Source organism: Labrus bergylta, chromosome 3, assembly GCF_963930695.1.
Source record: "Labrus bergylta chromosome 3, fLabBer1.1, whole genome shotgun sequence".
Taxonomy (NCBI): Eukaryota; Metazoa; Chordata; class Actinopteri; order Labriformes; family Labridae; genus Labrus; species Labrus bergylta.
The window spans coordinates 7,544,543-7,616,631 of NC_089197.1; the positions used below are offsets into that span (position 1 = coordinate 7,544,543).

The window sequence follows — 72,089 nt, forward strand, 5'->3', positions numbered from 1 at the left end:
CTCTCTCTCTCTCTCACACACACACACACACACACACACACACACACACACACACACACACACACACACACACACACACTCAGCTCTGTGGACTCTTGAGGCTGTCTGTCTGTTTCAAGATGTCCTCTGCTCCTTGTTCTGACCCAGTTATCCTTCTCACTCTGGCAGCCGGTAGATGTTCTTCTGCATCTTTAGCTGCTGTTTCAGTGTTTTCACCGAGTCCATGATTAAATAGTTTGAGTGTCTCATTTTCAGTTTTTATGTATTGTATTGATTAGTTCCCTGAAGGCAACAGACTCAACAGTTGATATGAAGCACCTCGTCAACAACATACCTGCCTGTCAGTCTGTTTCAAGCGACAACCTTTGAAAGTGAAAAATAAAATCCTGCAGTTTCTCGAGTGTCCACTAAAGGCCGGCTGCAGAAGCACAGGAAGTCACATACACACCCATTCAAAACAGCCTGTTTTTACAGCAGAGATTAACTTGTTTACAGCCTGGTTCATTTCCTCTCGACTTCACTACTGCAATTCTTTATATACTGGGATAAGCCAGTCGTCCCTGTCCCGTTCGCAGCTGGTCCAAAATGCTGCAGCAAGGCTGCTGACTGGATCCAAGAAGAGGGAGCACATCAGTCCTGTCTTAGTGTCCCTTCATTGGCTCCCAATATGATTCAGAATCAATTTTAAGATTGCTTTGTTTGCTATTAAAGCCCTGAATGGCCTGGCCCCCATATACATCACTGACCTCCTCAGGCTGTACACCTCATCTAGGCCCCTGAGATTGCCGGCTATGGCTATTGGCCTGCTGGCTGCCTCTCGCTCACGACTCAAGCTAAAAGGAGATCGTGCTTTTTCAGTTAAAGCCCCAAAACTGTGGAACAGCCTCTCTCTTCCCATCAGGTCTGCATCCTCTACTGACTCTTTTAAGTCCCCTCTAAAGACATATTTTTATTTTAGCATTCTAAAAGTCCTCTGGTCCTGGTTAGATGGTTCTTTCAGATTCCAGTTATTGCTTTCATTATCTCTCCTATTTATTTTATCGTATTTTATTTTGTGGTTTTTTTTTGTATATGTTGTAATCACCTGTAAACTTTTTCTTTGATGCATTGTACAGCACTTTGGTCAGCTGCTGCTGTTTTTAAATGTGCTTTATAAATAAATGTGACTTGACTTGACTTCACCATCTCCAGCTTTCAGCCTGTCATTTGGTTGACTGAAAGTTAGGCTGAGACAGCATTTCCAGCCATCGATGGGACTCCAAAGGCCCCTGCAGGAACTGTTTACAATTTGGAGGGATCCGCACCCAGGCCTGGACCAGGAATAGCCTAAGTTCGGACATTTCTAGAACTATAAGTTACCATATAGATAAAATCAGAGTCTTCAGAGTTTGCAGAGTGTTCCTCAAGTCAGGAACAGAAGACAAATCTGTGATCAATTAGCTTTATTCATCCATTACAGAGTAAAAGCCATGAGTTTCCAGCTTGAGAACTGACACAATCATCAAGAACCTTTCTTTATAAACCCCTTGGTGAACGCGTGGAGAAAAGCTTCTTGGTTTAGCGTGATTCTTATTGGTGGTTAAACGTATCAATCTACTAGGCCCTTCTAGGGGCTTCCATTTTTATTAGTGTCTGTCTTCTGTGATTTATAGTTTAAATATCTTTCCTTTGAATATAATGGTGTCCGGTGTCGGACCACGGTGTTTTAAAAAAAGGTCTTATCTGACATCATACTTCCTGTGTCTGGGATTTTAGGTACTTTCCAACAGAGCTAATCTCATGTGCACTGAGACTGGGGCTTTCCATGCAAGAGCTGACCTCATATGATCCTGGGATCTTACTTTTAGACCTTCAGTTTTAGTTATGTATATAGGTGCATTGTACATTTCTTAGTCTTAGTGGATTATGTTACTTGTTTATACAGTGCAGTACACACTGGTTCACTCTGTCCTCTAATGTGTAGTTTATCTCGACACAGAGTTCACTGAATAAAATATGATTACGCATGAGCTCACGATACAAGTATTGATTGTGAAGATAGACAGGCACGTCTACAGGGCACATGTCTATGGAAAGGACACTACAGAACATGACGCTTTATGCATAAATATTTACAGTCTCTGTATAGTCCTGACAAATTATGCAAATTGGAAGGTAAAATTCCTCATGTGTCCACTTGAGGCTGCCGTCTAAAGTCTAGCTTTGTAGCTGTTAGCCAGGAGGCTAAGGGCTCGCCTCATTTATCAGAGCAAAGCTTGGAGTTGTAGGACACGCTAACCCCTGCAGCATTTTCAAGGACACGCCCACTCGGAAGCTCACTCAAATTTCACTGCGACTGCAAACAGAGCTGGCTGATTGGAGGAAAGTGGGCACGTGGGGAGGAGGGGCCTTAAAGAGACAGTAGCTGAAATTAACCGTTTCTGGCAGAGGCTGAAATGAGGGATTTTACTGACTCCAGTATCAAATAAATAAGGAGGTTTTTGAGCTACACATCTCACAACGCTCCTCAAAAGGTGTCCCAAAGTGACACCATTGATGGTGAAAGTGAGGATAATAGATCTCCTTTAAAATCAGTGGGGATCAATGATGACTGCTTCAAAGTTATACAAGTAAGGTAATCTGTAATGTTACGTCACTGCAGGCTTACTGATTCCACAACCTATTTCTAAAGCTTACAAAATTGTTCCTGTATTTAATAAATACATTTCTAGAAACGCTGACTGATTCCTTTAATACTTGCAGTGTGATCACAGACTCTGTTTCATTCACATTTAATATCTCTGACACGAGTCAACAGCAGCTGTGCAGCAGTGCAATAAAAACACAAGATGGCCTTTCACAAGAAGCTCGTCAATCTTTACAAAGTTTGTGAGATCTCCAGGGAGAAGGCTGCAGCGGCACTAATGTGTCTCTAATGTCAACGCGAAGAGATCCCAGAGTCACAGAGACCTCAGAGACACAGAGGAAAAGTACCAACCGTTGGAGGCTGTGCTCTTTTGTTTGCTCGTACACAGTCAGCCAGCAGGTCCACTTGAGATGGACACAAACATTGCCGGTCATTGTGACTGCATTACAGCCTATATGCACTCTGCTTTTGATCTTATATTTCCTTCTTTATCTGTTCCTCTCTGTCTCTCTTTGGCTCTTCGACTTTCCATTCGGTGCTCTCCGTCCTCGTGTTTCAGGTGCATTTGTTCCGGCTCGTCTCTGAACCTGCACCAATTATCGGAAGCCTTTCATCTGGGGAAACAAGTTACCGTCGGATGACCTTTCACTTCAAAAGGTTCCTCTAACAATGACTTTGACCTAAACTGCGGATGTTGCAATCTGTAAATATAATGATCCAGACATGTCGAAGAGTGTCTAACAGCCAGGACAGCGAGTGTTGTTTAAAGAAAGGAGAGACGCTGCCTCCGAGTCTGAAAGGAATTGTGTTATTTAGTGTGACTGAAGGTGCAATATGTGGACATTTCTTTCTAAAACTATCAATATTTATAAAGACAGGAAAAATACTATAATTCCCTCCAAGCACGGGTGGACACAAGTGGCTTTCTTCCTGTTAGTTTATTTGAAGCTTCTTCTCGAAATCCCTCACAAAAATAAACACAATACAAACGTGACAATAATCAATCAATCATTATTTGTAGACCGCCAATTCATAATAAGTGTTATCTACAGAAGCTTTACAAAAGAACAGATGGGGTAATATGGAAGGATTTCTCCTTTGTGTTCTTCGTGTTCCTGTTGTCCACATTTCCTTGTCGCTAAGGTGGAGGTCGGAGCAGGCTGTGCATGAATGAGGATGGCGGTGGTTGTTGCAACGATACAGTCCGATGATGGTGGTAGTAGTGCCCTCCTGGTCTTTTAACACACTGACGCCAGCGACAATGTTAGCAAAACATAAACGATAACATGCACAGCATGTAAGTAGAATTTACCAACAGTAAAGTACAGATGAAATAAAACAAATAACCTCATTGGCCGCATGCTACCGGAGAATTGTAGTCCATTATAAACTTTAATCCAAGTGAATTCCACCAGATGCGTGTTTGGTCCGCCTCAGCTCCGTCAGTCCGGAGTCCTCTGCAGCTGATACGCAAGGTGTCTATTTTTGCCTAATGCCAAACAACCACAGAGCAAAAAGTCAGACACCAAAACAACATTAAAAAATCTGGTTTATTAAAAAAACAAAAAACATTCATAACAATGACCGTATGTGTGTTTGTTGGTGTGTTTATATTGTTTTTTACCACACACATCCTTATCTGTAATTATCGGGGTCCCTCTATTGTCTCAGCACTCCAGCTGTCAGGCAGTGCTTTGACAAAGCAGCCTGTGGGTGTTGACGGATGAGAGTGCACAGAGTCATAATGGAGCGGAGCAGAGATGCAATGCACACGTATCTGGTGGATGTTCTGGGTTAGAGTCCCTGCTTACTGTTACCCATGCTGGCTATTGTGAATGGACATCTCAGCAGTGCTTATGAACTGAACTGGCACCTCTCGAGCTACCATACCAATTTCCAGATTTGGACTGCACTGGGACTTAAACTGGTGACCCTCTGGTTTCCAACCTGAGTCCTTACAGACTGAGCTGATGCTTGTGTGGAGTTTGCATGTTCTCCCTGTGCATGTGTGGGTTCTCTCTGGGTACTCCGGCTTCCTCCCACAGTCCAAAGACATACTTGATAGGTTAACTGGTGACTCTAAATTGTCATTGTAAAGTGTGAATGTGAGTGTGGCTGGCTGTCTGTCTCTATATGTCAGCTCTGTGATTGACTGACGACCAGTCCAGGGTGTACCCCAACTCTCGCCCAATAACAGCTGGGATCGGCCCCAGTCCCTCGCTTTCAAATGCCTTTATGAACCTCAGATCTGCTTTACAACCTTGCAGACACAAGACTTCTGAGAACTGATTTTCATTCCTGTCAGCAGTCTAGTGGGAACCAGACTCTGCTAATTGTTAATTATTGTCAAAACAATTAGATGCTGATGTTGTATTGATCCCTGCAGACCTCCTGTTAATTTCACATGTTTCTCTCTAACCAGACATCCAATCATGAAAGGACTGGCTGACTTGTTAAGATATAAGCAGCGTCCATATTCATATTTCTTTTTACCATGGAAGAGACTTTTTGTTCAAATGTTATCTAAAGGTGAGAAACTGTTGTGCTCAAAGCTCAAGCTTTCATCTTTAAATCCATCGATGTTAAAAGAGTTTTAATCAAGTGTTAGCTGAGCTTGTGTGAAGCCTGCAGAGGCAATACTAGAGCAGACGATCCTGAGTGATTGACCTTGCACACCCATTAATTTCCCATTCATTGAGAGAACAAGCTCAGGTCTGAGCTACTGTAAATGTCTTTCTCCTGGAGGTAATTATGATTGAGTTGGCTCTTTTATTAGCTGTGTGCACTGCAGGCCCCTGATGTGTTCACGTTGTTGGAGCAGAAACAAACACCTTTCACTGAAGTTCATGCTTGTTCAGTATTCAAGGTGAAACTCTTTGATAATCATACTTGCATTATGGAGCCAAAACATTCATAAAAACTGACCTTTCTGAGGCTGCAAGTAAGCGGGATGTCTTCCCTGCTTTTAATCAAACGCAGCAAGTTTTTAAAAGCTCTTGAATGGAATCAATATCAATGTTAATTATTGTGAGCTGCAGGTGGGGAGATGGGTCGGTACTGCACAACCCACAACCGTGAAAAAGGTGACATTCAGCCAGGTGTATGAGGAGCCAGGTGTTTGTAATACTACAAGTGATTATTTTTATTTTACATACTTTATGAATCCTCGATGGGCAATTCTGGTTTTACACTATGTTATTGAGAGACATGGTCCTCACACACATAGGCCAGAAATATACACATGCACAAACAGGACTTGTGGACCAGCATCAATGGTGAGACGTCAGAGTGAGAGGGCTGCTACACAGGGAGCACGCCAGAGCTGTAGGAGGTTCGGTGTCTTGCTCAAGGGTACCCCGGCCGTACTCAGGAAGGTGACCTGGTTCATCAAGGGACTTGCACTGGCTACAAGTCAGAAGTTTAAAGGTCACATATTCTCCTTCTCTTCAAACAGTGTAAATAAGTCTCAGAGCTCCTCAAAACATGTCTGAGAAGTTTCTTGTTCTAAATCCACTCTGATCCTGTATTTGATCATGCCTATAAACCCCTCCATTTCAGCCCTGCTCAGAACAGGCTGTTTCTGTGTCTGTATCTTTAAATGTAAATGAGCTGTGTCTGACCACGCCCCCTCTCTGGAAGGGCTTGGGTGTACTCAGGCTTTCTCGCTTCATGTCCTATTGTTTATGGTGAGAAGGCAGACTCAGAGGGCAGAACAAACACCTAGCTGTGGGAGTGTCACCCACCTGGGGGAGGGGTTACTGCCCTTTGTGATCTCATGAAGGGAAAATCTCCAAACGGCCTGTTTGAGCACACATTTTCTGAAAAGTGGAGCAGGGAAAAGACAGAGAGGATGGACTTTTCTCATCATTGGGGGGTTTGTAGACAGACTAGAGACACAAATCAGTGTTAGAGAAACATGTGAAGTGAAGTGAAGTGTATTTTGTATAAAGTGTGATCTTTAGGTTGTACATATTGACCAGGTGCATGATGGGAAACAATCTCAAGAGGAATCTAGTTGTAGTGAACCTGCAAGATTCCTAGTCTTTGCAAAATCTGAGTCGGTGACTTGAAACTCCTCTTCAGAAGTGAGAGGTTGTTGGTCTTCTGGTGTTTAGAATTCATTTAATATCAACCAGACAAGCAAAAAACGCTGTGATGGGAGAATGGGGGATCACATGCAGCAAAGGATCGAGGTCAGATTTGAACCCACGGCTGCTGCAACGAGGACTACAGCCTCCATACATGGGGCTCTCAACATAACCGCTAGGCTATTGGCGCCCCAGTTATGCATCTTTTGATGCATCAGTGATTAACCACATTATTATTTGGTTATTTTCAACAAAGACAGATATTTAAAAAAAATAAGATATGAACATTTTAAACCCACTGAGCCAACTGCTCACGGCTTCTGATGTCAGGTTCTTCTTCCTGCATTAAATACGACGTGAATACTCGAAGCCTGCAGGTCAGCATCAGCGAGAACAGACTTTATATTTGGAGACATTTTGTGTCCAGCAGTTCTAACTTGAAATAACATTATTTGCATATTCAGATTCAGGATTTTTAAATTAGGATGGAAGTGTTTTGCTTTCAAGAATTTACATATTTTACCTTTTGGTGACACACAATTTGTGATTCAGGCAGAATAATTTAGAACATTTTCAGAGGTATCTTTAAAAGCAGCAAGGAAATATTTAAAGTATTTAAATCTGTGGCTCTGACGTCTGAAGATTTTCAACCAAACATGGACTCATCTCGTCTGTGATTCTGTTAAACTTATTGAACCCCTCTCTCCTGAGTTTTCATTAGTGTCGTCCAATCTACAATTAAACTGTTTGTGTCGGAAAAAGCGAGAAAACAAAGCTGTTAAATAGAGATTAAGGAAAAGAAAAACATGCATTCTGGAATTTGTTATGTTGCATTTTCTTGTCTTTTGCTGAGAAGGTTCATAGAACATTAAGAGAGCTTTGATTTAGAGCTTAAAAAAAATGAAAGCAGAACAAAACCATCAAATCTTAAAATAAAATTTTTAAACATTTCTGTCCACCTGAAGATGACAAGTTAGAGGAGGAGGATTCTGGGTAGTGATTGGCGTGACTCCCTGCTGATGTCTGGGTCGAGTCGAGCTCGTCTTTGTGTTTGTGTCTCCCTCCTTCATTAAAAATCCATTACACTCTCACTAATGGAGACTTAATGAGGACAGGCCTGTTGGATCGTCCTTCATGTGCGGCTCAGGGGAGACTAATCGCTGCCTGATTCCCCAACCGGGCTGTTTTGGCAGGACTGGATGAGAAAGACAGACAGAGCATTATCGTCCATGCTCTTTTTTGGTGATTGGCGGCGCCCTCGCCCGTGGCGTTCCTTCTGAATATGAGAGGTTGAAGCGGAGTTGCTTGCTCCAGGGCAAAACACCGACCTTGGAACAGACTCTTTTTTAATATTTTGTAAAGAAAGTTGAGTTTCCACGCTCCGAATATCCTTTCAAGGGGATAAAATTGTCGTCAGCAGAGCTCAGTAGCTGGTTTGATACATTACCATGCACACATGCGGCCGCGACGCTCCGACCTTCCACGCAATAACCTGCTGACTACCCATGCAACGAAACGAGCTCGCTGAAAGTTCTGCAGCTCCTCAACTTTTCCAGTCTTTGTGAATTCTAAACGGAACGAGCTTTGTGATAGTTTCGACCCCCCTGCTGCTGATTCGTCGACCCGTTCCCATGAAATGTAGTGAAATGAGCACCATTTCAGAACATGGAAAATAACCCGGTGCAAGCAGTAAAAGTGAGAGGAATTAATTTCCCGATAGCAGAAAGGTTCAGGTGGAGGAGACTCAGCGGGAGAGAGGAGGAAGAGGAACAAAGTGGGAGAAGAAGGAGAATGTGAGAGTGTGGAAGTTGGAGAATAATTCAGCATAATTCTACCTTCTTTCAAGCTGGGACTACACGCCAACTCATGCTCTGCATGTGAAAAAATTAGGCTGGATGTGTTTATCACTTGAGCTTAAAATGAAGATAGGTTTCATTTTTCAACCAAAAGGTTGCCGCTGGGTTTGCGTGCCGAATTTGCAGAGGTTGTGCCCTCCCGAGAGATTGAACTTGAACAAAGACGGTCAAAATGCAAGAAGGGTTTTAACAACAGGGGCTCACAAGTTTCTCTGCTGTACTCAGAGTTTATGACCAACCAGCAGGTTTATAGAAAGTGTTTGAGTCACATTCTAAAACACGTGGTTACATCTGTCTGTAAAAGTAGAAGAGCCAGAAAAAAAACTGATGAAGTCTAACATTCAGCTTTTTACTGAAGTCAACAGTGAATCCAGCAGCTGGACTTCTGAGAGCTTAAAAAACACATCCACTCTCCTCCTTAATGTCACGTTCTTAAAGTCTGAGCGATAAAGAGGCGAAGGAATTGTAAGGTCCCTGCCCGACAGGAGAAAGCCTCCAAAACCTGACTGCATGTTAAATGGAGGGAAAACACACAAAGTGGCTTAAAGAACTCTTAATCCCATTATGCTGGGCAGTACTTCACGCTAAGGTGTTTAAAGATTCGGCGCACAGGCAATCCTCGGCCTAAGCACGCACAGTGTTCTGAATCCTGAGATCTGTTCGTCCATTGAACGCATCTCGGCGGAGTTTCTCGGAGAGCGTCTTAATAATAGACTGAAAAGAAAACGGTCTTATTCCGTCCTGTAACGAAAATGACAGCTTCAGACGTCTTCCCACTCGAAGGAGAACACATCAACGCTGCTCTTGCAGTAAGGGGTCCTCGTTGCCGTCAAAACTCATCTGCACTGAAACTGACTGAAGATCCATTTTCCTCGCTGGTCCTTCCTTTCATCAGTTGCGGCAAATAAGGTTTGGGAAGAATTAGCTTTAGAGAGTGTGTTTAATATTTGCTTATTAATGTGAAAACTGTAATTTTTTTCTTCATCTCGAGTTTTACCTGTTTAAAACTCTTATTTGTTTCTGTGTTTGGGTAGCCGCATCCTGTGTGTGTTTTCTCTAAACAGCGTTATAACCGGGGTAATACTCTCATAATCAGAAACATCAGTGTATACACTGTCTAAACTTGAATTCGGCCATTGGCTTTCTTTGAATGAAGGGAATTCTGGCGCGGAGTTTGAACTGTGATTCAGCCTCTGCTCTCTTTTCCTCTTTTTCTAACTAGCACACACAGACACACACACGCATGCCTTGCCTGATAATGTTTGGATGCTTTAGATTAGCTTGTAATAGTTATTTGTTTGATTGAGTTTCATTGATTGACTTAATGTTGCTTTGTTAAATAAACTCTGTTATAATTTAAAGAGCAGTTGTTTGTGATTACTGGTGTATATTCATTATAGGTGCTAGGGCTTGTGTATGGATTTCATGCCTTCAATTTATGACATACAGGTTATTAATTATTAATAATAGTAGTAATTAATTAACTAATTCGAGACTGATTTTAAGTGATATTTGGTTATTTGATCTCTGATCTCAGTGGTCACCCGAATCAATGAAACTTAGTTTAATAATATTGTTAATTTATTTGTATAAAATAATTAAGACAAATTTGACTAAATAAAACCACAACATAATTGGTGCCCCGTGAGAGGCTCTCAATAAACCAGCTTCATTGCACTATTAATACTCAGTAATCCAAATTTTTAATCCTTGTGAGATTCTCTTGAGGAAAATTCTATTTTCTTTTTAAGATTTACTTTTCTTGCTTGTTTATTCAAAGCATCAATCCATGTCTTAGTTGTGTCGTATGTTGTTGGTTAATGGTTAAAGTAAAAACTGTTTGTCCTCTTTGTGTCCATACAACAATTGGACATTATGATGCAACCAGTGTGACTTTCTCAATGAACTAGTTTTGTTGCATTAATCCTGAATTAATTTACTGAAGGAATGTTTTTCTTGTGAAAATATACTTATCATTTTAAGCAAGGCAGACATCAAGTTGTTTGTTTTGGTGAGTTAAGTAGTTTAATTTATTTTTGTTTGAGACAACAAGTTAGCCATTTGTCAACATAATTGTTGCATAGCCAGCTGTCTGAGAGGTGTGAGTTCCCCCATCCTTTGAGGACTTGAGGTGTGAATCCCCTCGCCTAGCTTCCAGGATATACTACAGTAGTCAGTTTGGAAACTTAGATAAGATTTGCTCTAGTGTTGATCTAGCTTTGTTTTGTTTAGCTTGGCAGCTTTGTTAATAGTAATTCACTGGGGTTCTGTTTTACCACATAAAATGGGTACCAAGAACCTATGTGATGCAGGAGCTGGGACTCCTTTTGGATCAGACCACGCAGTACCGCAAGAAACTGTTGCTGGTCTGTCACACCTCTACACAGAGGAGATTGCCAACCCATATAGCTATTCAATTAGCTATATTATAAGTTAAAGGAGCTAGTTGATCTTGTCAACCATCGAGCCAGGATCAACCCTAACAAAGACAGAATGTATGCAGAAGACATCAATCATTTAAAATTAGTTTAATAATATCATTAATTAATATTAATAATTAATTAAGGATAATTATTATTATCATAACCAAATTTGACTATATAAAACCCCAACAGAATCGACCAGGAATGTTTTTTTAAGTTTCACATTTCTAAGACGGAAATAAGAAAAGAAAAAATTAATCAATGGAAGACAAAATGTCCTTTATTTGAAAAGAAAGCACCAACAACAATATAAAAGATGATGCAAAGAAAAAGGGGTCAACCCAATCGATATGACTCGTTTTACTTAAGGGTCACATATGATGCAAAATTAACATCACCATGTTTCTCTAAAGCCTGGCTCACACTGTACGATAATCAGGCCGATTTGAGCTCCGATTCTTCCTACCCGACAATCTCAGGGTCGCTCCCGACACAAGGATGCTCGGAACTGATTATCTGCTCAGATTATCTTGTAGTGTGAGTGGTACAAAGATCCAATCTTAACGTCCCCGATCTGCCCGGCGATCGTCGTGGATGCCCCGATTTATTTCAAACATGTTTGATATTTAGAATTTAATATCTTAACTATTACGGCATGAAAACGGTCCGGCAGAAGTTGTGTGTGACTACAATATAATCACGAGAGACAAGGGAAGACAGTAGTCATGGCGACCAACGGCAAGACGCAACCCGGCTTTTTTTTTTTTTCTTGGTACAGATCATGAGTGCAGCACTTTACTGAAGCTTGTATCCATATATCTACGGTTGTATCTACTTTCATCTATCCTACAACAACTTCCACTTCCTTCTCTTTCACCAACCGCCGTTCGTTGAAGTTTTCAAATGAAACTTTATTAACAATTGTCAACGCTCCATCTCGATTTCACTCGTACAGTGTGAGCCCTCCGGCCGTGCCTGACAATCGGGTCGTACAGTGTGAGTACATGCATCGCAAGGTCTGGTCGAGCGTCGTAAACGATTCAGTCGTACAGTGTGAGCTGACATGTATACTTTTATCTTACTGTAAACAATAGGACATGGAGCAAGAAAGCCTGAGCCACCCGAGCCCTTCCAGAGAAAAGTAGCTCGAGCTTCAGGTGAGAAGAGCATTACAATCCTATGAAACGTGGTGGTTGCAAACTTTAATTAAAGAAACAGGATACTTTAAATGGATGCAAGAAGCTGAGGACAGCTGACACCTTTAGGACTGTCCATGAATCTAAATGATCTTCCTGTGATATAAAACACAGCCCCCTTCAGTAAGTCTCCTCCTGGACTCTAAAGTAAACCACCCCGCCCTGATACTTGAGTAAAAGTCTAATCACAGTGGAGCAACGTCTCTCTGAGTGTGCTCTCCTAAACCTTATTGGCCGTTTGATGGATTGTCGAGCTAATGAGCTGATGCTGGTTAATTAAGGGCGGATTAAGAGTGGCGGGGGAGGAAAGCGGTGAGCGGACAGCTGAAGGTCACCTCTGCTTCAGCACCTGGAGTCTCCATCATTGTGTGACTTCTGTGTGATGTGTGGCTGAATGAAAAAATACAGATGAAATAAAGAGGGGGTAGGAGATTGACTTACTGAAATACGTCAACATCTGAAGGCAAACTAGAAACTAAAGTTGATAATCAAACCTGCAGAGTTTTGACTTTTAATCTTTGAATTCATGTTCTGCTGAGAATTAAAAAATATGGCGGATTGTGTTCATTTATAAATTAACTGTCAAACAAGGAAATATCAACTCAGATGAAGGTGATCACATAAAATCATTTAAAGGTGTTTTACCAAAAGTCAGTACAGTAACAGTTTGCCTGATCAGCCTGCATGCCTTTTACCCCCAATTTCCGTGCACGCCGCTGTCCGTCAGTGCCACGGACTACGCCGATGTTTGCATTTCCACAGCGAGCGCCGCGTTCCATCGCCAGAGCGTGCCAGTAGTGCCACTATGCTCTGCTCTGTTTCAAATAAGCTGTGGGTCTATTTTTCCGAGTGTTTTGACGTAATGTTGATAAACTGATACGACATTGAGTCTTTATATTGTGTTTTATTTTGAAATTGGCCGAACGCTCTTTGCGTTTCCTTGTATCACTTCCTGCCCGGGCCGTTCTATTCTGTCCAGCTTGAGGCGTGCCTGCAGCGTACTCTGTCCAAAATAGACCCACAGTGTATTTGAAACAGAGCCTGACCCAAGCATTGACTATAGTGGCAGTGATTGGCCCTGTAGTGCATGGTGCTGAAGGACTGCGGCACGCACAGTGTATATGGAAATTCGCAATGCGACCACCTAAAACCTGGTCAACGGGATGTGAGTTCCTGACATTAAGAGGATGCATTAGAAACAAGGGCAGACATCAGCAAGCTCACAGTGCACCACCAGTGAGCTTGTTCCCCACACACAGGATGCACAACATCACACCTACTACTCCAGCGTTCAATATCAGTGCATGTGCAGACACATTCAAGACGAGTTTGCTGTTATTGTTATTTGACCTGAAAACATGGCATGGCAAATACATTCAGTGATCATACCTGAAAATGTATTTTTATTTTAGTATACCTGATAGATACGTTGCCAGGAGTTAAACAAGACCAGCACATCAGCGTTCTGATTGGCTGGTCGTACTTGTAATCTGTGTCATAATGTGCTCTTAAACTGGTTAAACTGGTGCTGAGCTCTGCCACCAAGGATGCCCATTACCGGAGTACTAAAACCACACCTCTTCCTGCTTATTTTTTACAAGTTATGCCCTGAAGAATACTGCAAATCATGGATTTAATGCTCCCATTTCAGATTTGAACACATACACACACAGTACACGCAGAAAATGTAATGAAGCCATACACGACGTCATCGTGGGTTCATGTTTTGGTTCCTCTCTCCTGTGCGAATGTTCCTTCTTTGCAGGACTTGCAGAAAAGCAGATCAGTTTCAATTTAAATTCCTTCACGGATTCATTCCTGTTCACATTTTAAACTCACTCACACACAGATAGCAGCTCTCTGCTCTGCTCGATTTAGCTCTGCTCTCCTCTGCTGTACCTCTGCAGTGTAAATCACATTAAGCTCTAATAGGCAGCTTAGACGAGCACCCAAAGCACCATGGGCCATTACCTACTCCATTTTAAGAAGATCTGTTCGGTAATAACTGCCGGTTACTGGAAATTAAGGCACCTGCCTTCTGGCCACAGCCGGTAATGTCCACAGAGATTGTCAGATTATCGAGCTTTCCACCATCGTTTCAGACACCAGCAGCAGCAGCCGGAGGAGGCGGTGGGGGAGGAGGGGGAGGAAAGTTTCAAAGGAAAGCCTGTTTGGATGATGCTAAGATGCCTTTTACTGTAATCAGAGTGTCACAGATTCTAACCCAGCATTAGCAGGAGAGAATGCGTCTTCTCTGATATTTTAACCTTCGATTAAGCTCACATTCATGAAGTCTTTCCAGTGTGTGAATAACAAGACTTTCTGCCATTATTTTATTCATTTGTCTTCTCCTTTTTTACATTAGAGTGAAGCCAAAATATTTAGAGCTCCACCACAGACTGGCGGCTGTGTATGTAATAGACCCCACCTCCTCCATGTTACCAGATGGGACATGGAGCTCAGCATAAGTTCAAGCAGGTGGTATAACCACCACCAGGGGCTAGACTCCATAGGGGGGTATCACCACCATCACCACCACCACCAGGGTCTAAACTCCATAGGGGGGTATCACCACCATCACCACCACCACCAGGGTCTAAACTCCATAGGGGGGTATCTTATCCTTCTGTCAGCCTCCTTACACTTCCGAGTACATGATGTCGTCATGATGGAGTCTAATCCCCAAAGACTTTGCACATTTATTTCCTAAATTGTTTAAAAAAATCAAAAAAATGTAATAAAAAAATAATAAAATCCAGCATTGTTTTCTGTCAAACCATTAAAGTTTTTAATTGTGATGAATGGCTATATTGCAAAAGTTAATCGTGACTAATCGCATTATTTAATCGCATGTTTCGAAATTCCATTATTTTGCATTTCAAAATAAAAATTGTTGGGCTTTTATTTTTTTACATTTTGTGCTGTCTTAAGCTGAGAGTATTTTGTTTGCTGTTTGAATTCAAACCTGCTTTATTTTGAAATAAAGCGAAGACCTTCTGGTGGATGGAAGGTTGCGACAGTAACTTAACCAATAAAGGAACTTGTTACGGATCCATCCATCCATCCATTATCTGAACCACTTTTCATGTTCGGAGTCGCAGGGGGCTGGAGCCAAGCACGGCGCTAGGGGGCGCTATAGCCCCATCACAAATCTGTCTAGCCCTGGTAAAGACCCCTCACGTACGTCTGCTTTTATTTGAATAAAAAAAATAAAGAACTTAAACATCAACTATTCATAGCACCCCAACATATTAGTCAAGCTCTCCCTCCGCAAAGTCAGAAAAAGAATGCCTGAGTCAATCCCAGCTGTCATTGGGTGAGAGGTGGGGTAAGACCCTGGACTGTTCACCAGTCAAAAACAGGGCTACATAAAGAGAGAGACAACCAGCCACACTCACATTCACACCTATGGGCAATTTAGAGTCGCCAGTTAATCTAACGAGCATGTCTTTGGACTGTGGGAGGAAGCCGGAGTACCCGGAGAGAACCCACACATGCACGGAGAGAACATGCAACTCCACACAGAGAGGCTCCTGTCAGACTGGGATTCAAACCAGAAAAACCAACCTGACATCCAACACCTTCAAGATGAACTTAAGTCCTGATCTCTCAGCAGGCCGTGTCACAATCAAATGTTCAGCACAGTCCTTCTACTGACATTTAAGTACAGTTTCACAGCAAAGAAATGCTTTTTCTCCTTCAATATTTGGAGTGTTAGACAAATAATGACTCTTTAAAAAGTCAGAACATTCAGCAGCTAGACTTCCACTCTAATGGTTAGATTTTTTGTCCCCAAAAACTAATTTCAGAATTCATAATGAAAGTTAATTCGTAGGGAACACGATGTACTGACTTCGATCTGTGACCTTGACGGAGATTATTATTGGAACAGTCTGTGAGATGTTATAAATGATGTAATTTAATGCAGGGAAGGAATGAACCAGATTTGCGTAATTTTAATAATTTTAATGTGATCAGAATTTTCAGTTTCATTACCCTATGAATGTATTTGAAAAAAAAAAAACACCGAGTTTCCGCTCCAGAGCTGTGAGGAGCTCAGATATTTAGACAACATGAAAGTTTATGTGTGTTGGCTGGATGTGTTTCTGCGTCGGTCAGCGTTGTGTTGCTCAGTTTATTGTCTCTTTAGTGAAGCGATTAAAGCTGAACTAACTCTCCTTAGAAAGTATAGCTGTTGACTGTGAATGTCATTGCTGTAAGTCTTAGAGAAACTTCTTTCTCTTAGCTCGCTGTCTTAATGACAATGTGACCTCCGAGCACAGATCGTCGGGGTCTGAGGCCCATCTGGACGATGCTGCAGCTCTGCTGTGACGCTTGGGTGGACAGGAGAGGACGTGGGGCGCCCACAGGGGAGAATAGAGGCTGATGGGAAAAGTGACTCAGCAGCACACTATGCAAGTTCACAGAGAAGAGAGACTCAATGTGCAGCAGGTTTGGGCGAGGGCAGCTGGATCTTACAGGTGGAGGAAAGTCCAAGTGACACGGTTATGACCTGGAGAGGTGCTGACATGTGCGGCCTTCACAGACTTTAATGTTCAGTGTTCAAGACAATTAAGAGACTCCTTCATGGAAAACATCAGTCCAGCTGTGGCTCAGTGGTAGAGTCAGTTGTCTCAACACCAGAAGGTCTGGGGTTCGATCCCCAGCTCTGGTAGAAACATGTCTGATGTGTCCTTTGGCAAAATCTGCTGCTTCGTCTGCGGCATGTGAATGTGTATGAATGGATGCATTAATAATAATTGTCACTTTACACAGCAGCCTTTACCATCAGTGTGTGAATGTGTAGGTGTGACCTGCGATGTAAAAGCGCTTTGAGTAGTCAGAAGTCTAGAAAAGGGCGCCTGTCACACCTTTCCCGACTCATATCTCCTTATCGATTACAAACTGCGTGTACCTCATACACTGCTCACACTGCAGACTACAGTATATTGGAGAAACCCGTAACTCTCTAAGAAGCTGTTTAGACCAACACCAATACTGTATCCATAATGCAACTTTCCCTACAAACCACCTCATCCTTCCTTAACACCTCTTTAATATTTAAATATTTGTCATTCATTCTTCTAAATTCACTAGAAAGAAATATCAAATCAGGTCACTGATTAATTTGATACATTTCATTTGATTTAAAATTCCGTTTCCTTCATTTATTTGTTTATTATTAATTAATTTATCATTTTACTTCCTCCGATCTTGAATGGTTGATGATTAATCCTTTATAAGTGTTCACCATCGTGGAACATTTATTTGATTGTCACTTCCCAGTTTTCAAATGAAAATACAAATACTAACCCTAATCCTATCTTCGAGGTCTTCTATACAGGAATCCTAAAATAGCTTTTCCAGGATACCTAAACCTCAAACCTGAATCTAAAAACTAACCAGTATGGTCTTGCGTGCGTGGGCCAGTGCCTTCCTTTGGCTCCCTACTCAAACACCTGTCTTTATTGACAGGTGGGGGGACTCACTGTGTCTATGACACCCTGAAACCCTAACCCTTAACTCCTAACCGTAACCCTATCAAAACTGTAAGTTGGTTAAAAAACATTCTCCCTTGACAGTTTTAAGCCATGAAGAAATTAGCTACAGACCAAAGTAAGCATGTCTTTTTAATCTGTCTCCCCTGTTCTATCATGAACGAAACGTCAGCAGGGAACATCTGCGGACCTCAAGCTGACCTAATATTTGTTTTGATTTAGCTGTGAGCAAGCATGTTTAACGGTGATAAATATAGCCAAAGTGTTGTGTAGATTATTTGAGAAAACTCTTTCTGAATGTGAAATAAACTGTTCTTTTGATGTTGCAGCTGAATCAATCCTTGGAAGTGTTGTCAAAATCTCTTATATGTTAAAGTGCTTTTTCTCTTAAAACTTACCACCTTTGATGTTTTTGTCAATTTTGTCCTAATTGATTGGTGTCATCAGGTTTCATTGATACAAATATTATCATCTGCATAGCAATGACAATTGTGTTTCCTCATAATGTTACCCATAGGAAGCATATAAAATGTAAAGATAATCGGTCCAAGCACTGAACCTTGTGGCACTCCATGGCTAACTTTGGTGTGCATAGAGGAGTTATTATTAACATGTACAAACTGAGATCGATCTGATAAATAGGATTTAAACAAACAAAGTCCCTGTGATTCCAAGACATCTGGATCAAAAAGTCACACATTCTTCCATTAAATTCAGGATTTAAATCTGGTGGACAGGTTAAGACAGCCAAAATGTTCTGCTGAACATTGAGAAAACAATGAATTGAAACTTCCAGAAGAAACTATTCTTTTAATGTTGCAGCTAATTGTTTCTTGGAAGCGTTGGGTAAAGCTTGTATATGTTAAAGTGCTTTTTAGCACGTTAGGAGTAAACAGCTTTTTGTTTGAAAAGAAAACTGATCTGAACCACAGATTATTGTAGAGGTTGAAGCCACTTTCTTGATGCATTAGGCGTGTTTCTATCAGAAATACTAATACAGTGTTGGTTAATAATTGTGCCCTGCCCTCTTATCAGTACAGGGCAGTGATAAATGAAGTGCAATAAAACATTTACAGACAACATAAAGGAGAGGGATTGTTACTGACTGTGCAGACATTTTACAGTCAAGATGCTGGCCGGTTTCCTCCTGTTGCTTCTCTTTGCAGGTAAGCTGGGACATTTCTGTAAGATGCATGATCATTCCTGCTGTGTGTTGATTTAAATACATCAAACTGTTAATAATGTCATAAAGAAAGGTCATGTTAAGACCAGGAAAGGTTGGCTGATCCTCTGAGAGGCTTTGCTCAGAAGACTTCTTAGAGTTATGTGACGATAACTTGGTGACCAAAAGTTGAATTCCCAAACCTTTAGAGCTGTAACTAAGTTTTAAATGTTCAATATCTGTCTGAGGTTGATTGGGTCAGTTTACACAACTGGAAAAACTGTTTTTCCTGCCATGCAGATGGTTCTGGATTTTCTCTGTGTCCCTGTTCTACCATCCAGATACGATGGCGATAAATCAAGTTTTGGTTTATGAACTTTAAAAACGAAAATTATAGAACCATCGTCTGTCTCTACTTTAAAATACATGCTGTGTGTTTTCATTGACTGTGTAAGGTGTTGGAGTTATCAAACAGCTTTGGACAAAAAGAACGGACATTTACAGAAGTATTCTGATGTTTTAGAGATGGATGAAGATTTCAGACAAAAAACCTCACTAGTTTCCTATAGTTACAATAACTTTCCTTCAAACTTGATGTGAAGCATTATGAAGTGAAAATAGTTGGAGAGGAGGAGACGCATATGCATGGAAATATTGTATATTCTTTTGTGTAAGGTGGAAGTACCTCTGGTGTCACAGAGCCTCCTGGTGATCAACAAATGAACGATTGGAGCTTTACAGGAGGTATGTAAAAATACACCAGCACTTCATTTAAAACTATCTCCAGAGAAGATATTTGGATTATTAGGAATCATCAGGGAAAGATGAAGTGTGTGGTAAAAGGAGTGCAGAGTCACCGCATTGATCAGTATCACTTAAGAAATCAGTCAAGACAGTCGTCTGAAGTCCAGCGACAGGTAGAAAAGCACCATTCGTGGTCAGAGGTGCTGCTTGTCAACAGGCAAAGCAGGCAACTGCTTAGAGCCCCAGGCCAGTAGGGGGCCAGCGGGCTGAAAAACTTTAAACCACTGCAGTGGCTCAAAATGTCTAATGTTTGCAACGACAGTGGGAAACCTCCCTAAGGGGGCCCATCTGATAGCACTCACTCCTGATGCGCTGCTTATCGAAGCTTGCATTATACCTGTTATAGCCTGAGATTGTCAATGAAAGTCTCTAAGTCTCTAAAACGAAGAGGAGTAATCTGTCTGGGAGTAAAAAGAGAAAGAGGAAAAAGAAGCCAGACACTTCATAACCAGTCGACTTGATCTTATGCAATGTTACTGAAATAAACATGGTCTCTGCACATGCCATTTTGAGAGTATCCTCTACAGAATACTTATAAGATAATGGTGATAACACTTGTTGGAGGGCCCCCCTCTTCATTTTTTTTGCCTAGGGTCAAAACAGACTACGATTGCCACTGTTTGCGGGATATCAGTAACCCTGTCACTGAGGCGGAGGGGGATAGCGTGAGAGGAAGGGATGTAGATGATACTGAAGCCATCCTGCCAAACTTGATTTGATGTATTATGAACTGAAAAAAGTGTCAACACATATTGGAGAGGAGGAGACGCGTGGGCATGAAAATATTGAAATTAGAATGTATATATTCTTTTGTGTCAGGTGGAAGTACCTCTGGTGACACAGAGCCTCCTGGTGATCAACAGATCTACAATCAGAGCTATTCAGGAGGTATGTAAAAATGCACCAGCACTTTGTTCTATCTCCAGAAAAAATATTTTTTACAAACACGTGTTCTGTTGTGAATGAATGAAGATTTGTTTAAGTGATGTTTGGCCGAAATATCGTCCGAGTCCAACCTTGGGACAAGTGAAGATAAGGGACATGGACCTATCCTCCAGGGCTAGAACAATACAGAACAGCACTATGAGTAGGGTGAATGCATCAGTGGAGGATAGGAGTGTAGAACGACAAAGGAAAGGAACCTACAGGTTTACCTTACAGGCTGAAAAACTTTAAACCACTGCAGTGGCTCAAAATGTGCAAAGTGTGCAATGACAGTAGGAAACCTCCCTAAGGGGGCCCCATCTGATAACACTCACTCCTGATGCGCTGCTTATCAAAGCTTACATTATACCTGTTATAGCCTGAGATTGTCAATGAAAGTCTTTAAGTCTCTAAAACGAAGAGGAGTAATCTGTCTGGGAGTAAAACGAGAAAGAGGAAAAGAAGACAGACACCTCATAACCAGTCGACTTGATCTTAAGTAGAGGTGGGCGATATGGAAAAAATATCATATCACAATTTTCTTTGGGCAAAATCACGATCACGATTTTATCACGATTTTTTTCATACTGTACTTAAAACTAATTTGCTAAGTTGCTGACCAGTCCAACCAAACTTATTTCCCTGTATGATGTTTTTAAATGCAGAACAATTGTACTGTAAGTTTAGTCTATTTGAAAAACATCTTTGTAGGAGGTCTGGAGGTCTCACCCGGAACATTTTTAGCACCAGAAACGTCTTTCCCTCAATTTGATCAATATTTATGCACAATTTGGTTTTCTTCATCCCTTGTGTTTCTGTTCTATTTTAGACCTGTAGAGTTCTTACAGCTATAGCTTCATAAAGGCTCTGCAGCCTTTGTTAATAGGCTTTGTTGTTTTTTATGAGATCATTGCCACCTGCCTGCTGCTTTGTAACGTTGTTTAGTGTAATCCCTATAAATTTGGTTATCACAACAGGCGAGCTTCGGGTGGAGAAGCTTGATAGTAACTTTTAAAAACCGAGAGAGAGCAGAAAACACAGACAGCACCATTTTAAACACCAGGCTTATATCTCCCATCACTGACTGACTGTCTGAGCTCCGCTCTGTCTGACTTTCTGCAGACCGTTAACGTCTGTCCGGCTCGTTATTAAGGGTTCGTTTTGTCGCTACCCGAAGTACAAAACTTAACTTTGCAAACTCTTCAGATAACTGTTTATTGCACCCTGTCGGTTTGGAAATATCTTAAACAGTTGCATATAACCGGGATGGAGTTCTTTTTACGGTCTAACTGTTAAGTTTCGTTTTCGGGCGATGCATCACGCACCGCTGCTGAGCAGAAAGGGGGAGACGCGTCTGTGTAGGAGCATAAACTGCAGCATGATAAATGAACACATAAGCTCGGTTCTACGCTCTCTCTGCTTTTGCAGATTGTCGACATGTTCAATTTGAGAAACACCGATGTAGATGATACTGAAGCCATCCTGCCAAACTTGATTTGATGTATTATGAACTGAAAAAAGTGTCAACACATATTGGAGAGTAGGAGACGTGTGGGCATGAAAATATTGAAATTAGAAATGTATATACTCTTTTTTGTCAGGTGAAAGTGACTACGATTATGTAACACCTACGTACAAAAATACAGGTATGTAAAAATGCACCAGCACTTTGTTTAAAAACTATCTCAGGCGTTTTTGTTGGGGGGAGGTGTATCAAAAAAAAATGTGATTGCATACTCAAAGATTTTTTCTTTTGACAAAGATATGTTCTGTTGTGAATTAATTAATTTATTTAAGTTCGTAATGTTTATTCAGTAACATTAGTGCTGTAAAAATGAACCACTGATAAGTCCCACACGCACTGCTCTGAGTGTTAATAATAGCTGTCCACGGGAGGCTTTTAGAAAAAACAGAGAAAAATAAAAAAGAGAAGAAATCAAAACAGGATAGTTATGAATACAATAGCATAAAATACAATTACAAAAGAATGCAGTAAAAAATATACTCTGGATATTTGTGAACTCATGTTTTAAATGTGGGAACAATGTTGCTTCTCCTTCAGCCATGATTTAATACCTGTGTTACGCCCCTCGGTTTGCCAGATATGAGAGCAGTTATCAGGTCAACAGGTGTTGCAGCGATGGAAGCGGGCAAGAGAAGTGATTCAGATAGAAGTGATTGTACCCGACCTAAAAAGCCTCTGCATGTTTCTAATAAGCTCCACGAGCAGAAACGTGCTCAAACTAGGATCAATATTGGAAATACTTTTGAAAAATGGAGAGAGGTTAGAACACAGAAAGGTTTACAGACCGATGCAGGTTCTTCTTATAAAAATGAAATGACTGAGCACCCATGCGGATGTTATCCTCAAAGCTCAGAGTTATCCTCAGGGTTGAGTCCGACCTGTGGATCCTTTCCCACGTCATTCCCCACTCTCTGACTCCTCAGTTTCCAAGTCAATCTTCTGTCCTTGTCATGATTTGGTCTGGTTTAGTAATTTGTTTCTTTCAGAGTTAAGATTTTGGAGTTGTTTTAGTTCTCTTTCTTTCCTGGTGATGCTTGTATCCCTTGTGTGTTATCTTAAAGGGAAACTTCACTTGTTGAAACATGAATCTGTATTGACATTGGGTCATGTATGTAATAGAAATGTGAAATACATTTTGAAGTTGGTGCCTTCTTGACCGAGAAAAGGCAGGCAGTGTCTTTTTGGCTCATGTGGATGAAAGACTACAGCTCCCAGAATGCACAGCTCCGCCCCAGCTCGAGCCGGCCCAGGCTCCTCATCCTCACCGCTGCGGACAGGCAGGTCTTGTGCCTCGACTGCTGCCTCCTGTTCCTCCATCAGCCTCAACTGCTCGTCACTATAGTGCGGCTCATAGAGATAGCAACGAACATCCGATTCGAGCACAAGACCTTCAAAATCCCCTATCCATATGACTATGTTTGCGTCGTCAGGGGCTCCTTTTCAGAAAAGAAATATGGCGCTTTCCCGTCTCAGGGAAAATGAGGGCGGGATGTACGACCATTCACAATTACTACCAGGTTTCTAATGCAAATGGGTGAAATATCCCTTTAATATTTCCTAGTTTCATCTTTAGTGTTTCCTGTTTTATTTTGGAATCTGTTGTCCTTGTGTTTCTCTTTGTTCTGGTGTGTATTGATGTTATATTCTTAAAGTGTTTATTTATTTGTTTAGTCGTTCTTGTCCTCTGTGTTTCTTGTCTTGTATTCTCTTCCTGCCTGTGTGTTTCCTTGCAGTCTTGGGGCCCGTTTCTGTAAGCAGGTTTTGAGCAAAAACTCAGTCACTTAACCTTGAAATGAGGGAAACTCTGGGTTTTCCGTTTCAGACAGAGAGGTCACTCTAACTCAAGAATGAGGGGTAACTCCAGTCCAGAACGTTTTCTTTAGTGAACCCAGAGTTTCTCTCGCCCATCTTTCATCGTGTTAGTGAAGATTCACCGTTTGTCTGAATAAAAATCCAGGTTGTTTTAAAATGATATGTTAGGTAAATGCCTCCTCCTTTTTCTGCCTTAATTGCTGAGTTTAGCTGTAAACCAGGGCTTGTCGTTGTAACTCACCGTAGTGCGTGATGTTACACACAAGTCCTGGCAGAAGCCAACGTATGACGTCACAGCCTTTGTGTACTCATCCAACTGTTTGTGGCAGACCTGAAAACATCCCAGTCAGTACAGTCTTAAGCACACCTTTAATTCTTCCACAGCTTCACTGGTCCACTGCTTTGATGTCCTCACCACAGGTTTACAGAGCTTTAATTTCTGCCTGTATGAAGGAATCAAATGGACCATGACATGGTCAGAGTGGCCCAGTGCAGCACAAAAACCTACAAAACAACACGCACCAATAATAATAATAATAATAATAATAATAATAATAGCTTTATTTATATCGCACCTTTAAAAACAAATGTTTACAAAGTGCTGTGACAGACGGAGCAAATACAGAAACACGATAACAGAACAGAGATCAGCAGACGGGCCAAACAGAGAGGGCAAAATTGGAAAAATGCAAATAACAGGAATAATATAGATTCAACAGGCAGGTATGGGGAGGCAGTACAATACAATGAAGGAAAATTAGTTTAAAATCCACCAGGAGAGAACAAAATTAAAATTGAGGGAGAGTGGGACGACATCACATCACAGGCTGTAAACACATAATGAAGATAAAAAGAAGGGATAAACAGGACACTGGTTAAATGAATAAAGCAACAGAGAGCTTAAGAGTTAAAGGATAGAATGAGTATGAATTTAAAAAGACTAAGAGCAGTAAAATTAATACAGGAAGGGATTCATTTAAAGGCTAAAACATTTAAAGAAGAGAAAGATAAAAAGGTTAAAAGCAATAAAATTAATAAAAGGAAGGGATAGATCTTTAAAGGAGAAATCACATAAAAGCAAGTTTATAAAAGTGAGTTTTAAGAAGTGATTTAAAAGATGCCACCAACACACCGGAGCGACCGTCCTCGGCGCCATCTCGATGTAACCTGCTCAGAGTTGATTTAACAAACTCAAAACAGCTGATCTGGAACCCAAAACTCAGAGTTTCCCACCTGAGGGTAGATCAACTCAGAGCTCAGGGTGGGTATGTTGAATAGGGTTGCCACCTTCCAAGCAGAAAAATGAAGGGCACCCCGCAGCGGTGTGCAACTCAGTAGGGGCCTGACCACCACTGGCCCGACGGTGTGGGGCACCAGTTGTGGTGAATCATGATTTAAAAATGTTGTTTTAATTAAGTAATAAGAGTCATACTTAACGTTTAAAGTGCTCTATTAACACTTTATTTCCGAAATAATTTACAAACGCAAAACTTACGTATACAGTAATGTATGCACAATTAAATGAACCTAACAGGACTTCAGCAGATGTTTACTACTAGCTAGGCCTATCTAATTTACAACTTAACTTAAACTTCAAATAAAGTTATTAACTTAACATAAATTCATTAACAGAGTATTATTGAAGTGCTTTTGACACTGCTGTACCATAGAGGGGAGAAGTAAGCTGACACATTTTTAATTAAATAAACAGTACAAATTTAATAGTATTTTTATTTTATTTATATTACTGCATCCGTTTCAAATGGTGCACAGTGCGGGAATCAGAGGCAGCTACAGACATGTTTCCATTTGACTCCTATGACTTTCTCTCACCCAATCACTAACGAGCTCTCATTGCTCATGCCAAAAGAATAACCAATCAAACCAACAGACGCTCTGAGTAGGGGGGAACTAGCCGGCTGAATTTGGGCAGAATGATGCTGAGTTCAAGGCACCTTGGATATACAGGACAAACCGCATCCCGTATTGATTAAAAACGGGACGCAATATGAAAGTGTAAAATACGGGACGATTCCGTATTTTACGGGACGGGTGGCAACCTTAAGTTGAACCTTCTTTCAGAAACAGGCCCCTGATTTCCCTCATTGTCTTCACCTGTGTCTGATTACCCCATGTCTATTTGTTCTCGGCGTTCCTTCCCTCTAGTTGTCAGGTCATTGTTGGAAATGGTTTGTCAGTTTATCCTATCGTCTTACTTGCGATTCCTCCCAGTGTTTTTTTATCTTTGTGGATTTTTTGGTGGACAATCTATAGTAAGTTTTTGTTTAAATAAATATTTTCGTTTAGTTCTGCACTTGGGTCCAGTTCTTTCTTATTTTTCCTTCCAACGTGACTGAATGATCTGACAAGAAGAGGGAAGGAGCACTGAGACTAAATAGACACAGGTAATCAGACACAGGTAAAGACAATGAGGGCAATCAGGACTGGAGGGAAAACACAAATGGGCAGGAAGAAAACACAGGACAGAATAAATACCGAGGACAAAAACTACCATATAAAACATGAAACACTGAAGACACATGGAGAACTTTAACACTACACACTTGTCATGATTTGGTTTTGTATTTGAGTTTCCCTCTGTTATCCCAGTGTTGCTTGTTTCCCTTGTGTGTTAATGTTTTCTAGTGTTGATGGTCCCTAGTTTTGTCTCCAGTGTTTTATTTTGTCATTTATTATCCTCGTGTATCTCTGTGTTCTCGTGTGTTTTGTTAGACTCTTCTGTTCTGTTTAGTATTTCATGATTGATTTTGTATTGTATTAGTGTTTCTGGTCTTGTGTTTCTCCCTGCATTGATTGCCCTGACTGTCTTCACCTATATCGTTAGTCTCACCTGTGTCTGATTACCCCATGTCTATTTAGTCTCTGTGTTTCTTCCCTGTGTCAGTTCATTGTTGTTTGTTGAATGTTAGTTGTCAGTCTACATGTGTCTCCTTGTTTTTTCATTTTGGATTTTGATAAGTTTTTGTTTGCCTTTTCTGATTATTAAATACTTTTAGTTAATTATGCACTTGGGTCTACCTCTCTTTGTTTTCCAACCATTCATGACAACACTAGAAATTTAGAGAATCACTGAGATAAGAAATTTCAAAATAAAACAGTGAACACTAAAGATTAAACCAGGAAATATTAAGATATCACACAAAGGAACCAAGCAACACCAGGGAAAGAAACAAAATAATAAACCAGACCAAATCATGACAGTCCTGTCTGAATAAAGACTTAAAACTATTACCTGGACTGGAGTATAAGTTGCACCAGAAACTGTTGTTTCTATTTTTTTTTTATTTTATATTGTAAACTTATCAATACTTCCTACTGATTTTTGATGTTATGAGCAACTGTAGCAAACACATTTCCCATTGGGAATAATAATATATTTCTGATTCTGATTCTAACAAGCCCAAAAATAAATCTTTAAGGCAAAATTAAGATAATTTTAAATCATGTCAGGTCACGTTATGTCCTCCTGTGGACAAGAAACCTGTCTCACAGAGTGATGTGTCTTTATGTTTCTTCTGTAGGTCAAGTGTGCAGTTATGAGAGGCTTATAAAAGACATGAATTTGACCGATAAAGTCAAGTTCACTATGATCCGGCCAGTTAGAGACTACAAAGTAAAGACAGAAATAAAACTATTTCTTGCGGTACAGGTCATTCTAGATGTGGTAAGTGTTTTTAATTATACATATATCTGTCTTTTGTCAAAGAGCTTATGATGCTTCTACTTTTCATTTTGTTTGTAAAAGGATCTCTTAAAACTACTGCTGTCAATTGAAAATAAAATGAATAACCATTTATTGCAGGTTTTGTGATGAAATAATTATGAATAAATGATATCGGTAGATCAATAATGTGAGAAGGATTGCATTACAGGAAGACTAAGTGCAATACCCCATTTCTAGAGGGTTAGTTTACACTTCTGCATATTCATTTAAAGACTATTCTTCATCTTAGAATGTATTCACAAACCACTTTAGTCCAATCCTGCCCCCCAACTGGGAAGTTAGGCCAGAGGCCAACAAGCAAGTGCTTAGTTTTAAGAGCTTGCAGCGCCACCTTTTGGCGGTCATTGAAACACTTTGTACGTTTGATGTGGATTTCCGTTGTTGATGATATGTTTGATGATGAAGAAATTCGCCGTTGAGACTGACTTGCTTTTAAACAGAATTATTTATTAACAAGATGGAGAATCACTGAACACGTCTGCCCAGGAGAGTCATGTAGCCAATAATGATCCCTCTTGAACATACAATGAGAGTGCTATTTAAACATAATGTCACAGGACACATGAGGACATCTGTTTTCTGTTCTTGGGTATCTCTCTGGACACAGGGGTCCCAATGTATACATTCCACTGTGAGGCATCCTGTCTTAGATTTAGGAATTTCCTAGCAAGTCATAGAACAACACCTCAGAGCAAACAATACAAATTATTTCCAGATGTGTGCGTTATACAACTAAAAGAGCAGTATAATATCTCTGTCCTAGATATTTAAGACACTTCACATTTTAGCTGAAAATAAAAATTAGCTAATTAGAAGCTTACTACATTTTTGATTAACCTCATCTTGGGAGTCATGCGATGACATGCTAAAAGTCTTCCATATTAGAGGGGTGTATTTGTGGGCGGCAGTAGCTAGGTCTGTAGGGACTTAAGTAGGGAACCAGGGGGTTGCTGGTTCAAGCTGGAGAGGTGCCAGGTTCCCGAGTACTGCCAAGGTTAACTTGAGCAAGGCACAGAACCCCAATACATATCTGGTGCATTCCCTGTACATGTGTGTGAGAAGCATGTTTCTCAATAACACAGTGTAAACCTGAATTTCCGTTTGGGGGGCGCTGGTGGCCTTGTGGTAGGTCTGCGGACCCAGTGTTCAGAGACTGCGGTCCTCATAATTACTTATTACTGCACACTACTCACCTTTAATGTTGTCTTTTTAAATGCATTGCTTCATAATGTTTAGAGAGCATGACTGTATAATCTACATGATGTGCATGTATCAGTATCAGACCTATTGCTTGTTTTAAACTGGGTGAAAGGTTGTACTAAAATATATTTTTAAACAACTTTCCAAGATAGAGAAGGAGCAGAAATTAGTTTCTTATATTTGGCTACATATGGTGAGTTTCCTTTGAGGCGAGAAGCACATTTTGATTGACAGAATGGTCATCTCTTATTCTGTTGGAAGACCAACACCGAGTTTGTTTAAATGCATTTTTCCCCCTTGTTGTTTTTAGTTGTGAAAAAATTATTTCATCTAATGGGATCCTTCATGTTTCTGTGATATACAGTGGTTTACTCTTCCAAGTGAACTCTTGTGGAAGCCGGATATATTCATTCAAGAAATGTAAGTTTGACTTCATGTGCTTGGTCCTATATTCACAAATCAACCAATTGGTCACATTGAGAAGATCAGACGGGACAGGAAGTCAGACATCTTGTTTATTTTGAAAATAGGACACTTATTTGCTGTTTTCTCGGTTGAGAACAATAACCTTATGTGTGTTTGTAAGAGTTTTTTTTTATTTTTTTTTTACAATTTTATACCAAACACATCGTATTAGCTCGACTGCGTGAGTGATTCTGTAATCTCCACGGGAACTCCTTGGTCTTGTGACTCCAGCAGTCCGCGGTGCTGCTCTGTATTGCGCACTGAGAACGCAGCCTGTGGGTGTTGACGGACGAGGCAGCATGGAACCGTAGCGGAGCGGACATGCAATGCACACAAATCTGGTGGAAGTTCTGGGTAAGACTGGATGGATCCAGAGCATGAGCTGAAAGACACTAGGAAGCTTTGAAAATGCCGATGCTGAAGTTTTTTGCATCAGCAGTGTGGTACATTTGTTGCCAAAGGACTGCTTTATCAGAATCCAAAACTCTTTCTCAAAATTCTTCATTATTTATCAAATAGAAATAGAATCAAGAGAAGCAATATGTACAAAGCGCAGCGTATCAGAAGAAATAATAAGCTATATATGTACAAAGCACAAAGAATTGAATATATGAACCATACCATAAAACTTCAAATTAAAGCCCATCCCAATTTAAGGCAGAGTCTCTTTTACCAGACAGGTGTAGCCACATATTTGGACAAAAGGTTTTATATCAGATCAAATTTGGTTATTAAATTAATATGAATAATTAATCAATATTTAATTATAAATATAAATTAACAATATTATTAAACTGAGATAATAAAATTGGGCACTACTCTGAAATTAGAGAACAATAACCAAATATCACCGAAATCAGTCTCAAATTAATTAAATACTAATATCCTTAATATTTAATAAATACCGGTTTTAAAGAAATAGAAGGTTTGATTTCGTACACAAGTTCACGACACCAGCGGTACTACAATGCAAATACACCAGTAATCACAGAAAACTTTAAATTTTAACAGAATTTATTTAAGAAAGCAATATCAACTGCAATCAATTGAAATCGCAATCAAACAAATAACTATTATAAATTGACGCAAACAAAATCTTTACAAGCAAAAAGTGTGGTGCGTGAGGTTCTGTATGTGTGTGAGTGTGTGGGAATGAGAGAGAGATAGAGAGATAGAGAGAAGGCAAGATGGCGGAAAAGCACCATGAGGTGACGTCTTCTGTCCAGACAAAAGCCTTACTTGGGATCACTTTCCTGGTGATTGGTGCAAGGTTAGGTTGATCTTCAATCTGTTGAATGTTAAAAACCAACAGATTCAGGCAGGTTTCCGTGGCGGGGGTAGAGGGAAAAGGCAGCATGGAGTCCGATCCTCAACAAGAGCAGTGCTCTATTGTCTTTCTAGTTGCGAGAGGAGATTTACGGGTTTATACTTTTTCAGGTACCAGTGGGCTGTCTGCAGTGCTCCTGTCTGGATGTGGTCAATGACGTCAAAGGAAATAAAAGGAAAGAACCTCTCTGTCCTCGAACAACTAGTCACTGACTGGTTCAAAACTCTTAAAGAAGGCCTTGGTGTCCAAAGCTGACAGCAAAAACTAATTCAAAAAGAGACTTCCCCTCTTTTAAAAATGGTCCTGGGTAGAAAACAAACAAAACACAAAACAAAAACAAAAACAAAAACACACACATATGGGTGGGAGTCAGTCAGAACCATGAGTCAGTATGCCAAATAAGGGAGAGTTTGCACATAATATAGACATAACATAGCAGCACAGACCACAATGAATACATTTAAGTTTTATCCAACAACGTCAGAAAGGGTTTCCACACCTTAATGAAATAACCATCAGAGTTCTGCTTGCTAAAACAAATCTGCTCCACCATAGCAATGAGAAGCATTTCATTGAGCCACCTTTTGAAACACGGGGATGTTGTAGACTTCCAGTTTAGCAATAACATTTTTTTAGCTGCAACCATGCCTGCATTGAGAGCATGATTTTGGTGGGAGGGAAAGGGCCTTGTCACGTCAGAGCTGCCGAAAATTGCCAAGTTAAAGTCTGGCTGAATATTTGTTTCATATTGTTTGGAAAACCAATTAAATATTTCACTCCAGAAATTACTTAGTACTGGACAATGCCAGAACAAGTGTGATAGTGAACCTTCTGCAGTACCACACCTATCACACAAGGAGGAGACTGAATCAAAAATTTTACTTAGTCTAGTTTTAGAATAATGCAGTCTATGGAAAACTTTGAATTGAATTAACCTATATCTAGAGTTTATAGAACAGCTCTTTATACTAGACAAGCCCTCCTTCCACAGTTCATCTGACAATGGAAAACCTAGTTCTTCAGCCCAGGCCTCCTTGAGATGACTTGCACTCACTGGTGTCATAAAAACAGATACAAAGCTGGAGTCCAGATGTTTAGAGTTTGGATTTAAAATAAGTATATCATAAAATATTTGGTTCTTTGGTTTGTTTATAAACTGTGGGATTGACTCCCGTATAAAGTGCCTGACTTGAAGGTAACGGTAGAAATGTGATTGAGGGAGATTAAATTTAGTTTGAAGCTGAAGAAATGAGGCAGATTTGTTGTCCATATAGAGATCTCCAATACAGCACAGTCCCCTCTCCCTCCAGTTCAGATAAACACTGTCCATTAACCCTGGCTTGAACAAATGATTATATGCTATAGGAGTTTGTACCGAAACATTCGGCAGACCAAAAAATTTCTTAATTTGATTCAAGATCTTCATGGAATTTCTGAGAATGAAATTATGACCAAGTAATTCGTGGGAGGGCTGTGCTCTAGAAAAGAGGAGCGCAGGAAGAGAGGTTCCTGTAATTGACATGGCTTCGATTATTATTATTTTTTTAACCAGAGTGGGAAAATGGCAGACTAGTGACCATCAGGGAAGCACTGTTGCCAAAAAGTAAAAGCATTTTACTTAAGACTTTTGCATTTGCAGGGTCTGGGCTGCTTTTTCAGCAGGGGTGTTTCATCTCTTAAGGGGCTTGGTTAAAGATCAGAGCCATATCCTGACAATATGTCTTGCTCTATGCTAACCTGTGGTCCCTGAATTAATTCAATCATGTCCAGCATTTTCTGCTTTGCAGTTTTGAAGGGCTGACGAAGAAATTTGTTTTCTGCCTGTAGGGTTTGGACTTCATCCTGCAGGGTTTGGACTTCATCCTGCAGGGTTTGGACTTCATCCTGCAGGGTTTGGTTATTTTCCTGCAGAGCTCCTTTTTCTACTTGCATCTGGGCTAGCTGCAAAAAGGACTTGCGTTAGTGTAACAGAGTTAGAATGAACCTCTTTTGAATTTCTACAAAATTAATGTGTTTGTCATATTTATGTTACTTTGTTGCCGCCTGGTGGTCTAATAGCGCAACTGTAGGGCTCCTAGCTGGCCACCGTACGTACCTCAGCAAAGGAATCTCTCCTGAGCTGAAGGTGGGTGTGTGTGTTAAGTGCTGCGACCAACATATCTCTGTTTAATGGTTTAAAACTGTTCCAAAAACTTTAGGTAACATGTATTTTGTCCATGAACCCGTTTAGAATGTACTGTTAGAGTTTCGGACATTTATGTGTAGAAATGTTTATTTTATTTTACGAGTTTCAGTTTGTTTACATACCGAGCTAATGCTAGTTAGCTTACCAGTTAGCTGCTTCCTCGTGGCCGTGATGCTCACGTTAATGCGCTTGTGTGCATGTTTTTGTGTTATACAGATGTGAGTCCTTGCAGTTGCATATCAATGCTGATTGTGTGCTTTTGTATTATACACCAGGTAGGCATGGTTAAATTAGTTTTACATAAAATGTGAACTGTAAATTCATGTTGTTTGTGTTAATTGTAAAAAGCTATAAAATGCACTTCATTGATGGTTACGTGTTAAAATGATTTTGGTATGTTTATATACAGATAAAAATTGAAAATGCTCTTATGTGGTACTCAAAGACAAAGTAAAATTCCACTATACGATCACTTGTGCTAAAAATGTATTTAATTGATATGATTTCATGATGTTATGTAAAAATACTCTTAAAAAGAAAAAGGAATCTCTCCTGAGCTGAAGATGTGAGTCCTTGCAGTTGCATATCAATGATGATTGTGTGCTTTTGTATTATACACCTGAATAAAAAAAAAAGGAAAGAGATCCAGAGTGAGAGCAACTCCAGCTGTTGTGGCGTTCTTCCTGCACCATTAACATCTGAGGCAGACACACACCCTCCATAGTCCAGCAGAGAAACACAACCGGTTACATTAGGAAAGAAGGAGGAGTTGCTCAAGAACATCCAGAATCATGCTTTGAGGTTTCCTGGTTCGGTGGTTGACATGATCAACTTGCTCCTTCAACTTCTTGTTAATGTTAATTGAATAGCATTTAGGTTGGCGTTCTCCTCTACGGAGAGGTGCATCAGACCAGCAACAGTTTTTTGCAGTGCTGCGTAGTCTGATCCAAAAGAAGTCTCAACTCCTGGCTCACATAGGTTCTTGGCACACATTTGATTTGGTAAAACGGAAGCCCAGTGGATTACTGCTAGTAAAGCTGCCAAGCTAAACAAAGCTAACTCAACAGGAGCGCAAATCTGATTTAAGTTTTCAAACTGATCACTGACTCTATCCTGGAAGCTATGTGAGGGGGTCCACACCTCAAGTCCTCTAAGGATTGGGGGAACTCTCAGACAGCTGGCTACACAACAATTATTTAGGTTACACTCTCAACTGTACCAATGGCTAAATTAGTTGTCTCAAACAACAAAGAGCACAAAAAAATATTAAACTACTCAAAACGTCAACAACAAACAACACAACTAAAACACATCTTGATGTCTGCTTTGCTTGAAATGAGAAGTACATTTTCACAGGAAATTCATTTCTTTCGTAAATTTCTTCAGGATTAAAATCTGGATTACTGTTTAAAAACAATCCAACAAAGCTGGTTTATTGAGAGTGTCACATGGGCTGCACCATTATGTTCAATTGTTGTATGAACAACAAAGAGGACAAACAGTTATTACTTTAACCACTAACTTACAACATACAACACACCTAAGCCACAGCTTGATTTCTGCTTTGGAAAAACAACAAACTTTAACAGTACAATAAAGCTGGTTTATTGAGAACCTCACACGGGGCACCATTATGTTGGGGTTTTGTGGAGCTAGGCAACAATTATGTTGGGTTTTGTCCAGTCAAATTTGGTTATATAAATGAATATTAATAATTATCCTTAATTAATTAGTCATAAAGCATTATCAGGCAAAACTGGTGAATGAGGTGTAAGGATGTAGTTATGTAGTGTGTGTGTGTGTGTGTGTGTGTGTGTACATGGCTGTGTAAGAGAGAGAGAGAGCGAATGAGAGAGCAAGATTGTTGCGTCATCACTTGATGACGTTATTTGTAAGATGGCGGACACTGACCCGAGACGGCTGTCTTGCGCGATCTGTGTCTCTGAAGCGTTTGAATAACGATGACCATACAGATCTATATGTGTGAGTGTATGTATGTGTGCGCTTATACGGTCGTGGAGTTGGTCTCCAGATATGTGTCTAAGGTGTGTGTCTATGTGTGTGTGGAGAAAAAGAAAAGAAAGAAATGCCTGAAGAGGCGTAGACACACAGTTTAAACTCTGTGCGCTAAAGCCAGACAACTATCTATTTCATACTCAGAAGCCAATGATCGAATTCAAGTTAGACAGTAGTTACAATGGTCTTTAGGATCATGAAGGTAGTACCTCGGTTATTGCCGCAGTTCACAGAAAACACACACAGAACGCGGCGGCCCGAATACAAAAACAAATCAAGGAGGTTATAGCAAATAAAACCTGGGACACGGCAGTCCAACAAAGAAACAGTTTCACATTAATTAAAGAAAATGAAGGGGGCCACATGATGGAGAGATTGGCGTCAGTCTCAGCTGTAGTTTTTGGCCGCATGTGGCTTGAGCTGGACTTTCCCCAAGGTGAAGCAGGCATTGAAGAGATAGTGATGAATTTGACATCAATAGACCGGCCTAATGTCGAAAGGAATATAAAGATAACAGGAAGCAACAGCTTGCTGTCTCTTAGCACTCATTAACAACTCAATAAACTTAATTAGCAAATGCAAGAGATTTATTTAACCGAGCAGTCCATTATGAACTAAAGTATGTAAAGTATGTCCCTCTTTCTATTATACATTCTAAATAGCAGGGACTTTCAGTGCTGTTGACGTAAGACTTTAAACCCGGTTTCAGGTGGTCTAAGTCAATGTCCTCAAGGCTGACCACACCACATTTTAAGACCAACATACCTGTGGGTGATAATGGTGGCACAGCTTCATTGGGTGTTAATCGGTCAACTGCATCAGGTGGAATATAACAAAGACACCTGCGCCAAGACCCTTTGCGCTGGGCGTACGACAGGGCCAAAAGGGTTGTGCAGAAGTTCTCAGGAAACTCTTTCTAAATGGGGAGCAAAACTTCCAGAAGAAGCAGCTCTTTTAACGTTGCAGCTAATTGTTTCTTGGAAGCCTTGGGTAAAGCTCTTATATATTAAAGTGCTTTTTCTGGGAAAACTTACCGGCCTCAATGGATGAAATATGGAGTAAACATGTTTTGGTTTGATAAGAAAGTTGAGGAAACTGTTGAGGTCAATGCCACTTCCTTGTTGCATTAGGCGTGTTTCTATCTTCAGGCTAATGAGAAATGAAATAGTGTTGGTTAATAAATGTGCCTTGCCCTCTTTTAGTACAGAGCACTGATATATAAACTGCAATGAAACATTTACAGACAACATGAAGGAGGGGGATTGTTACTGACAGAGCAGAGGTTTCACAGTCAGGATGTTCACAGGTTTCCTCCTGTTGCTCCTCCTCTCAGGTAAGCCGGGACATTTCTTTAAGATGCATGCTGGTGCAAAGGTCTGCAGTTTGGCTTTCATTATTATTATTTTAAAATCATCATAATCAATCTCCAGATACAAAGGAGAGGCATGGAGTTTGGATTAGTGATTCAGCTTGGAAAACAAAACTAAAATAAGTACCGTCATTCTGCTCCTTTAAACACATGCCATGAATTTTTATTCGCTGTGGTATGGTGCTTTGAAATCCACAAATAAAATCAATTCACCTCCACTGGTCTTGACTCAGTCTCTATCCCTAAATGTCTTGGTCTTGTCTCGGTCTCGGAGCACTCTGGTTCAGGGTATGTCCTGGTCTTGGTTAGTGTGGTCTTGATTACAACACTAGTGTTGTCCCTTGTTGTTACATCGGTTTTGTAATCTGTGTGTCATGATAGATTGCTGGCTGCAAACACATCTTCAGGTACACATAAAGTTATCTGAACTTATAGCAACCTCTACCATCAGTGTGTGACTGTGTAGGTGTGACCTGCATCCTTTCATAACTTTTTTCTAAATTGATCGAAAGTTACGAGGCATTTTCTTGATTTGATTTTTTCTTATGTCAATATTTTCTGTTTTTGTTGTATCAGTACACTGAAAGTCTTTCTGCTTCAGATGAAAAAAAATAAATTCAGTTATTCAGCCCTTATTTATGCTCTGTTGGAGAGGAGAGGTGTGTGCATGGAAACAATACTGAAAAAAATAATTTTGTATACTCTTTTATGTCAGGTGGAAGTACCTTCAATCACACAGAGCCTCTTGATGATCAACTGATGAATGATAATGGTATGTAAAGGAAAGAAATACATCAAAACTTCACACTTGTAAACCTATTTTTCTGGTTGCCTTTATTATGAAGGCAACCAGAGACTGAAGAAGATTTGTTGTTTCTAACTATCTCAGAGGTTTTTGTTTGAAGGGCAGTTTTTTTGGGCAGCAGCAACACTGAATAGATGATTCATACAGTAACAGGAACATTATTTAAATGGGACATATTGTACTCACTCTCTCCATTTATGATGTCAGTCTGGAACACTTACTGAGTAGCGTTGTGAGGTGTGGAGCTAAAAAAAGCCTCCTTATTGATCCGATACTGGCATCAGTAAAATCCCTTATTTCAGCTGTCTTTTTAAGATCTCTGATCCTGTATTTGATCATGCCTATAAGCACCTCTATTTCAGCCCTGCTCAGAACAGGCTGTTTCTGTATGGTAAAATAACTATCGTCTGTCTGCTCCTTAAAGACATGCTGTTGTGTTTTTATTTGTGCTGGTAAAGGGCTTTGAGCTCCACAAACAAAATCTATTCACCTCTACTGTTTTACAATGAAGCAGCAATCTTGATTTCTGAGTTTGTTTTTTTAACTTTTGAAATTGTTTCTTAAAATGAAACAAGTATTGCTGCCTTGTCTCTCAGTGGGATGTGACAAGTATTTATTAGTGTCATTTTCAGTGTTTTAATCAGGGAGGCTGTGGCTCAGTTGGTAGAGTCAGTTAACTCTCAACCAGTCGACTTGATATTGAGCAACGTTACTGAAATAAACACGGTCCCATGCCATATTGAGAGTATCCTTGACAGAATACTTGTAAAATAATGGTGATAACACTTATTTAGAGGGCCCCTCTTTTCCTTTTATTAGCACAGGGCACCAGCAGACTACGGTCACCACTCTTCGCGGGATATCAGTAATCCTGTCACTGAGGCGGAGGGGGATAGCGTAGGAAGGGATGTAGATGATACTGAAGCCATCCTGCCAAACTTGATTTGATGAATTATGAACTTATGTCAACACATACATGTATAGGAGAGGAGGAGATGCATTGGGCATGGAAATATTGAAATTTGAAACATATATATTCTTTTGTGTCAGGTGGAAGTACCTCTGGTGACACAGAGCCTCCTGGTGATCAACAGATCTACAATCAGAGCTATTCAGGAGGTATGAAAAAATGCACCAGCACTTTGTTGTCAAACAAACTCTAGAACACAATATTTTTGACAAACACGTGTTCTGTTGTGAAAGAATAAAGATTTCTCTATGTGATATTTGGCCAAAATATCCAAGTTTGAAACTTATATATTCTTTTGTGTCAGGTGGAAGTATCTACGTTGATCTAAGACCTGATTATTATCAGGTGTACGGTTACATGGAAGGTATGTAAAAAATGACCAGCACATTGTTTTAAAACTATCTCAGAGGTTTTTGTTGGGGGGAGGTTGTGATTTTGCATATCAGCAAAATTAATTAGATGGCATACTGTAACTTTTGTGAATGAATGAAGAGTTGTCTAAGTCACGTTAGGCGGAAATATCGTCTGAGTCCAACCTTTGGCCAATTGAAGGTCAGGGACATGGACCTATCCTCCAGGGCTAGAATTATACAGCACTATGAGTAGGGTGAATGCATCAGTGGAGGATAGGAGTTTAGAATGACAGAGGAAAGGAACCTACAGGTTTGTCCCTGTTGCTGGCAGAAAGTGAAATCGATCAAGTTCAAGTTCATTTATAGCCATTTCAATGATACAGTTGACAGGAATTTGTCTTGGTGTGCTCACATATACCTCACAATGACACCAATGCACAAACATAAACACATAATTCCCAATACATAAGGATATGTAAACAGGTTGGGTAACCAGTCCATGAAGTGCTTGGTGCAGGAGGCACAAACCAGAATGCAGAAAAACAGTTCATAGTGCAAATGGCGAATGGATGTCCCTAGTGTAGGGCGGCATTCCATAGTGCAGGGGGCAAGAGACTATAGTGCACGGGGGGGGGCGCAGTCCATAAGTACATAGTACCAATCATAGTAACAGACTGTACAGAAATGCAGCACATACTGTACGTAACAGGGAAAAAAAACATTAAAAAAACGTTAAAGCCATATTTAAGTGTCTTATGGCTTGCAGGTTTGTGCTATCTCTGAAGTGTGATGTTCTGCTTGTGATGCTTCTGTACCACTTCCCTGATGGCAAAAGAGTGAACAGGTCAAATGCCTTAGAAAGCATCAGGGAAAGATGAAGTGTGTGGTAAAATGAGAGCAGAGTCACCACATTGATCAGTATTACTTAAGTATGAAGTCAAGCGACAGGTAGGAAAGCACCATTCGTGGTCAGAGATGCTGATTGTCAACAGGTAAGGCAGGCAACTGCTTAGAGCCCCAGGCCAGTAGGGGAAAACTGTAAACCACTGCAGTGGCTCAAAATGTGCAAAGTTTGCAATGACAGTAGGAAACCTCCCTAAGGGGGCCCCATCTGATAGCACTCACTCCTGATGCGCTGCTTATCAAAGCTTACATTATACCTGTTATAGCCTGAGATTGTAAATGAAAGTCTCTGAAGGCAAACAAAGACGTGTAATCTGTTTGGTAGTAAAAGAAGAGAAAGAGGGAAAAGAAGCCAGACACCACATAACCAGTCGACTTGATCCTGAGCAATGTTACTGAAATAAACATGGTCTCTGCCCATGCCATATTCAGAGTATCCTTTACAGTGTCAGAAGGTAATAACACAAATGGTAATAACACTTGTTGGAGGGCCCCTGTTACAGTCTGAGTTTTTAAATGAAATTCTCTGAAGGAAAACAAAGAGGAGTATCATAAACAATCCCCAGATACAAAGGAGAAGCATGGAGTTTGGTCTGTGATTCAGTTTGGAAACAAAACAAAAATTAGAACCGGTGATGAAGTGCCCTCGCATCCCTGTGCTTGTCGGGGTGTGTCGCGACCGCAGGGAGTGAGCAGCAGAGGGATGTGGCTAAGCAGCAGGCTGTGCAGATTGATTTATGTAAAAGAATTTTGATGTGAAATCCAGCAAAGTTTTTAATATAAACATCCATGATGAGTACTTGTAAAGTATTAAATACAAAAAAATTCTTAAAAATTCTTCACATTCAGGCTTTGAAGAAGTGGTCAGACCATAAAATCGCAACAATAAAGCGTGTTGCAGCTCTTAAAAGAAACATCTCTGGTGGCGCTGGCGGCACAGTGGTTAGTGTGTTAATGTATGGAGGCTGTAATCCTCCAAGCAGGCGACCTGTGGCTCCTTTCCTGCATGTCAATCCCCACTCTCTCTCTTCCTGATTTCCAACTCTATCCACTGTACTATCTTTCAAATAAAGGCGTGGTCGTCGTAATCAATAAGATTTGCAGTGTTATTTAAACACATGTGCAATATTGTGCATTTATCATCAAGTGTGATTTTTTGTTTTAATAAGGATGACTGAGCTGCAAGATGCACAGAGCGGCCAAGAATTAAAAAATGTTGTGCATTGATCAATCCTTTGATTAATAATATCATAGAATGAGGGAGACAGCTGACTGAAGTGAGCACTCTGACAATATAAGAATCAATGTGGATCCTGTGAACATATAAGCATTCCAGATATACTCGTGCGTAATGAAGAATGGTGAATGTTTTGGTACTGTAGGAGGACAGTGTAAGTGCAGCAGCAACGTGATGTCATTTTTCTTATGTTTGTGACCCACCTGCTGTAGTAAACTACTGATATGTCCATTCTTACCTTCACTTTATTCACATGCTCCTCCATTTCTGAGTCAGAAAGTTTATTTTATTTTTCTAACTTCCGGTTTTCACCATGATCCAACGCTGAAAACCTTTGTGTGTTTTTATTCGCTGTGGTAAAGTTCTTTGAGCTCCACAAACAAAATCTATTCACCTCCACTGTTTGAGGATTGAAGCAGGAATTTTTATTCATGAGTTGTTTCTTTATATGAAACTGGCTTTGCCGCCTTATTGATAACTCTGTAGAACGAGAACTTGTCTCTCAGTGGGATGTGGCAAGTTTTTATAAGTTTAATTTTCAGTATTCTAATTAGGTGGTCTGTAGCTCGGTTGGTAGAGTCGGTTGTCTCTCAACCAGGGGTTGTCAGGGGTTTGATCCACAGGTCCTTCAGCCACACATCTGATGTGTCCTTTGGCAAGACCTTTAACCCCAAGTTGCATCCGCTGCTTCAGCGTCGTCGTATGAATGGGATTAGTTTATACTAATGGCCACTGATGATAAAAATAATAATAATAATAAATTTATTTTGTATAGCGCTTTTCTAAATTGTCAAAGACATTTTGACAAAAACAACCAAAAACTGTCAAATGATGCTTTTATGAATCATTCTTGGTGTCATGGTTCGGTCAAACATCTTTAAAAGAGAAATTCCTTAAATCGGATGGTCAAATGGTCGAGTCGTGTGATTGGTGAAAAACAGCTCTATCCGGCGTCCCTGGATACAAGAGAGTCGCAGCGGATAGCTACCTCAATTTTAAACGATGATTCCCATCCCTGCACAGAGACGCTCAGCTTCTTCCCTCTGGACGGAGGATTGTAGTCCCAAAGTGTCGAACAAAGTGATACATAAACAGCTTTGTTCGCTGCTATCACTGAACTGAACAAGCTTTGCACATTTACTTTATTTATTTATTTCTGTGCAAAACTTATTTTGACCCTGCCTGAAGATATTTTTTAGTTGTGTTTTTAATTGATCGATTGAGACTAATCTCCCCTCTCTCTGAGAACTTTTATTATTTTTTATTATTTTTTAGATTTGAATCATGTTTTAGTCGGTTAAATAGTTTCTCCTTCTCTCATGTGTTTTCTAGTGTTGTAGTACTTGAGAACTCGACATCTGTCTTGGTCTTGGTTAGTGTGGTCTTGACCACAACACTAGTGTTGTCCCTTGTTGTTACATCTGTTTTGTAATCTGTTTGTCATGATGGATGTCGATCTTGCTGGCTGCAAACAAATCTACTTATGGGTACAAATAAATTCACCTGAACCTGAACTTTCCACAGCGGCCTCTGCCATTAGTGTGTGAATGTGAATAGGTGGGACCTGTGGTGTAAAAGAGATTCGAGCTTAAGTCCATTTACCATTTATCTAATGTTTTTTTCAAAACTATGCTTTGAGATCGTACTAGGATATAATTAAAGTTTTCTTCTATTCTGATCTGAAAACTAAATATTGATTTGAATTTTTCTCATGTCAATATTTTCTGTTGTATCAGTTCACTGAATATCTTTCTGCTTTAGATGCTAAAACTGACATTTAGTTTGTCAGCTCTTATTTATGCTGTATTGGAGAGGAGGAGAGGTGTGTGCATGGAAACAATACTGAAAAAAATAATTCTATACTCTTTTATGTCAATTTCAATTACACAGAGACTGATTTTGATACATGGAAGGTCGAGTACCATAAAGGTATGTACAGGAAAGAAATACAACAAAACATCATACTTCATCAAACATTAATATTTTTCTGGTTGGCTTTATTGTGAAATCCTGAAACTGAAGATGATTTGTTGGTTGTCTCAGAGGTTTTTGTTTGAAGGGCAATTTAAATAAATATCATACCCACTCATATTGTAGGTGCTCTGAAGGTGTAGATTAAAGGAAAGAATTCTCACAAAGAATGTGTTTTGATGTTTTTTCTTGTAGATGAGTCCAAGTGTACGCATGCGGCTATTATAAATGAACTGAATTTGACTAACAAAGTCATGTTCTGCTATACCCGGCCCGCTAAAAACTACAGTAAACCCACTGAAGTAACACTGGATGTACATCTATTTGCTATTCTAGATGTGGTAAGTGTTTTTCTCTCATTCTTGACAACAGATTTTTCTTCTTTGAAGAAGGTTTTAATGTTTTAATATTTCAGTTTGTCGCTGTTAAGATCAGATGAACCACCCCTGGGTCTGCATGTTTTCTGATATCAAGATTATTTAAACATCACTCATGCCATACATTGCTAGAAAGCTATGATTCCTGTGATTCCGACCATGTGAACCATTTCAAGATATAACCACCACGGCAGCCACAATCTATGCATCTGTCACATAAAGCATCAACGATAGTTTTTACTGTCTTGTGACTTACCATTTAAAGATTTATTGAACGCTCCCGATTATGATATACCAACAAAAACACTCTTCTGCATTGACAAGGGTCCCAACGATCCAAATCCAGTGAATGATTTAATCCAAACACATTGCATCCATAAAGAGCCACAGGATTCTTTCAAATATGCCACTACTTTTTTCCGGTTTCCCACTGTATTTTGTAATATTTAATGTTTATGAATGAATATTTTTCCATTGTGAGACATCGAAATGGCAGCCGCAATCTAAGCTTTCGATTGAACCCTCATTTGGCCATTTATGAAGTTCAAAAGAGACAATATTTGTACTTGTAGTCAAAGCAGATAAAGAACAGCATTCCATTTCCTCAAGGTATGCATGGATAGGCATATCCATTATTAAGCAATTTATTTTTAACAGATGAAAAATATTTGCAAACACAAAATCCCCTCGGGGGCAAGGTCCAAAGTGAAAACGCCATTCCAGGGCATGAATCCCCACTGCCCCTATCGCAAACAGAAATGTCAACAAAACCCGACACGGGCAGGGAAACATAGAAACTCAACCCTCTGCTGCCACTCCAAGGACAGATGTGGGGACAATGGATGAAGCCAGGTTCAATCTGTAGAACCTGGCAAAGGTTGAGGAGGATGCCCAGCCAGCAGCAGTACACACCTCCTCTAAAGGTGCACCACGGAAAACTGCCCAGGAAGTGGCCACTCCTCTTGTAGAGTGTGCTGAGAGCCTGGAGGGGGGATCAACTCCAGTCTGCACATAAGCCATGGTGATCAAATCAACAATCCAATGGGCCAGACGGTGTTTATAAACAGGCCTGCCCAAGGTAGTAACCCCATATGACACAAACAGTAAATCAGATGAACGAAAAGGCTTTGTATGGTCAACATAGTTCCGGAGGACCCTCACTGGGCACAGGTTGTGAAGCCGTACATCCTCCGCAGAAATGTGTGGAGGAGGGCAGAAAGCCTCCAGGACCAGAGGCTTGGCAACAAAGGTCCGAGCCATAACTTTAGGCTGAAAAGCTGGGTTTGGGAGAAGGTGGACTGACTTGTCCCCATCCCCTAATCTAATGCAAGCCTCGTCCACTGAGAGAGTGCCCAACTCGCTCACTCTTTTTGCCGAAACAATGGCCAAGAGGAAAGCAGTCTTCAAACTGAGATGGCGCAGGTCCAGACTAAACAGCGGTTCAAGGGGAGGCTGGCATAGAGCGCTGAGGACCACCTGGAGGTCCCAGGAGGGCAGTAGAAGTTTCCCTGATGGGCGACTCCTCCTTGATCCTCTTAAAAACTGTGTAGCCAGAGGGTGTGCACCCGGGGAACAGCCCTCACATCTGTCATGAACTGTAGAAATCCCTGCAAGGTAACCCCTGATAGTCGATTCTGCCTGGCCCAGGTCAAAGAGGTGCTGGAGGAAGGCCAGAATAACAGGCATGCCACACGTTAAAGGGGTTTTCTCCCGTAATGCCACACCAGTCCAGAAACACCCTCCATTTAGGAGCTCGTGAGGCCAGCAAAGTGTCCACCACCTGTCTCTCTAGGCCAAGCGAGAGTAACTGTTGCCTTTCAAAGGCAACACATGAAGCCTCAGTGTTTGGGGCTCTGGGTGCCATATCCTGCCTCGCATCTGGGACAGCATATCCTGTCTAACTGGTAGACACCACAGACAGCCCACCAGCATCCCTTAGACCTCTGCCCTCCACGGCCTCTGTGGCCAATGTGTTGCCACAGAGACCCTTCGAGCACCCAGCCACCTCACTCTCCTGATGAAAACTGGCAGAAGAAGGAGTAGGGGAAAGGCATACTGCCACACTAGAGTCCACAAGAGGCTCAGGGCGTCTATCCCCAGCTGCCCTGCAGGGCCGTACATGAATGACTACAGAGGGCCGTGAGTGTTGCCTGCTGTGGCAAAGAGGTCCACCTGATCTTGGTTGATGGGGACATGAAACCTATCTCTCACCACCATCTCCAAAACCCCTCGAAAGCGAGGTGGGCAGGCCCTGAACTGCAGGAGCTATGCAAACTGTAGAGTCCCGATAACCCATGAAAAAGTGGTACACTGACACCAAGCCCTGAGGGTGACGATGGTGAAGCCTGGATTCAGTGACGGGACACCATCAGGGGTACTGACGGGGCTTAGCTGACCCACGATCAGTGCGCTCGCGAGAACGGGGTTGAAAACGTGGGGGCCACGCATCTGCGTTGGGGGAGGACCTTGCCTCCACTCCCCACTGGTTTTCCCCAGTCTAGAGGCCATGGCTACGGACTGGAAAAGCCTTCACCACCAGCCCATCAGTCATGCGGCACTTAATATTTGGTGCCGCCCTGCTACCTGTGTTTGGAGTCCCAGACAACAGTGCAAAAGTGGGCCTCACCTTTGACCAGCCATCCAGGCCGTGCACTGCCGCCTGGTTCAGGAGGCTAAGGGCTGAGCGAGGTGTAGCCTCAGTAGCCTCCCTCCAATTCCCTCTGCATGAGGTCAACCCGTGGGTCACCCAGCAAGATCTGCTTAGTCCAGATCCGTTTCCTGGCCCGCTTTCTTCCAGCTGACGCCTGTGAAGGTGGAGTGGGTGGATCCTGGCCGGGGGAGGCACACCAGTCTCCGGGCCACTGTCCCTCCCATCCTGAGATGCCATAATCCAATTATGGCAGCACCTCCTTTCAGTCTTCCCTCTCCGTAGATAACTGGAGGGTCAGCAAAAAGAAGCACACATTCAGTAATTTGACATTTTATAAAAAAACATGCAAACCAGAAAAAGTCTCTGAGTAATGTATGATTTGTTTCTTTTCAGAAACAGACATTTAATCATACAGTACAAACCTCAATCAGCCTTACTTCACGCCGACCTTATTGCCCACCAAAACACGGGAGCCGCTCCACCGCTTCTCAATACCGCACCTGAAAGCACGAGAGGCCGCTCGTCCTCCTCACCGGCACGCTTTATAAATTCAGCACGGACAAACTCACGACACGCCAAAGGGGTGCCAGCACACGGCAGCCCGGTAATCAGCAGTCGAGACCTTGAGAGTTAACAAAGTACAACAATTCAAGCTGGTATAAGCTCGTACTGACCAGGAGAGAGGAAAGAGGGAGTGTGTGGGTGCATACATATAATGTGAAGCGGGTGATGTCGCACCCACAGGTGTGATTAATTTGGTATAATGCTCCTGATCCTAGGTAGGTAGTCACAAGGTTAAAGGTTCACTGAAATGAAATAAAACATATTAGTGTTAGAGAAACATGGTGAAGTGGATTTGGCATATAGCATATTTTGCACCATAGACTAAACATTCCCTTCAGAGTAATGTTGGAAATAACCTGATGTTTACATATAAAAATATTATAAAACAGTGACACATAAATTTGATTAACTTGACCATGAACTTGACATTTTTGAAAGAATGTTTCTTCCTCCTAGAGAGACAAGGAACAGGAACTTGTTACTCACATTTGGATAAATACGGTGAGTTTTCTGTAAGGATAAAACATTTTTAATGACTTAATCAAGATATCTTTCTTTTATATGGATGACCAAAATTTAAATATTGAGGAGTTTATGTCTTCCTGTGTTGCTCTTTTAGATTTGGCGTAATCCCTTGATCACTTGGAATTCTAGTGAATACTGTGGTATTCCCTCGGTTTATTATCCTGCTGAACGATTGTGGAACCCGGATATAATGATTGACGAGATGTAAGTTTGACTTGATGTACATGGTTCACATTCATACACTAGCAACAGAATAGCTCAACGCACTGCAACCCTTTTAAAATCTGATTTTATATGCGTAAGTCAAGAAAACATGAGCAATTTGACAACACGTGTAGCATTGAAAAAAAAAAGATTTATTAATTTGTTTAAATTTGTGTCAGTGTTTACGTAATAATCATGATATGATTTAGGGCTGAAATTAACTCTTTTTTTTATCGCTTTAATCATATGCTATTTAGTCCCTTTAGACGCACCAGAGTTAATTCCCCATAGAGTGACTTTTGACTGCCAGGAAAGTTAAACTGTAGCCAAGAGATTTTCAGCGACTTCTACCTTGACTCTTACAGGAATGATGAAAGCACAGCTGTGACAGCGGGGCACAGGGATGTGTTAGAGATGAAGCTAATTAGCCCTACAGCTAGCGCTAGCTCCAGACATCTCAGGGCTGCAAGGGATAAAACCCCAGTTTGGCTGTCACATCCCTGGTGTAAATATCCAGGCCCAACTCGCTTTAAATTTCCTTGTTGCTGTCATATGGACAATATTCTTTGTCGTTGCAACTTTCCTATCCAGGGTTGTATCAAGACTTTTTTTGACTGGGGTGGTCCACCTGAAGCACTGATTTATGCAGGGGTGGTTTGTGGGTACGTGCATGCAAATACATTTTTTTACAGATGTTTCCAAGACAATTTGGGAACATAAATCTTAACAAAATGTGTTTTTTTTTCCTCACACAGGACAGAAAAAGATAAGGCCACACAGATTTCTTATCTCGCCATATATCATACTGGTTCTGTGTTTCTAAGGAATGGCATGGTGCTGGTCAGCACCTGCAAGATGCAGTTTTACAAATTTCCTTTTGACATTCAAAGCTGCAACCTTACTTTCAAGTCGATCTCAATGTCAGGTGAGCCAGTAACCTTTTGGTTAGTTTCTATAAGGTATGTGTCTTTTTGTCTATAAAGTCTGAATGATTGTGTGTACTTGAATGACTTTATTGTCACCTGAAAAAGAGTACCAGACACTTTGGACCCAATTTTGAAAGTTTAAAGCACAATGTCTTAAACATAAGGCACAAAGTGATTTGGGGTGACGCAGATAGGCATAATCGGGTTGCTAAATTAAAAACAGGGCGTGAACGGGTTGAATTCTGTTGCTTGATGATACATTAGTGTATTTTGGGTATAACATGAATCAAACCACTCAGAGTGTTAGCTCTCATTCCTTTTCAGCCAGGTGTGCCTGCAGGTTGGCATGTTGGACCGAACATCTCTCCTTTCATTATGTCCCTGAACACATAGAACACACACACAGGGCACTGTATGAACTATGTTATATTTGCTGAACCTCCCACATCAGAAACAATCATTGGTGCCGTTCCAAATTGAGAGTCGCAATCAACATTTCCTCTGCAGGCACAAAAGTGTATCCTCATCATTAAGTAAAATCAACATCAGATAAAGATAGGCTTTAAACATTCTTTCCTTTTTTTCCCACTTGAATCATAGGCTCAATTCTCTAATATGTGCATAATGAACAATAGACAGTTCTGTATTCATATCTGTTGCCTGTGTTGGTGGCACTCAGACATAAAGTGCACTGGAGTGAGGGGCATATGATTGAGAGCTTGGTGTCAGTCTCGGCTGGAATTTTGGGCTGTGTGTGACTTTAACAAGACGAGATGAAGCAGGTATCCAAGAGACAGTGATGATGGTTTCTTTGTTTTCTGATATCCCCAGACCGGCCTCATGTGGAAAGGAATATAAAGATAACAGGTTAAGAGGAAAATAAAGATAGAACTCTTCCCCCATTAAAAACTCAATGTAATGTATCAGCAAATGCAAGAATATATTTAACTGGGCAGTCTGAGTGCCTATGTGATTCACTCTGTGCAAAATGGGATAAGTGTAAGTCCGTTATGAACCAATTTATGCATGCCCATCTTTCTATTGTGCCTTCTAAATAGCAATAATGTTCTGCGCCACTGAATTTAATCTTTAGAATAGGTTTTTAGGGGGTCTAAGCTGCAGTCGATTTCTATGTCCTCAAGGTAGGTGGTGTGTGCCTGACCACACCACATTATAAGAAAAACAAACCCTGGGTGCTTTCTTAGGTGCAATTTAATTTACTATTACCATAACATGGGAGCTGGCCTAGAAAATAGGAAAGAGACCTGCGCTGCTTGCTAAGGTGTTTTGTGCCGGGTGTACTAAAGGTGCTTTTGTCTCTAATATAACTAGGTGGAAACCTAACTTGTATTCTTGTCTCCAACCTCAGCACGGGATTTAAAGCTAAGTCCAAATAAGTTTCCAGGTATGGATGGGCTGTCTCAAGAAGCGTTGCAGTATGAGTGGCTCCCTGTGAACATCACAGTAACAAGTGAAGTGGTCAAAAACTACGGCATCTTGTCAAGCACAGTTGTCTACACAGTATGTATTGTTTTTAAACATATCATCTCTGTAATTTCTTTCACTTCATTTTAGAGGCTTTCATTTTTCTGTCAGCTCCTTAATAAGCAACAATTGATTTTATTGATTTAGATCGTAAAGAACTCGTGCAAATCAGAACATGTATCTAGATTTTTGGTTGCAAAAATTGATGTGTGTAGAGGTGAGTCTATGTAGGCATGGTATCACCCTACTTCCCCTTACAGTAGGAGAGGGGACGTTTCTGACCCTCAGTGCCAACTAGGGTGCATGCACAGGCACCCTTCTGTAGAGGCCTCATTGCTTGTAGGCCAACACATTAACATACAATAAGAGGCACACTCTAGATTTACCTTTTTTCAAGAGTCTGAACATTTGCAAGGTTGTGGTGACTGATGTTGCCCTGTCTGAACATCCTTGTACTTTCTTTGAGAGAGAGAGCACTCTCTCAAAGAAAGTACACACAAATATTCAAACACAAGTAAATCTAAAACAGTATCATAACATAACCAGACAGATAAAAGGACCCAAAATGCAGGACTACATGAGGCAGAGTTCAGTAGTAAGCAGAGTTTAATAACCAGTCCAGGATCCTCATTTATCAACGGTGTGTACGCATGGATCTGTGCGTAGTGAGTGCGTAAGAACATTCCCATGCAAAGAGTGGAATTTATCAACTTGTACTATTACTGAGAAATGTGTGTAAATATAAGCACAGCTCTGACCATGCTTACGCACAGAATCTAGTGGTAGAACATTGGAACTACAAATAAAAAGCACTACGAGTGTCACAGCACGCCTTAATCAATCTCAACGTAGATGCATGAGTTTTCTTTAATTAAAAACACAAAATTAGTGATTTTGTCCAGTTTGAAACGCCTAATTGGTCTGAAAACATTTAAAAGACCGCTGTGATGGGTATTTGAAATGTTTAATCATAGCTCATTTTGCATTTTTAGATGATTTGGCAAACAGTGCGCTCTTCAGTAAGGGCATTTCAAAAGAGCGCACTGATATGTTTGGTCCAACTTGTTCTGTTGGGAGAGCGTCACTGCTTGATTATTTCCCCAGAGAGAGCTATGCTGCGGATGACGCTGTAAATGCACCGTTCAGTGATGGAATTGTGTTGTATTCTCTTATCCTCCCGTTGCAGATACTTCTCGCTTTTGTGTCGTGATGCATTTTTATTTTTTTGCACTGAACTTATTATCAGACTTCATCTTAGTGTTTTCTCCTCCGACCAACAGAATTTACAGAAATTGTCACCTTCTCTCATGCAGCATTTGGTCTTTTGTTAGTAACTTCGACTAAATGAAAAAACAAACAATTTATTTGGGTCACTCAGCGCTGAGAGTTACTAACCTTGTTTTATTTATTTATTAACGTTTTTTATTAAACCTCATCAACTTCCATTCCTGTTGATATGAAGCTCCTTTTCTTTACTCTAATCATTATTCTGGCAGGGTAAATATTTCCATGTGGTTTTTAAAGAGGTGTTTTGTTACCGCATATGGTTAATTGGAGGTGTTTCTGAATGCAAATGTCTCCGAACATGCATGAGCCTGCTTGTTAAGAACACGTGAGATCGATCAACACTGATTACCTATGTGTTACCGATGTGCGTACGATCGCAGTCCGCATGTTTGATAAATAAGGATTTCTTAGTGCGCATTCTAAATTTCATTCGTAAGACAGAATTTAGAACACTTTCTATGCACTGTTGAGGAGATCAAATCCAAAACCAGCAGGCAAAAGACTAAAATGAGAAGGCAGGCAAGGTAAAAAAAAACACTTGAAGGCTCACTGGAAGATAAAGGCTGGAACTATGAACACACTACGAGCTTGCAACATGAGGGAGGAAACACAGGGATTTTATTTTATTTCTATTTCTCCCACTAAGGTGTAGTTTGCCTTTGGTAAGAATATTCAGGAAATTAGACAAGCAGTCAGTACCTCAATATCAGGTTTAGTATTTCTCTTGTGTTCATATGAGACCAATTTCTTCTGTCTTGATAATCTGCCTACAATTTGATAAAAAAAATCTCAAATCACGGCAAATGATCTGTTCGACACAGATGACTACAATATATATTACTTAACCGACTGGGACATTCTAGAACGACGAACCTCTGACCATCTGAATATGTTTTCCCAGATCATCATGAAGAGGCGTTCAGTCCTCTATGTTGTAAACTTCATCCTGCCCACCCTGTTCTTCTTTTGTCTGGACTTGGCCTCCTTCCTGATCTTAGACAGTGGGGGTGAGAAGCTCAGCTTCAAGGTCACTGTGCTGCTGGCTGTCACAGTTATGCAGCTGATTCTGAATGATATCCTGCCTTCGTCTTCAGACAGGATTCCTCTTATAGGTGAGGATTATTGTTGATACCTCTTCATTAAAACATACTAATGGTGCAACAGATCACACCCCACAGTTGTAACTGCATGTGATTTGTAGATCAAAGAAAAAAGTATCATTATGGTGTCAAATGTTCAATAGTGTGAAGAGAAGGCAGTGTTTAAGTATTGCATGTAGACATCATGGAGATCCACTGTAACAATATGAAGATGGTCAAATCTTTTTTTAATGAATTATGCAGATTGTGCGTTGACTTTCTCAAGTGTTGATGTTAAAGTTTGTATCAAGCGATGCTATGACTTTCATCTTCTCACTTTCATCGTGTTTGCGTTTATCATGCATCAAAAGGAGGACAACACCGTTACTGATTAATACCGTAACATTCCACATCCACTAAATGAATGGTGTGTGTATGTTATGTGTTTAATATTGCTAAATCTCATATGAGAAAAACTTGTTGAAGTAGATTACAGCTAACAAACATTATTTTATTTGTTTGTAATGTTACATTCCTTAATTTAGATGCATGTCGATGCATAACCATTGGTTGTTCTGATTAAATGCAGTTACAGTCATGGCTAGCTGATTCAATCTGTGACACAAATCTGTTATCCGACTGTGAAATTTGTGATCCATTGCACCCATAATACATAACAACTCTATGTATAGTTATCAATTTGCAATTGTCTTTGGACATGAATAATTCTGCTTTCTTTCTTTAGCGGTCTATTGTATCGGGGTTTTTGGCTTGATGATGATGAGCCTCTTGGAGACGATTTTGGTGATGTATCTGATGCAAAAAGACAAAGATAAACACCAAAGCCTGAATGAGGACAGCACGGAGAAGCAAGGAAAATTTCAAAACTGCTTTAGAGGTAAAATAATATAGGTTGTAAATATGTTTATGGTTAAAATAGAAAAACATCAGGCGTCTGGTCAGTTTGCAGTACTGTCATGTTACTCAAGGAATTGAGCATGTATAATATATTATGCAAAGTTGTTGTGATTTTGAACAAAAACTAACCTGTCCCATGCATCTTTGCAGACAAGCCACTGCTGATGATGGTAAAAGAGGTAAAGATTGTTTCCTACTTTATTTTATATGAGCTACTGAAATTGTTTGGATAACAATTACTCTCTAGAGTGATTTGGGTACTGTTTTTCAAATTATATTTTGGTGAATTGCACATGGCAATTTTGATCCCATGGATTTTGTTTGAGTACCATGAACAAAACTTAACTTGAAATTCTGAGAGACAGGAGGAACTGGTGTTAGTGTATAATTAAAAATAAATATATTTATATAATATGTATATCCTGAATTTTCCCTCTGCGGATCAATTAAGTATTATCCTATCCTATATTTCTGTATTTTTTCTGTGGTGTTTGCATGCTTTTCCAGTCCAAAGACTTGCTCATTCAGTTATTTTGTAACTCTAAATTGTTTGTACGTGTGAGCGTGTATGGTTGTGTGTGTCAACGCTATTAGATAATAATGACCTGTACAGGGTGTAGCCTGCCTCTCACCTGACGACAGCTAAGATTGGCGTCATTTCAGACATATTAGATCCTGTGTGAATCTGGACTACAAGGACCACAAACTAACAGTTTGTTAAGTCTGTTAAAGCTGTTAACTCTTGGATGTAGGAATCAGGCAAAAGTCAAAGGAAAGAAAATACGTCCAGAACTATACACATAGCCAGTTGTGAACCTAACTGATGCCAAGCAATGTGATCTATAGATCCCAAGTACAAAATAAGATATATAGAACAATCAAGAATGTGTGCACATCAGGGGGTTGAAAGTATATCACCTGAACAGCATGCTGCCAATGTGCATATTACCAATATCCATCCTGCCTGAATTGTTCTACCTATTTTATTAATTGGCAGAAGAAAATGCATGTTGGAGTTTTTTTAAAGTAAAGAAAAATGCAACTTTTTCAAAAATTTGAATTTTGTATAAAGCTGCTGAATACACTTAGTCATGTTTTTAAATTTGTTATTCAAACTACATTTTTTTAGGGTAGCAGCAGCCTGCTGACCGAGGAGCCCCATGACTTACAAAAGCTGTCCAACAATGAGAGGGAGGTGATACTCAGCAATATAAAGGAAGAAGTGAAGCCTGGCTACTGGACCAAAGTGGCCAAAACAATCAACACAATTTACCTGATATTGCATTTTACATCTGCCAGTCTGTTTTTAGGCATTTTGTTTTCATGTTGGTTTGATGAAGACAATAATTAGTGCTCAAAAATGAAAAAAAACCCAAGTTACTTGGTTCATTCTGATGATCGATCCTTCATCCCTAGCACAGTGTTCCAACACACACACACACACACACACACACACACACACACACACACACACACACACACACACACACACACACACACACACACACACACACACACACACACACACACACACACACACACACACACACACACACACACACACACACACACACACACACACACACACACACACAAATACCTAAACAAAATATATGGTGTTGATTGACAAATGTTGTTGCTGTTGGTGCAGGGATGAAGCTATGGTGATTGAAAATCCCCTACGTACAATATTGGAGAAACTAACTTTGTCACAAACCACACATATCCAGCCTGCTACCTGACATGGCTTCTTGGACCTAACAACTAAATCCATGCTCAGGTTTTCATATGCTACCCAAGTTAAGCTAAAGAGGAATGGGTTATTTGTAAATGGGTCGTATTTCATCCTTGGCACATTTTGAAACAGAACTCTTGAAGGACTTCTTAAAGCGTTTTGCAAGAGACAGATTTCTTTAGATTCAAAATGTATTCCTACCGAACATGCAAACATTGGGACAATCAGATGGAACCCATGCTTAGGATCAGCTCCCTAAGCATGGTTTAATATATGTCACATGTAGTACCGGCTGAGGAAGAGGTGGTTAAAAATGATGTTGTAGTCCAAAATGGCATCTTTAGTATTTGAAATAATTTTGGATTAACGAAAGACATAACAAAAATTGGGGTAAACCTGTAAACCAAGTCTGCGTGAGTATCTATCCATCCATCCATCCATCAGGCCAATTTCCGGACTTGGTCCATGCCGGGACTTGGCACCGAACCCTATCCATTAATGTATGTCAATAGGATCCTGTTTGTGCATGTGTGTGTATATCGGCCTGTGTGTGTAGCATGTTCATTAAACAGTGTAAAACCGAATTTCCCCTCACGGGATAAATAAAGTATAAATTATTATCTCATATATTTACCATAATATTGGCTCAGTGCCCCTTAAATAATCAGAAAACATATCCTGAAGACTCTGAAAAACGTTTTAAAGGGAAATATGTATATCATGCCATGTTCTATTGGGAGTATTCTGCATTGTTTGTGTACATATTATAAATAAAATAATGATACCTGCTCTTACTACTGTCTCAGCGGACAAGTACGACGCTAATATAAAATAAACTGAAAAAAAATATCTGTTTTGCTGATTTACGTGTTTCTGGGAGTTATGAGAGTGGACAAAACAATACACTTGATTATCAGGTAAAAATAAAAGAGCTAAAAAAGCTATTGTTGATGCTGTAGTTTTCTACATTACCTTCCTTTCTGTGCTACATTTGTTTGGCGAAAGACAGCCTTTGGTTTGCAGTTGTATATCACTTCGGTTTCAAGATTATAACATCCCAAATTTGAATAGTTAAGCTACGTTTTAAATTAAAGACTGAGTGTATTATCCTCACCTTGTTTTATTCATCTTAAGTTGGACACTGAAAATGCACCTTGAAGCTTGAACTTACGTTTTCGGACATTCTGTTGATTGCAGAAGTGAAGACCCTTGATCCCGCGTAAGAGGAAGAAAGACAGAGATAAAGAATTTATTTAGTTAATAAGTAACTGAATTTATTAAATACTGTTTTGAGGACTTTTTCCTGAAAGGTAGACAGATAGGGTGTTACAGCATTTCGATCATTTCACCACTTCCTTTCGAACAGGGGACTACCAGTCTACATTGACTTAAAGCAGACCATTTTTCTTTAAATGAAATGAATAGATTTTATGCTGAGATTCTTTGAAATGGTGACGAGAGGGGGGTCTTTCCCTAGTGATGATTACCTATCTATCTGTCTTAACAGCATGTGATGCAAGTGAGCGTCACAACAAAATCTGTTTGATTTAATTGTTTTCTTTTTGAGTATCCTAACAGCCCGCAAGCGATGCAGCGTAAAACAGTACAACAAAACATGCATTTTTTTTGCCCAAACGCCCTGTTTCCTCTTGCTCTTGAAGACATGGACGAGGAATGAGGAAGGAGGGGGCTCTACAAGGCACTGGCAGTGTCTAATCGGAAATATTTGATTTTCTATTTATTTTTTTCACTTAACAGAGCTTGTTAGCTTGTTTGATAAAGTGAAGAAAGTGCTGCATTTAAACACTGATATCCTTGATTAAATGGTTTTGCTGTGACTTGTGTTAACACACAGAAAAACTTTATTTGCCGTTTATTGATGAGCCTGAGTGTTGTTCATTGAGTCAGTAGCTCATCAATACAAAGCATATCAATTCCATTTGTACACCTTTAGTACCAAAATTTTTCAAGGGGGAAACTGAAATTCACAGAGCAATAAACTAATGTGGACAGTGAACGTCCAATTGTGCACAATGCAATGCAGTATCCAACGCCTGCATGCTATAAGGACACGGTGTAGAGGATCTCCTACAGCAACTTTCTGGGTTTATAGCCAAATACAACACTTGCACCCACACACACACACACACACACACACACACACACACACACACACACACACACACACTTTGGAGGGCTAAATGTTTAATTCATGCATAATGCTGCACACAAACAAAAGTATCTGAAGTGGTTGAAAATAAAATGATAAATGTATATGTAAGTCCAGCTGTGTGCACCACTAACAGACAGACATGTGTACATTCAATAATTGGCAGTGTGGTTTTGCATCATTGCACATTTATGAGACAAAATATTCTTCATAAACACACAGGCATACACAATGTTGTGCTCTGCAGGTTTTGCAAAATGTTTTATTTTTCTCAGTTTAGTTAAAGTTTGAAGGCTGCTGGAGGGAATTTATTCAAAATTGTTTAACCTGTTGACTTTTTCTCAGAGAGCAGCTCATCACCATGGTTAGCATGAAATTAATCCTTAAAAGACAAACAGCAAGAGTTCAGCATGACACTGTTGACTACATCGCCTACACGATTTCTGCCGCTCAGAGCTAACAGGGTGGAAGTTATAACTGCAGCCCCCCACTCTATTTTTGAAAGATGATGAGGAATAACTATGGAAAGTTAGTCATACTTGAGTGATGTTACACAGTGTGGAGTTTAGCTTCGAAAGACGACACATTTAATTGTAAGTCACAACAAAAGACAAATGTATAATCCCTGAGAATGGGAATTAAAGGGAAAAGCGACGGTTGTAAAGGCGATGAAACCTTACATCTCCTCAAAACTGCAACGGATCCATTTGGCTACCCAGAAGAGTTAAGAGGCACAACAGGCTTTTTTTTTTATCTGCTGCAAAGGAGAGCGTTGTTCCATTAATCTCTTCCTCTGGCAGCCCTCAGAGTCAGATCAGAGCCCACCATCAGACTGTTCTACTGCGCAAACAGAGTGACTCCTCAAGGCCGGAGGAGGAGGGGAAGGATCTGAGGAGAGATGAAGGCTGTGACAGTTCGATGTAGCAGAATTGGCCTGCTTAAAAAATGTCACTATTAACTCTAAAATATTGTAATTCAGGTCTGGCTTTGGGTTAGTCATACATTTGGGAGTTCTTCAGAGTGAGTTTTAGTGTCCAATCAGTAACACAGCCCTGTGACAGGGACAAGGTGAGGCAGCACAAACATTTCTGAGGAATTCTTAAAGGGGGGTTGCAGTATTTTTAAAACCTTGGCCCTTTTTCGGACTGTTTTTGGGGAGATTTTATCATATGATGTGTACATAAATGCAATAGTTTGATTCAGACAATGTCTTGAATAGTGAGTATGATGATTCCATTTCCGAAGAAGTTGGGACATTGTGTAAAATGTCAATAAAAACAGAATGTGATGATTTGAAAAACATTTGGAACCCATATTTAATTGAAAATAGCAAAAAGACAACATATTAAAGATTGTAACTAAGAAATCATATAATTATGCCCATTTCAAATTTACAGCAAAAAAACTCGAATCACTCTAGTCAATGCTCCTTTTGTCCACAGCGAGCGCCGTGGTCCATCCACAGGGGCATGCCAGCAGCGCTACTACACTTTGCTCTATTTCAAAAACGCTTCAACAACCCGGACAGGAAGTCAGACAAGGAAACGCACAGAGCATCCGGGCAATTTCAAAATAAAACACAATATGCCGACTCACGATCACATTTTTCATCACTTGTAGTTCTCCTGTGATGTGTGTACAGCTGCTCATGGCTGCGCCCACGCTCCAGAAAACTGACCTAGTGTGCAGGGCGCGTACCGTCCACCTGCGCAAAACCATGGCATCTCTGGTCATTTTTAAAAACCTCCTGAAACACCACCTGTTCACCAAAGCATTCAGCCTCATCCAACACTCCCCCCAGATGATCACCCACTTCCTTTCTCATTCATTTGGTTGTCTGGAGTTCCTATCCTTTCTCTTCTGTTTGTGTTTTTCTATTCCTCTCTTGTCTCCCAATAGGCCATTATGAAAGGCGCTATATAAATCTAAGTTATTATTATTATTATGATTACTATTACTGACAGACTGTGGTGAGCACATAGTATGTGGAAATTGGCAGTAAGCCAATGTGTGTGTTTCCATTGGTTCCGCTGTGCTGCATCTCAGCTCTGGCAGTCTGGAGCCTTCTGCAGCAGATACCCAAGGCTTCTTTAAAAAAAAAAAAAAAAAAAAAAAATGGCCGAATGCAGGAGCTCCGCATGTATAGAATATCTATAACTCCCAGGATGTTAATTTAATAATTTGTATCTCTGGTGATAGTTCCTGTTGGAGAAGTTCTTACTCAATGTAAAATCAATTATGTTTTACACAAATAGCCCGTTGGATGTATGTTATCTCAAAACAAACTTTCCATACCAACTTTTTGATGTCAGAATTGGCAATAGCTGAACATTTTTGGAGCATTTTCCAACAGAAATGTCAAGCCTGTTGCTTTTTGTGTGTTTGAATCAATGTAAAACCATGAATGACTTCAAGGAGAGACCGTGTGAAGTGCAAGTTATCTCCACTTGTATGACGTTCTCTATGACAGCAGGCCTTTTAGCCCTGTCTGATAGTGGCCACTCAGTAAAAGTATAATCACTGCTGCCTCCAGGCTTGCTCTTGGCTGTTCAGACAAGTGGTCAGGCTGAAGTGCCATTTAATGTCATCTAGTTCAGCCTGACATCTTTTTTGGTCAAAGCAGGTACTTTTTGAAACTTCCAACACATGAAGTAGGACAGCTTCCTAAGTTCAAAATATTATGATGTAGTTTCTACTAGAGCATGACTTCTGTGGTATGTAGAGCTCCAACGTAAGCTTTGGGTGCTGGTCAGTGAATTGATCCAAAAAAACAAGAAACTTTTACCAAGTTATAGACTTAATTGGTAATCTTCAGTGTCTTCCATATTTCTTTATTTTGGAAGCTTGTATTCTCTCTCTATACACGGCAACATTGTCTTTCATTGACTTTGTATTTTACACAGATACTTACAGTCAGCTTTTCCTGCTCTGCTCTTTATATCTACTAATGTACAAATTCTGCCAAATGCTGAAAAACCGGTCTGCCGGATGATTCAGCTGCAGCACATTTCACAGCTTGAGACCAGCATGTTGTTTTTGTTTAATAGACTGTCAATCTGATGGATCTTGATAGGATGATTTCAGACAAATGTCTCCAGACTGCCTCTAACTGCTGCAGATAGTAAAACCCCAGCTGGCATGGAAAGCCACACATTTTGAAAATGTCACTTTTTTTTTTACTTTGAAAGGGAAATGAGCTGGCAGATGGAGATACATATCAGTTAAACTGCACACCCTTTTTTCATTTCCAAACAATGCTTCCTGCAACAGCATGAAATGCAAACTTAAAAAAACAAAAAATTGACATGCAGGGTACATCTTGTCAAGCATAAGCAAAACAAACATGCATGAATGTTTTTAAAATGCAAATGACACACCAGTGTTTGTGTGAAGGCTCAGGGTCAGAGCTGCAGCCTCACACTGATAGCGTCAGTGTTGTCAGGCTGTAGGCAATTTTCCTTAAATCATAAGTGTTGTGTTTTAAATGCAATGTTACATTAGAACCGTATCTGTTTGCTCAGGCCCTCTTGAACTGTCTGAAGTGATTGTTGTGGACGAGAGAGTGGTATGAAACTGGAGAAGCAGTCACAGCTGAGGTGAAGCAGTATCCTCGATCTTGAACCTTTAATGTAAATTGCATAAAAAGATAAACAATGAAATGACAGAGGGGCACGCACATCACCCCTACAGCTCCACAGAGCGGTTATAAATACAGTAAATGGGAAGGCAATAAACTCCTCCACTCCAGGATCAACCTGGTCTCGCTACATTTAGTAAAAATTCTACAAAAAAGGTTTTATCTAGCCTTGTCCATCTACACGTTTTCCTTTTTGAAACAGATATTTTAAAAGTATTCAATTGGTAGTATATTTTATGGCCTGCAACAAGAAAGTCGTAAGTGTCACCCCCAATTCACACATACTTTGTGCGCGCCGCGGTCCATCAGCGCTGCACACTACGTTGTACTTAGCTGTCACTCTAGTCAATCATTGTGTTCACACAGGGCGCGCTGCGGTCCGTCTCCGGCGCGTGCCACCAACGGCACTACGCTCTGCTCCGTTTCAAATACGCAGCGAGTCTATTTTCGCCGGAGTACGCTGCAGGCACGCGTCAAGCTGGACAGAATATGACAGCCCGGACAGGAAGTCAGACAAGGAAACGCACAGAGCATCCGGTCAATTTCAAAATAAAACACAATGTGCAGACTCGCGATTGTATTTTTCATCACTTTATCAACAGAACGTCAAAACAGATACCGAATTAACAACACTGCATCCTCAGAAAGACAAAGCAACATGTTTGCATGTTTTTCTCTTAATTCCCGCGGGATCTAGTAGTTCTCCTGTGATGTGTCATGGGTGCGCTGACGTCCCAGAAACGGATCCAGTGTGAATGGGTGCGAGCCGCCCGACGGAGCAAAACTGTGGCGCTGACGGGCCGCGGCACGCACGGAGTATGTGTGAATTGGGGGTCAGGCTGAACCACATTACATACAAGTGACTTGAATTTCTTGCCAGCAGCCTTCAGGGCTTTCAGATTAAAATTATGTTCACACAGGAAAACCTCTGCTTGAGTCCCTGTGAAACCAGAAGTGTAGTTTTGTTGCTTGGATCTATAAAGCACCACAGAGACAAGGCCAAAGCAAAGTGCAGAGAAAGAAACTCCTGACATGCCGCTAACAGTCTGCAACAATTCTAATTTTGGTGGCTTCTTCTTGAGCTATACACACCGTCCAACCATCGGGGGTCAGGGCTTGTCAGTGCCGTCAGACAGACTCAGTGGTTCTGATCGATGTGGTGTTAACAGCAGTGTCGGAACTGCTCAGGGCTCATTGGAGTCTTGTAGGCATGAAGAATTAATCAGCGACCAGTCATGGACAGAAACCACGATTTGCTCTTAGCCAGCGTTTACACATTGTGTCTTGCACAAGCAAATACGCATTGCGTACGTTTGTACACAATGCGTATTTGCTTTTATTTTTATTTCCTGTCCTTGGTCTTCTAGTTTTCCACTTTGTGTGACAAATATCAGACTGCCACGGCCTGCTGGTTTAGACAGTTATTGTCTCTTGCGCGTGTGCAGAATGCACTTACTAATTGGCAGTAGGCTGCTTTCAGTTTGTCTTGAACAGATCTATTTCCCCCATCTCATAGTTTCATCTGTCCCTAAACAAAGGTATATTTCAACATGGGGATCTTGGTGTCTGTTGCCAGTTTTTCTAAGCTCTCAGTAGCCAACTAAAGCATTTTTACTTTCACATAACTTTCTAAACAATTTGGACCCTCTGACATTATTCTTTAAATAGTCTGAGCTAAATGGTTAGGATTTCGTTGCCTTTTTTCGACTGATCATAATGACCCCTGTTTCCTGTAAAGTTTCTTGACATTTGTGCTCTGGGTTGCGAGTCTGTCTTTGATTATGTTTTGGTCTGTTGGCACCAGTCGGATATTTACTGTTACTACCTCACTAAACGTTCTGAGTGTGTCTTAAAACTGAGAGTAACATGATTACTTGACTCCAACTCATCCAACAGGATCAGTTGTTGGTCTGTGTCCATGCTGGATGACTAAAAGAACATTTGTTTCTAATTTAGTTGTTTATATATTCAAAATGAACTATTTGGGGCGCTGGTGGTTAGTGCGCGCGCCCCATGTACGGAGGCCGTGGTCCTCCAAGCAGGCGGCCCAGGTTCAAATCCCTCCTGTGGCTCCTTTCCCGCATGTCATACCCTACTTTCTCTTCCTGATTTCCAACTCTGTCCACTGTCCGATCTCTCCATCAAAGGCACAAAAAGCCCAAAAATGAATCTTAAAAAAAACAAATAAAAAACTATTTAAGCTCAAATTTTAAATTGCCACCAATGAATCGCCACCATACTATGGTGGAGAGGTTGGTGTGTCCCTATGAACCTCGGAGCTGTGTTGTCGGGGGCTTTGGCCCCAAGTAGGGTCTCCCAAGGCAAATTGGTCCCAGGTGAGGGTCCAGACAGAGTAATTCAGAAGGGAAACACAGATACGTCACATAGAAGTGGGAAACCAGGGCACCTCTCTGGTGCCAGTCCTGGGCAGGGTGGGGGGGAGCTCGGCGGCGAGCATCTGGTGGCTGGGCTTTCCTCCATGGGGCCTTGTCAGGTTCAACCCAAAGAGACAACATGGAGCCGCCGACTGTAGGGATGGGCATGGGGGTCGGGTGTAATGTAGTCTGAGAGGCAGGTGAAGGCAGTGGCCTTGGCGTGCTGATCCCCATCGACATAGACTGGTTCTTGGAACGTGGAATGTGGCGGTAAAGTAACCGAAGCTGGTGCTGGAACTTGAGCACTTGAGATATAGTTGTTTTCACATCTCCTTTTCTGGAGTTGAGCTGTGTTTTTTCCCCGGTGAACAGGGAACGAGGGTTGCCTAACAATGAACAGCAGTGCAGAGTATATAGCCTTCTTGGCTTCTCTGAGCGAGGTCCTGGAAAGGGTTCCGACTTTTGAAATTCAGAGTGGCTTTAATTAGATATGCCGTTCTTAAGATTACTAAATTGGTCCTTTATGAATGATTTATTTGTGCCCTCAGATCACTTAATTCCTGCTCTCATCACTCACCTTAGATTGCTTGGTTTTATTAGCTTTTTTTGAGCAGCATCGGCAGAATGATCGTGCCATCCTGACATCTTCATTGTTCGTCTATAACCCACTCTGTTTGGATTCTCACTTGCTTTTATCGCCTCCCCACTTCCTGTTCTCTATGCTCTTCAGCAACATAATGTTAGGACGCCAGAGGGGCTGAGCTGCTAATGGCCTGCATGACAGATGTGATGAGCATTAATTGAATCATTATTTACGATAATGGAATACTAACGCTTGAAAATGCATGTTTGTAAGACGAGTTCAGTCCCAGAAGGGGAAGGAAAAGCCGCACATACAGAACGAACCTCCCTGTTTCTGTGCCTCTCTACTGTATGTGAGATGCACTAATAAAACCAGTAAGGGCTGATGAAATATTGTGAAATGAACAGGATAAGTTAAAATGCAAATGAATGCTCAGGACACAGAAGTAAGAGGAATTTGTTATGTATTAGAGGAGAAGGAGACAGGAAATAGTCTGACTGAAAATCACTCAGTGGAAACCAATTCTCCAGGAAGTAATGTCTGCATACAAAACTGAGCCGCTTACTTTGAAACACACAGGATATTGAGTTTGTAATAGGACTGCAATTTGTAAAAAAAATTATGTAGACCATTTGAAGTGATTACATTTTCACTTTTAATCAACTTTAACCTCAAGTAAAAATAATAAATGCATTACACATTGCGTCAGATGTATTGTGGAGCTCTGTCCGTGCAATTTTACATCAGCGAAAAATGAAAGAAGAATATGTCCTGTATATGCTTCAAACACCATAAAAGGACCAATATGTTAGATATCCTGTGACTGAAATGATAAAGTGACCTTACTATATGATCAGACATTAAGGAAACATGCTATGTTGAAGTGCTGGCTTCTCTGACAACAATGCAGCAGCCAGTATGTCCTCCTTCTAACTTTAAATTCTGGTCCTGAATGCTCTGGATTTGTTTGGACCAGAGAAGGTAGCCGGTTTTAAGGCCCTCAGTTTGCTGGTAAATGGTAATCCAACAGGTGTTGCAGCGATGGAAGCGGAGCAAGAGAAGTGGTTCAGATAGAAGTGATTGTACCCGACCTAAAAAGCCTCTGCATGTTTCTAATAAGCTCCACGAGCAGAAACGTGCTCAAACTAGGATCAATACTGGAGATACTTTTGAAAAATGGAGAGAGGTTTGAACTAAGCTGCAACCTCCGGTCTTGAAAATTGAAATTGAACCATTGAAGGCGGCAGTGCAGCTCGTCGAGTGTCTGCTTGAGGCTGGCTCCAGGAACACCGGAAGTCAAATTTAAACCACAGGCAAAAAAGCTGTTTTTACAGCATAAATGAACATGTTTATGACTGGTACAAAAAAACAATTAGTTTTTTGTTTTTTGTCATCACAGACACACACTGTACAGGGGATGATTTTTTAAATTTAACGGCTCTGTTTTGATTTTGAAAACGATACTTGTTATCCAGTTACGCGCGTAGATGACACGATTGACAGGTGGGCACAATGTAATGGCTTAAAACCCGACGCAGCTCCAGCTCTCAGCCTGTCGTTAGGTAGACTGAAAGTTAGGCTGAGACAGGATTTCAGGCATGGCGGCTGCTGTCGATGAGACTCTGTTGTAACAGGTGGCTGACGTCACTCAGGCTTCATTCATTTATATTTACAGTCTATGGTTAGAATGCAGGAAGGTTTACAGACTGATGCAGAGCTGGCTAAACACTGAAGTTTCAGGGTCCGCAACAAGGCAACCTGCATGCACATCGACCCTATGAAGGAGGGGGTGGGGGAGACAGCTCTCTCCGATGTTTAGAATTTGGACTGCAGTAACAATTTTTAACACTAGGTGTCAGGGTTACATATTGCTCCTTCTAATGCAGTTACCTGAAGCAATCAACAGACCTTTTATGCAATGATGTGTAGTGCTTTAAGTCAAAATAAAAATATTTGTTCGTAATTCTTGTCAATTTTATGTCTGTTTGACCACTCTTTTCTCCTTCAACACAGACCCAAGCGCAATTTTGAGCTCTTCAAACTTTATCGTCTGACTTTAATGACAAATGTAAAAGATAAGTAAGATAATTAAAATAAGGGGGCGAAACAAGTACGGCATATTGACAAGTTGGGAGTGAGAAAAGGCTGAAATTTCCCTTCTCTGATTTGAAAACAAACATGATAAAGGTTATAAAACTGAGGCGTTTGAGTAAAGGGCACCTCTGTCCAGACAAATGAATCCACCAACAAAAGGTTACCTCTGTTACCAAAAACTTTCCCCATTTGGAAGCAAAATGCAGTTTGCTTCCTACTGTGCAAAGAAACCTGTGCCTTTGTAAAATGAGATTCAGCTGTCACATTAATTTAGTACTGAAGTAGAGAAACATGTGAAATGGATTGAGTAATAAAACAGCGTCATGCAGCAGCAGGCAGAACGTAGAACTGCTTCTGAGACAGAGTAGCAGAAAATCCATCAGGCAAAGCAGATTGGATGAGCAAAGGAGGGGAAATAAATTGGAATATGAACACGGCAGCTCCTGGCAAAGTGTCTTCAGTCTGTCACAGCAGGAAAGACATCGCTCTCCTTAAAGATCTGAGTTATGTAGAAACTTATTCAGGCAAAATTTTAGCTATAATTCGTTATTTTACAGCTGCCCTGAAGTATGTTGACTGTATCATCGCACCAGACCGACTAAAACCAGAAAAAGCCACTTTTAGAAAAAGCCTTTTCTTGTGAATCCACTGTATCTCCGACATAACGTGGAGTTCCCCAAGGTTTAATCCTCAGCCCATTTAATTTTTATTTGAGTGAGTTAAACACGATTCACAGATATTTAGCCTTTTTAGACCAATCAGAGAAAAAAACATGTGTCTGGGTTTTTGAAATAACGGGAGGAGAACACAGCTTTTTTATTATCCCTCCTTCTTAATGAAAAAGGTTGAACTGGAGAAAGTGGACTTGGGCTTGTATATTTCTTTTATAGTCTTCTGACTACTCAAAGCGCTTTTACTGTACACTGCAGGTCACACTTACCCATTCACTCACTGATGGTTGGATCGCTATGTAGTATCATCCATCACAAGTCACTAAACCCATTCAAGCAGCAGGAGTAATATGGCAGTAAGTGTCTTGCCCAAGGACACTTCAGACATGCTGCCCAGCTGGGGATCGAACCCTCGACCCTCCAGTTGAGAGGCCACGACTCTACCAACTGAGCCACAGCTGCAGGTCACACCTATCCATTCACACCCTGATGGCAGAGGCTGCCAAAGTAACCATCAGAAGTAAAAAAATCCATGGAGAGTTGATCGTCTAGCGCCCCCCATGTACAGATGCTATAGTCCACATCATAGCGGCTGTGAAAAATAAATGTTCTTTATGCAGCACCTTCTTATATATACTTAGTTTCAGTGGCCACAACAAGGAATTTCATCATCAATAGTGACATTTGTTAATTATCTTCTTGTATTTAATGTATTGTGTTGAATCCCTGAAGGCATTTTTGTTGAACTGAAAACACTAAAAGCACTGTGACCTAATTTACTTGAGAAATAACTTTTCCTTGATATGAATGTGTGAAACCTCCTGAGCTTTTGTTGATTATATGAGGCTTGATGAATTGCTTTTTCTGTATTTTTAATTTTGCAAAGTATCTAACGCACCCTGGGATTGTCTTGGTCTACGTAACGGCAGAATTAATCAAACCCTCACAGCCAATATGTTTGTTTTTTTCAGTTTGAATTGTCACGGGTCATCTTGAAATATGTCATATTGATTGCAGAAGAGTTAAGTTCAGCTTCACTCTACTGAATGACTTCCTTAAAATATCCTTTTCTGCTTATAGACATTATCAATCAAGTCACAGCAGGAAAGACATCGCTCTCCTTAAAGATCTGAGTGATGTAGAAACTTATTCAGGCAAAATTTCTAAATACCACTTTTAGACTTTTAAAAACTAACCATGCTTTAAAAATTAAGTGAACGGTTTATCTTTTGATCGTGTACCCACAGGTGATATGTTACAATCACAGTTTAATGGTCATATAATATGCAAAAAACACTTCTCCATGTTTCTCTGACACTAATATGTGTACCTAGTCTGTCTACAAACCCCCCAATGATGAGAAAAGTCCATCCTCTCCGTCTTTTACCTGCTCCACTTTTCAGAAAATGTGTGCTCAAACAGGCCGTTTGGAGATTTCCCCTTCATGACATCAGGCCAATGTTCCAAAAATACCAGATTTCCCCTATTTTTTTAAATGCATAAATTAACAGAAAGTAGATTTAATACTGCTTCCTCCTTATGTTTCAGAACATTTGTATGCCAAACCCTAAATATCATACAGACAAGCAAAGTGTTTCATGGAAAGCTATGTAACCAAATGTTTTCTATTGTAGGAGCGGCCCTGTTTTCACTATGTAATGTGATGTATTGAGACAGGTAAACTTCCACTTGCTTTCTATACACCACACATTTCAAAGGCATGAGGAGGAGCTGAAAGTAGGCACAGAATCCCATTTTGAATCAGCCAGGTTGCTGCCACTCCAGCGCTCTCTGCTCTCCCAGATCTGAGGGGCAGAGGTTTTTAAAATGCTAATCCTGTCGACCTTGAAGCCCTGAGGCGCCAGCTGAACCAGCGAGGCACATCTCTCCTGAGCTTCCCGTCACTCAATAATCAAACAAACAGACAGAACCTCCCAGAACGCCTCTGCAAACCTCCCCGCCAATGATCCCAGAGCTCACACGCATTTCAACGAGCGAACCATGCAACAGACGCACACACGCTGCATCGACATCCCCCTCAGCAATTTGCCTGGGGAAACGCACACCCTAATTGTTTACGCTTTCTCTTTAAATTCAGTCTATGTTATCTGGTGTGATCTGTCACAGGTGAGTGAACGAGCTCACTAATGAATCAAAAACACCTGAGGGCTAATGAGCCGTGGTGGAAGGAGTAACAAACAGATTAGACAGTGAAAGTTCTACCTGTGCGAGGATGATCGGTAACGACTCCCTGCCAGGTGAGAAGACATTAACAAGGAGCCGGTTGCTCTTCATGCCTCTGTGGTTCAACTTCCAACATAATCACTCTCATTCCTGACTCAGGAGGAGTTCAGCATTTCCTAACAGCTGCTTCCCTTAAAGATAAATAATCTGAATCTAAAGTTATATGCAGTGAGGTGGAAACACAGCAGGAGCGTCCTCTGTTTGCAATGTTTTCTACTAATACTTTTTTAATTAAAAAGGGGGATGCTGATTGTATGCATAGCTATTTCTTTTGCTCATTGATCTAACTGTATAACCTTCTCTAAAGCCTGGGCTAATTAAAGGTAATAAAGATGTTAACACAAGTTTAAAGGTCTGAATGACGAGTGGTTAGTAAGAAGGACTGCCAATGCAGCAAGAACAAACAACTTCTGACATGTAATGTTCCAATTGAGATGCTACGTCCTATCTCATCTCAAGATTTTTCTAGTTGTATTATGTGGCTTTCATGCCTTTTATTAGATAGAAGAGTAGATCGGGGAGAGAGCGGGGAATGACATGCAGTAAAAGAGCCAAAGGCCAGACTCGAAACAGGGCTGCCAACTTGGACGACTGCAGTCTTCGTACATGGGGCGTGACGTGACCACAAGGCCACCTGCGTCCTGATTGTCTAAATTTAACAGGTTACTTATTTTGCATGCAGCATTAACAGCCCTTTTTAATCATAACTATGAATTCAGGCCTTAACTTTTGCTTCAAGCAAGGTACACACTACAAGATAATCGGCCCGATTCCCCTGTTTTGACTGAAGTCAGCAAAGGCCCGATTATCTGATGTTAAAAGTCTAGTGTTTGCCAGGCTTTAGATATCTTACATTAAAATATTTATTCTGAATTACCCAGTAAATGTAACAGATTTTAAGTGTAGTGAGATGTTTTTGTGAAGGAATTTGACAAATGCACTTGATTTGATTGTGTTTTTAGTCCATGGAAACAACATCACACAGCTTTAAATTAAATCAGAATTAGAGGTGATTGTATTGTGAGGTTAGAACAAACAAGCTGCTGCAGTATCTTCAGGACCGCAAGGGCTGAGCTTGTGAAAGGATGTAACTGGTGTTTCCTCCAACAGATCCCATTAGTCCTCCCCCTCTGGGACTCAAAGGACCTCATCAAAGGTCCCTTACATCCCTGAGGTGTCCCCACTGCTGCCCGTTTTGGTCTTGGGGTTAACTGTTTAGTTCTCTCATGGGACCCACTGTGCCGACTACTGTAAGTCCTGCCAGGCGGAGGGAGTCCCAGGAGGAGGCTGGATGAGCTTCACCTCATCTGACTGCAGGAGGCAGGAAGGGGGAGGGAGGGGGATTCATCTCATGCTCGTGTAGAAACAGAGAATTGAAAGAAAGAAAGAAAGAAAGAAACATTGAGCTGCAGCCAAAGTGGACTCGAGATTTGTTTAAAAGGTGCATTTGGCACAAAAACAGCGTGCAGCGTACACTGCCTGATTAATGGCGCTAACCTTCACAGCCCCAGATCGATAGCTTACAATGCACCCCCCTCCATCAGCCACATTAGGCAGTCAGACACAGATGAATCCACAGAAACATCATCATTAGCCTTTAGATTATGGAAATCCCTTCAAATTATCAACATCCAAGACTGAATTTTAAACCAGCATTCATCTGAGCTGCTTAAGCCCCCCCTGACACACACACACAATATGTAAACATATTATGATCATATACACTGTGGCAGGGATTCAACACTAGGATAAGCAGATGATATAAAAGGATTTAAAGGATCCTTTCTATGCTTTGTATGAAATAAATTTCCATCCAATTCCATCCAATGAGCAACATTTAGCAAAAGTTTTAGTGGCGAGAAAAAACTTCCTTTTAAGAGGCAGAAATCTTGTCCAAATCTTGACTGATAAACAACGAATTCAATTGAAACTGCGGCAGGTTTTAAAATGGGATAAAATGCGGGTTTGGGTGGGGGGTGGGAGGGGGGTCGTTCAGGCAGGCCGTCCACCAACGATCCCGAGGAACCTACAAAACATTAGAGCTCAGGAGCATCATCAATATCATGTTTTCACTTGTTGCAATAAAGGAATTCGTTCTTGTGAAGTAATGAAAAAAATGCAAATGTTTTATGCTTGCTTACTCATTTTTGTATCTTTGTGTGTGAAAACCATAAACATGTGTAGGACATGGTTGAAGTGTCAGTGGCGTCTGTTACGACCTCCTTACTGTCACTTTTAAAGACCATGGCTCAAAAGAAAGGAGACCAGAAAACCACAAGGGAACAAACAGCTCCTCACCCTCTGCCCTGTGTGTGTGTGTGTGTGTGTGTGTGTGTGTGTGTGTGTGTGTGTGTGTGTGTGTGTGTGTGTGTGAGTGAGATTGTTCCTCCTGCAAGCAGAGGGAGGAGGGAAACCAGAGAGAGAGTGAGAGACCAGGCCGCACCTAACAGCGTCACTGTTTAGTTTCTGAAGAGACGTTATGAAGCCAAACGTTGGATATTGGAAATGCAATTAATTCATTTTTGATCCGTCCAGCATCAGGCAAAGAAATAGAGGGAAGGCCTTTCGTCTCCTGGCTTACAGCTCCGCCTGTCTGTCAATCAGTCACGCCCCTAATTATGCACGTTTATGATGAGACTTATTGATGAGGATGAGTTAGTAAGAAAAACACCCCCTGTAGTGTGTAAGAAATAAAATTATAGGCGTTAATGGAGCTTCCTGGGTTTTTGGATACAGCCTCAAGTGGACACAACAGGAACTGCACTTTTTTTGCACTGTTATACTGGATTCAGTTTTTTTTTAACAGGAAGTTGTTGCTTGGGTAAAACTCAACAGACAGAACAAATACGATGCAATGTTAATTTGAAAAATGATTAACTGGTCAATCTGGTTACCGTTAACGTTATTTGGTTACTTGAATTCAGTTTAGCCACCTCAAGTCAGCTGACCTCATTTGCCCCTGACTCTTCGAGGAGACCAGACTGCCGACGCTGTTAGGGGTCTGGATCTGTGTCATTGGGTTAGTCGACCTTGGAGGGGTGAGAAAAAAGGTCTTGTGTCTACTCAGGCTCTCATTGGCTAAAGTAGCCTAGAAACAGTGACTTTCTGAGCCTACAGTTGCTAAACTAGACACCTTGCTCCACCTTTTGGTAACTTTGCCTCTCAGCTTGCTTCAGCAGGTTTTATAAACTAGTTTTCCCGACCAGGGCACTCTTTGTCAACCCCTCCTTCTACTCCTTTCTTCCGAGTGACTTCCTCTCCTACGCTCCTCCTGCACCGTCAGTCTGCAGGGACAAAATACGTTTCTCTGCATTGTTTTTTTTTAGAACATTTCTAAACCTAATAGAGGGATTTCTAACACACACTAATTTATGGATTGACATAGTTTTTGAGCAGGAATAATGGACAACAACGAGTCTGTTTAAAGAGACCAGCAAGTGAGGGGACGCAGGGAGGGAGAGCTATACGATTTCTGAGTAAATGTGTTTTAAATGGAGGAGGGACATCTGCAGCTGACAGCGTGAATCCTTATTTCAGCCAAGTAGACACCGCTCATAGCCGCGTGTTTGCTTATTAGCCTGCAGCACGCAAGAAGACACTAATACGATGCTTTGTTCCACGCTGTTTCGCCAGGCGAGCCACTTTCTTTGTAGACATGACTTCTCAATAACAAGAGGAGACAAAAAGCGTTTTCCGAGGCCCAGCGGATGTTTACCGTCCTAACGAGAAACGTGGAGATGTGGCATTCAGCCTGAATTAAAAACATCCACTCTGCTTAACGGACTGTGGAAGCAGGACAGCGAGGGGATGAGAGTAATGGAGATAAAGGCAGTGAGGTAAAGGAGAACTACAGTTGAAGAGAGAAGAAAATAGACTCAAACATGGATTAAAGAGCAACGCTGTTTTTTAAGAGACAACCTTGAGAAAGTAAACAGGAGGAAAATATAAACAAAACAAAGGCAGAGGCTCACATAAAGCGGGCTTAGCTGACATTCTCTCAGCCTAATGTAAAATACCACGACCTCATCTTAACGCAGCAGTACAAATGGTTAAAATAAGCACAATCACCATGACAACAATGTCCATGCAAGGTGCAGAAGTAAAA

At 40.8% G+C, this 72,089-nt stretch overlaps 1 protein-coding gene across 1 annotated transcript; it reads left to right on the forward strand.

Annotated features, from left to right (window-relative positions):
* The first annotated feature begins 36,091 nt into the window (after positions 1-36,091).
* Positions 36,092-54,024, forward strand: LOC114921396 (5-hydroxytryptamine receptor 3A-like). Its single transcript, XM_065952379.1, has 14 exons — positions 36,092-36,185; positions 36,937-36,993; positions 38,077-38,145; positions 38,301-38,360; positions 42,380-42,418; positions 42,656-42,801; positions 46,508-46,552; positions 46,671-46,780; positions 47,536-47,705; positions 49,076-49,227; positions 51,380-51,590; positions 52,303-52,455; positions 52,626-52,654; positions 53,605-54,024. Exons 1-14 carry the CDS (start codon positions 36,149-36,151, stop codon positions 53,824-53,826), a joined length of 1,500 nt encoding a protein of 499 aa, XP_065808451.1. The 5' UTR covers positions 36,092-36,148; the 3' UTR covers positions 53,827-54,024.
* The last annotated feature ends 18,065 nt before the right edge of the window (positions 54,025-72,089 follow it).

Coding starts and splice junctions, on each gene's coding strand:
- LOC114921396 (XM_065952379.1), top strand. CDS start 36,149: ATGTTCACAGGTTTCCTCCTGTTGCTCCTCCTCTCAG. Junction 46,553..46,670: donor CTCACATTTGGATAAATACG/GTGAGTTTTCTG, acceptor TTGCTCTTTTAG/ATTTGGCGTAATCCCTTGAT. Junction 52,655..53,604: donor TGCTGATGATGGTAAAAGAG/GTAAAGATTGTT, acceptor ACATTTTTTTAG/GGTAGCAGCAGCCTGCTGAC.